The following is a 71481-nucleotide window of genomic DNA, read 5'->3' as shown; positions in this document are numbered from 1 at the left end:
ACAAAGCACTAAACTTTCAGTCATTAATTCCCTTCCTCAAGCAGGAGCCTAATGGAGTTTTCTACTAGTCACTGAGATAGCAGTTATAACCCTGAAAGATCAAGAAAGCCAGAAGGGCCTAAAGTGAAGTGAGAGACAGGGGACAGACTTCTCCCACTTCAGAGGGAAATAGTTTGAATATCTCAGTCACTACCTCACGCACTTGTTTATTTTCCTTTCGAGAACGTTCAGAAGTGTTGTGTAGATGGAGCCCCATCCTCCCCTGCGCGCACGTTCTTTGTGCTGGGGCTGCTGGCTGACCCCTTCCCACCGTGGCGGGGAGGCTCGGGGTCTTGACCCCCCAGGGGCAGGCACCAAAGCTGGGGTGCCCAGAGCGCCATACAGAAAGGGCCCTGTTTTCCCGGTGCTCAAGTTACTCCTTGGAATCCAGGCTTCCAGGCAGACCCTTAACCCTCTCGGGGCCAGCGGGCTGCAGGGAGCCGTCCTGCTCTGAGCACATGCCTGTCCGTCTCTGGGTGAGCCCAGACTGCCCTCTCCGGGCTCTGGGGCAGGAGAGGGACACTATTCCTGGTGGGGACACTGCTCCCCGGGGGGAATCACAGGAGCAGCCCCGCCCCTGGGCCCCAACAGCTCTGTGATGAGCCCAGGGAAGACGCCTCTTGACGCCAGTGTGGGTTCGTCTTCTAGAGAACGCCCTGAGACTCCAGGTGGCTGTAGGTGTTGCTGTGGCCAGACTGGAGGCCGTGGAAGCTGTGTTGGCAGGAAAAGCAGCAGTGTTCACAATACGGCCCACAGGCCTCCACATCAGAGTCACCAGGAAAATGCAGACTCTCCCTCAGCGTCGCCAGCAGCCCCGCCACCTCCAGAATCAGGAGCTTCCCAGGGATGGGTGGGGGGGTGTGACGTGGCTTCGACACAGGGCAGAGACCCGAAGGGTGTCTGCACCGGCCTCTGGGTCCCCGAAACAGGCCGCCCTCCTGGGCTCCCATGATAGTCCGAGCAGACTTTCTTCCAGGTGTAGAAATACCAGGCTCCCCGGGAGGGAACGCTGCCTGGAGGCTGCAGGGGACCTCTGAGGCGTGCCCTCCCAATGCGGCGGTCAGCAGGCTGTGCCTGCCTCCCCTCCGGACTCTGAAATCTTCTTGTGTGCGCTGGTGTTGTTTTCATCTCCATGCCCCTGGGTAGAATCCAAGAGAGAATTCGAATCCCTCCAGAAATCCCTCGATAGCATGGATTTTGGTTACCCTGGCGATGGCCTTCGTCCCCCTGGCTGCCTGTTTGGCATTGGATCTGGCCCTATCTTGTTCGCATCCCCAGAGACACTACCATGAACCTTCTCTGGAGGAAATTTACAGAGAGGCCTGAGAATCAGGGCTGCCTTTAGTGGAAGGAATTCCCTACCTCTGACTGCCAAATGAAGCCAGGGCCTCTTGGCCACCAGGGTAGCCCTTGAGACCCATCTCCTCAAGGAGACTTTCGAAAGGATGCTGGGACATTCTTCCTGTGCGAGCCTTTCCTCTGTGCCATGCCTGTAGAAGCAGGGAGCTGGGAGCCAAACCCTGGCCCTTCCTCTCATTCTGCATAGTCTTAGGTACATAATTCACCTTCTCTGAGCCAGAGATTTTCTTACCTGTAAAAGAGAAAATATAATAACAATAAAGATAATGTTCCTGCAGCTTTGAGATGATGTGAAACATGTCTGTCCCTCCCCCTCTCTGCCTATAGCATTCGCACCAGGCATCCAGGCTGGGAACTCAGGTACTGGGACACTCAGGGAAATGGTACCAGGGAGCCATTCTAATTGCCTTCGTTTGACATCCAATCTGTCACACCTGATATTTACTCCTGAGTTTGAGGGGAGATAATTATTGTTTTGCGGGGAGGTGGTCTGGCTGCGCCGCGCGGCATGTGGGATCTTCGTTCCCCGACCAGGGATCGAACCCCTGCCTCCTGCAGTGGAAGTGCAGAGTCTTAACCACTGGACTGCCAGGGAAGTCCCTGAGGGGAGATAATTATTGTTAGATTTTTCAAGCAACAGTTTGCCCAGGCTGCTGACGATACCTCCCGTCAAGGCATATGCTCCACCAGGCTAGGGAGCGGATGATACCAAAGCCGTCTTGCTTCTTGGATTTTCTCCTGAGCCCTGCCATGCTGGGGTGACTCTGCACATAGTAAATATTTAAGCACGTGTCTTGTGTAACGGTCACCAATCTGGATGCAGAGGGAGCCGTGGAGCAACACACTGTCACCTGCCTAAGCGTCCCGGCTTCGAGAGAGAGACGGTGTTGATGCCAATACCAGGAGTCTCTCGGCTACTACCAGCGGCTGATAGGTGGCAGAATTCCGTGGCCTGTTAATTGTCTTGGAAACAAATCCTTGAACTGGGAGAGAGAGAGAAAGGAACTGTAATTAAAGCTTCCCTTGGGCAAAAGTTCCCAGTGATGAGAATTAACACATTTCTTGTGTGCCCGTTAAGCTCCAGGCCTTAGCTGAGAACTTTACATATACAGATCTTCCTTGACTTACAGTGGGGTTACGTCCTGGTAAACCCATCGTAAACTGAAAATATCTTAAGCCGAAAATGCGGTAAATACACCTAACCCACAGAACCTCATAGCTTAGCCCAGCCTACCTTCAACGTGCTCAGAACACTTACATTAGCCTACGGCTGGGCAAAATCACCTAACGCAAAGCCTAGTTCACAATAAAGTATTGAATATCTCATGTCATGTATTGAATTCTATACTGAAACTGAAAAACAGAGTCTGGGTCCGGAATGGCTGTAGGCGTATCAGCCGGTTACCTCTCGATCGCATGGCCGGCAGGGAGCTGTGCTCGCTGCCGCCGCCCAGCATCACCAGAGAGGCTCGGGCCACAGATCACTGGCCCAGGAAAAGATCCAAGTTCAAAATTTGAAGCGCTTGAAGGTTTCTACTGAATGCAGACTGCTTTTGCACAATCGTAAAGACGAAAAATCATAATCCGAAGCATCGTAAGTTGGGGTCCGTCTGTATTGAATCTTTTAATCCTTACAACAGCCAGAGAAGGGGCTCTTATTATCGTCACCAAGAAATGAAGGCTCAGAGAGGTTAAACTGTCTGCTCACAGAACGAGGGGGCTACAGGATGAGGCCAGAGTTGGGAGATCTGCTGATGGAGAGAGGGAATCAATGCTGCTCTTTTTAGCCCTGCAGCCTCGTCAGTAACTTACCTTCAGAGACTTAGAGAGAACTCCCGTGTTGGTCGGGATGCCTCCAGGTCTCTCCCAGGTCAATGCTAAGCCTCTGATGCCTCCTGGATGCCCACTGGGCAAATAGACTCTGTCTTATCTCAACGTATATATTTATTAAGACTCAAGGGAATGGAAAGACAGAGGCAAACGCAAATAGAACAATGCAGGATTAAGGGACTGGGCAGTGAACAGGACCAAGGAAGCCAAATCGTAAGAGACGTAGAGCCTGCTTTGCCCTCACCTTCCGTCACCCCGGCCCCTGTGCCTGCTCCCTCCTGAGCACCCTCTGCTCCCCACACAGACCTCAGGGTTCACCAGCCACAGCAGACCCTTCCAGCCTCTGTTCCCTGCATCACTCACAGCCACGTCTACGTCCACAGTTCCTTCTTACACGGCGTGGTGCCTGGGCTCCCTAGTCACCGCCGCCGAGGAGTACAGCCTGCTTGTTCCCTGCTGGTTGGTACTCCTTTTGCGTGGCGTCATAATCGCATAGTTACACATTTGTCCCCCTCTGCAAACTGCACGCTCTTCAGAGGGTGGATCTTCTTGTGTTCGTCTATGCTCCGCGCGTATGTCGTCCAGGGCTTGGTGCCTGGAAGGCGCCCTATAGATGCCGAATGGCAGAGGAATGAATGCATAGTGGCCTGGAAAGAGAAACTACATTTGCATTTCCAATCCATATTCTGCGACAGGAAGGGTCTGATCATTGCTTTTGTTGCAAACTTAATGCAGTACTTTCTCACTCAAAGATAGTCGCTACGATTTTGTTTCCTCAGGTGGTAAATAAGCTTTACACTGTCTCACAGATCTCTCCGAAGGAATAACCAGGAACTAAATAATAACCTAATGTTCAAAAGATCATAGGAAAATGAGAATAAGAAGACCTCTAGAATTCGAAGATAATTTTTTAAAAAACCTGGAAAACTAAAGTTTAAAATCTTCAAGCAGGTATTTTAATAGATACTGGGACAATTCATTTCCCTTTTAAAGAATCACTTCAACTCCAAAATGTTTGTTGAATATCTCCCAAGTGCTTGATGCTATGAGGAAAATTATCAAGATCGCCTGCTTACAAAGCACTTTGTACTTCGCAGCACACTTTCACAGAATTGCCTCTGTGTTTCTGAGTTTCCTCACTGTGGCTGGCAGAATCGTGCCCCCAAGATGCCCACGTCTTAATCCCTGGAAACTGTGAATAGGTGACCTCACGTGGTAAAAGGGACTTTGCAGCTGAGATGGAGGATTTTGAGATTGAGATTATCCTGGGTTATCCAGATGAACCCAGTGTCATCACCAAGGTCCTTATAGAATAAAGTCAAGGGGTCAGAGTCTGTCCTAAGAGATGAGGTGAGAGAAGCAGATGGTTGGAGTGATGTGGCCGTGAGCCGAGGAATACAGGCAGCCTCTAGAAGCTGAAAAAGACACAGGAAGGATTCTCCCAAGAGCATCCAGGAGGACCGCAGCCCTGCCGACACCTTGACTTTAGAACTTTGACGTCCAGAACTATGAGGTAATGAATTTGTGTTGTTTCAAGCCACTGGGTTTGTGGTCATTTATGACAGGTAATTTAATACACGCATCTTTACAACACCGATAACAATAGTCCATACTTACCTCATAGACTGTGCTGTTAGGTGAGACACATGACAAAGACAAGGCCATTTAGTGACCTACTATTACCAGAGAATTGTTATTTTGTTGTTATTTGGGAGATCTTATCCCGTGAGGTCAGCAGATCCAACTTAGACTCATGAAATGAACCCGTATTAAGTCCTTACTAGACACCAGGTCCTGCAGTAATCCTGGGAGCTCCTGGCAGGAGGCGAGGCAGACACCTCAGCAAGGACAGCCAGCACGGGTGACAAGACCAGTTAGCAGTATCCCCAAGATTGGAAGGGACCCAGAGGAAGGAGACTGGGGCTAACTGGGAGGTCCCTCTCATGAGGAGAGCCTTGAACTCAAAAAGGCAGTCAGCGGAGACCACCAGGCAGCCCAGGGGAGGGAGCTGCAGGCAGGGGGAGCCAGGGAGCCCCCCGGGGGGGTGGGCGGCTGCCCAAGATCCCACAGCTGAGACCTAGACCTTCCGTCCCCCGCACTTTCTGCTGCTTTGGGACACTGCACGAATGACTCAGCTGCTGGCGGCCCTCAAGGAGTGTATCGTCTGCAAAGGGACAACCAGATGCATGCTGCGGGCACAGTTTAAATCAACCATAGAAGTCCCTGTTTGAGAGAGTTTAAAAGTAAATGGTGGGGGGCTTCCCTGGTGGCACCGTGGTTGAGCGTCCGCCTGCCGACGCAGGGGACGCGGGTTCATGCCCCGGTCCGGGAGGATCCCACATGCCGCGGAGCGGCTGGGCCCGTGAGCCATGGCCGCTGAGCCTGCGCGTCCGGAGCCTGTGCTCCGCAGCGGGAGAGGCCACAACAGTGAGAGGCCCGCGTACCGCAAAAAAAAAAAAAAAAAATGTAAATGGTGGGGAAATTCCACCAGAAAGATGTATAAGGACTGGACGCGGGGAAGAGTTCGAGAGGCAAGGGTGTGAGTCAGAACTGATGGGGGGATGGGGAGTAGATGGCTGGGGGCTGGGGGTGAAGGAGGAACCTTCTCAGTGTGGAGGCTGGCCCTCGTGGAGGCTGGCCCTCCCGGAGGCTGGAGGCTGGGCAAGTGTGGGGAACAGCACAGCACAGAGACACCCCCCCGCAGCCTCTGGGGATGTGAGGATGACAGGCTGAGTGCAGGAGGTCCCATAGGGCCTGAAAGCTACTTCCAGCTAAGACTTTAGGCTGAGGGCATTTGGGAAGGCTTGCTGAAGGGTTTTTGAGTGACAGGATGAGATCAACGTGTTAGGGATACTTATGGGTCTGTCTGTAAGACAGGGACTTACCTTTCTGGTGCCTGCTCCATTGTTATTTGTTGGACTGAATTAAGATTTGCAGGATGGATTGAAAGAACGGGGAGATCTGACATCTGATCTAAATCCCATGTGCTCACTCTTCATTGGAGGGGAAGCTAACGGTTGTCAGCCTCCATAAGGACCGCAAACCCTAGTATTCACGAGAGGTTATAGAGTCATCTCCAGCTTATCTTTTCTTGTTGTTGCCTTTCATCTTTCCTCATAAATAGTAAATGTTTCACTAAGTGCAAAATGAAATAACACTTTTTATACTGAGTATCGGCTGTCTATACCTGAGTGTAACTGTGTCTTGACCCAGTTATAAAACAGGAGCTTGAACGTGTTCGTTCAATGCCAGATTCTGATGGGAAGAAGCAAAGTCCTGCCTGTCTTCTGAGCCTTCGCTCGGGACGATCGCCGCCCAAGCCCACCCCGCGTGTCGGGAGCTGCTGAAATGAATGGGTGCTCAGCTGCCAAAATGTGCCCCAACTTGTGCACCAGAAATAATAGTGACGACATGACGCTGAACACTAAGAATCTGTTAACAAGTATAATAGCAAGAAACGCAACTTGAACTTGGACAGAAGGAAGAGCATCGGCCCATAGACCCAAGAGACAGCAGGAGCAACGCGGGGACCACGGGAGCAGGCATTCAAATTCCGACAGAACCTGCAGGCCGCTCTCGCCATATGCTGCTCTCCGCATTTTGGTTTCATTGTCACCAGAAGGTGGTGGACGCTTTTCTCCAGGAGATGGGGACCGTGACCACCAGCGGCCACCAGGCTCTTCTCCCAAAAAGGAGCACCTCTTCCCCACCAGCTGTCATCCCGATGCATCTCAGGGAGGGGCTGGCTCAGACATCCTCCCCTCTAGGGGAGGCAGAGACCTAGAGAGGGACGGATGACAGCTCCCATTCGGGGACCAAAGGCAGTTCCATCAAAGAGGGGGGGACAGGCGGCAAGAGCAGGAAGGAGTCATTCGAATCCAGGACGCAAACTTCAGTGTATACACAGCAGCTTGTGGGAAAGGAGGCCTGGGAGGGCTCTGTCATCTCCTAGATGTCGTCACCGGGGTGTCCAGGTCCTGTCCGGCTGCCTCTGATTTCTGCCAAGAGCCGCCACTTACCCTCCAGTCCCCTGAGTCAGTGTTCCTCCCTCTGTGTTAGAAACTCAGCCCACCCCCAACTCCTGCCGTGGAGGTAACAGCAGGCACAGCCATGAGAAAAAATGACAGAGACAAATATAGACCCAGCATTCTGGTTAGTCAAAGAATCACGGAATCCAGCAGCTTAAAAATGGCAGGTGTGGGTGAAATCAGATGAGGAAAGGATCAGTGGTACTTCAGGAGCTTGCAGACGCCTCCCCTAAATGACTATGAATTTGGCACCCATGGCGAAGGGTAAGTGATCAGCCAAGTCATTGGTCTTTGCGCTAAGCAGTGGTTCGAGCTTGAACGCGGACAATCCCACTTGTGGAGAAAAAGGCCTTGCCGAGGGGTAAAATGTTGATTTACTTTAGGGATAGCACAGTTGTATCTGTGCATTCTGCATTCCACTGCTGTTACCACCAGTGCCTGCCCTGCTGTTTGCAATTGTTTTCAGTCCTCTGGCACCATTGATCCCTAATTGACCCCAGATTCCTGAGCGCCAGGAGCCTGCCCTGACTTGTGTCTGGCTGGCCCGCTGTGCACGTGTCCATTGGTGGCGTTCCACTGAGCTCAGCCTGGAAGGCCACCCTCCGAGCGTGAGCCGGCTGAGCCCTCGGCCGGGAGGCCAGCCTTCTCCAGGCCTCAGCGACAACAGAACCTCCCTGTAGCTGAGACACAAATTTCCTCTTACGTGAAGCTATGCAACACACGGGCCTTAATTTCCTGGCTCTCCGGCCAATAGAAATTCCGTCTGAGCTTGATTATCGGATAGCTGTCTGGGCTGGTTGTGACCTAGAGAAATGTTGAACGTGGGTTGGCCGCACTCAGACAAACTCTGTCCCTTCACCCCAGGGCGCACCCAGCTGGCTCTCAAAATCTCCCGTGGTTGAGCGGGTGCCTGGCTGGGCACGGCTCTCCCACCGCTCCATCCCTGATGACAGGTGGCCCTCTTGTCATCTGGTGCACAGAGCAGAGTGGGTTCCTGCATTGAGAACGTGCCCTGCACATGAAGGGCAAACTGGAGCTTCCTCTGCTCCCAGCTGGCTCTGCTGGAGCAGCCTGGGGCCTCAGGGCGTCGTGTTTGCTGGGGACCGCAACCAGCGGTGTGCTCAAAGGTGCCTTGGCAGCCTGAAGGATGCTGCATTTAAGCCCTGCACTGAAACAACAGAGCCTTGAGGCCCGTGGTTTATTGGGTGTTTCCAATAAAGACGCAGGGCCCAACGTTCCCTGGGGAATCCACACGGCGCACATTCATCTGGCCACATCTGCACTTTTAAGATCTCAGGCAAATCCAGACTGGGGGCCCCCGTGCCCTTGCAAGCATCCTCCTGGTCTGTCTTTGAAATCAAAGCTAGATGGTCCGATCCAGACAGGAGGAGGTGTGCTGAACCTCAGCGAAGCATTAAACGCTCAGAGAGGAATGGCTCCTTGATTGTAGACAAAAGTTTGTTTTCCTCTTAAACCACAAACCTGGAATGTGCTCTCTGATGATGATTGCAGGATGAATCAGCACTCAGGTGATGGAAACCAGGCCCGCGCTCTGCTCACGGTATCCAGGCTGCGGGGCAGCTGTGGCCTAATGAGATCCAGCAGCCCTGCTCAGCTTTCCAGCGGGCGCTTGGGGGAAGGGTGTGCAGGCGCTGTTCTGAGGGGCTCCCTGCCCGGCTTGGGGGCTCAACACTCCCACTGCCTGACCCCAGGGCCCTGCAGGTGTGCACCAGGGTCAGCCGCTCGCACACATGGACGCCTGGCTCAGGCGATAGGACGAGTGTAGTACCGAGGCCAGAGCTTTCCCCAGCTCAAACCATGACCTAATCGTCTGAATCTCTCATCGTCGCACTAACTGTGTCTGCAAAGTGCAGGTAAAATGTGCTCGTTTTGCACCTGGTGGAAATGATGCCTTCATTCCATACAGAATGAAGCCCCAAGATAGCTCACCTACAATAATGTAAGATCGGGTGGCTAGAAAGTGAGGGATGATTGACGTCCTGCCCTCTGCACCGAGCTCACCTGGTCATTTCACCTACCCCATTATAACACAAGCCCACATTTTATGAGACTGAATTTGGGGGGCCCTGCTTAGGAATTTACTATATTTATTAAGAACCCAAAGTATGCAGAGACAAAGGCAAAGCACGCAATACCACCCTCCACCTTCTGCCAGGGTCACTCCGGTGAGATGCTAAGATCAAGGACGTTTCCACCCGAAAGGGCTCAGATTTGAAATGCCCATGGTCATTGTCTCTAATCAGTGGGCCCCCAGGTAGAGGGTCAACAGGTGAAGGGGATGCACGTGGCCCTGGGGATGACATCTAGCCATCAGAGGTGCACAGGTGAGGGGTGGAAAGATGGCTCAGTGGAGAAGTCGAGGTAGAACGCTGTTCTGGTCCTCACAGGACAGTAGACCCAGACCCGGCCTTGTTAATAAGCTGCCTCATGGCACAGCTCCGGGAGGGAAATGTGGCCCGTGACGACTTCTCCGCCGTTTTAGATGGCAGCTGAGCTAAGCCACCAGGCCCAGCTGTTCCTTCCAGCCTCATCTTCCCCATCACCATTATTGGAGCCATTGGTCCTGAGACAAGGAGCAGCCTCGGGAGGCTGGACACCTTCTCATCACTAACCTTGCTTCCCGTCACTGTAGATGCCGTGCTTAAAGGAGCTCTGGCTCCTGAACGAGAAAGAAAAGTGCCTTCTCTGCAGCTTCAGCACAAAAGATGACCTTCAAGAGGAGACATCCAAGGCTTCCCTGGTGGCGCAGTGGTTGAGAGTCCGCCTGCCGATGCAGGGGACACGGGTTCGTGTCCCGGTCCTGGAAGATCCCACATGCCGCGGAGCGGCTGGGCCCGTGAGCCATGGCCGCTGAGCCTGTGCGTCCGGAGCCTGTGTTCCGCAACGGGAGAGACCACAACAGTGAGAGGCCCACGTACCGCAAAAAAAAAAAAAAAAAAAAAAAATTGAGGAGACATCCAGCTTTTCTGGGAAAGAAATCACAGTACAGTTTTGACCTGGCCTCTCTCTTGGAGGAAGTTTGCTTCACTGTCCAGAGTCTTGACCTCTCCAGAGGGGTGGCCGTCTCCAGATGTGGCCACACGGCTGCTGTGGTCCTCCTGGAGACACCCTCAAGAAGACAAGCCAGCAAACTCAACCTCTTCCTCAAAAGCAGCATCTTCTCACAAACAGAATGTGAATTTCTCCCTGCCCCCGGCTTCACCCACAGGGAGTGCATGCCGGGATATACTAGAATGTTCCAGGACTCCCTGGGAATTCTGGAATGCCTATACCCTCCATCTAGGCAACCCAGCTCTCTGCTCCAGGCACTTGCAGGCTTCAGAATCTCCCCCTGCGTGTCCTTCCCCGACATGCACGAAACTCAAGTTCAGAGACTGGGTGTGTTCTGTGTGTGTTACCTTCTGCGCTCAAATTTTCTTGCTACTCGCTACCTCCTCCCTGCACTGCACTTGCTTTTCCTCTAACTTCTATCACAGGCCACAGTGGCTGTGTGCAAGGCAGGAGAGCCCCACCTGCGAGTCTGGGCAGCAACTGTAAGTTACACGCATCTCCTTTACGTCCTCAACGTTCTACAGAAAAGCTCGACACAGCTTGTACCACATTATATGGTGACTGTTGCTATGCCTTCGCCTGGAAAATATGAACTGTCATTTACTGAGCACATCCTACGTGTCAGTGTTTAACGTACATTACTACCAGGCCCGTAAGATAGGTATTCTTTTTTCCCTATAACAGATGAGTAAACAAAGGATCCAAAAGGTGAAGTAACCTGTCTAAGATCGCTCAGCTAAGCAGAGAGATCAAGCAACACCTGGGCAGGCCTGGCTTCAAAGCCAACCTTCTCTCTATGACCCCACCTGCCCGGCAGCGTCTTAGAAGCCTGAGGTCTGGGCTGAGTCTTTCCTTTCTGTCCTGGAGGTTTGCCCCGGGACTGAGGGGTTTCCTGGGATGAGGGACTCTGGGTGCTGAAACCGGGACAGTTGGTCACCCCACGTGGGAATGTGGATGCCTGGACATTACCGTGGCCTCAAGCGTAGATGCCGGGCTGCGTGGACCAAGGGGAAAGATCACGGCCCACAAGACGCCCCCTGCAGGGCAGGGACCACAATGTAAAGTTCTCCAACTTTTGAGAAAAGTTCCAGCGGGTCTCCAGGCCAGAATATAATCATCATGATCATTTGGGGGGTGCACACAGGACTTGTCAGTAGACAAGGTTTGCCAAACATTAGAGAAACATCCTGGGGTTTTTCTCTCTCTCTTTTTTTTTAACGAATCCAAGAAATCTAAATCTAGGTAAAAATTTTGAAAGTATTCATGTATCCTTTGGACTCTTCGTCCTCAAGTGCTCATCTCTGAGCAGGCTTCAGGGTCCACAGCCACCTGGAGCTTGACCGAGAGTCCTTAGGTGGTCCTGCTAGAAGGCCACCAGCAGTCCCTGTGCCACCCCCACCCCCCACACACACACTCACCCTGCACATGACCTTGTCAAAGCCTCTGCAGCTTCGCTTTGAGCTTCTGCAGGTGCTGTTTAGACCAAACCTTCCCCCTTCCTCCTGAAACCCTACTCATCCTCCGGCCTCTCCTCCTCCCAGAGCCTTCCCACCACCTCCTTCCTGCCTGGGTCCCATGGGCACTGCCCCTCTGTGTGCATGTTTGTTTCACTCCCCCTCCAGGCTGGGAGTCCTGCCGGGCAAGAGCCAGTGACCATCTTCTTCTGGGGTTCCCAGCACCCACTACGGTGTTTGGCATACAGATGCTCAGCAAATGTTTCTTCCAGTGAGACAGAAACAGAGCTCTCCGGGGCCTGCTGGTGATGGAAGCAGCCCAGCTTGAAAGGCGGTCTGCTCCGCGTTGCATCCACAGGTGGCTCCAGGCTTACTTACAGGCACAGAACTTACTGTCAGCTTCGAGCCAGGGCCGCTGGTTCCTGACTGTTGTGGAGACCACCCCACGGTTGCCATGGGAACCGGCCACTCACAAAGCCTCCAGGGAGCCCTGAATTCCGCCCCCAACTCCCTGCGCAGATCCTCCTCGGATGCTGCCTCGGGAACTTCCCAGGTTCCAGCGCCTCCCTCCAGCCCATCCCTGAGGCCAGAAGATGAGGGGCTGGGCTTCGGTGGGGCTCGGACCACGCCACCTACAGCTGCTTTCATGGAAAAAGGCATTCAAAGTTCCAAAGAGACCAGCCAGTAAGTGCACTGCTGGGGCACATCCTGTCAGATGAAGTGTCTTCATACTTGGCAGTGAGTTGAAAAGGGCGAGAACCAAGAAACAGGCAGGATGGGGAAATCGAAGAGGGATCAGTTCTCCTTTACCCACAGGGTGGCTTTTGGGGTGTATGGGGAGGTCTGATGCTGGGAAAGGGGCACCAGGGAATGTTGTCAGACCTGCCAATGGTGGATCCCAGCAGAGGTTTTACCAATTGACTTTGAGAAGCATCTGTGGAGAATCTCACAGACGAAGAAGCTGAGGCTCAGAGACGTTAACCAAATCCATGTCCTTAACGTCTTGGGCCTCTTCTAGGCGTGGTCTTGTAAGTCTCCCACGCATGCCTCCCTGCTCTCCTGGCCGGCTGCAATGATGATGACTCTGGGCAACGTTGGAAGTGCCCAGTGACCTGGTGAAGAGGACAGAGCCTCTGCCAATCCAAGCCCCTGAATAGCTGTGCTGAATCGGGCTGCCCACCAATTTCCACCCCTGCTCAGGAGTATTACCTGGAGAAGAAATAAACCTCTCGTGTGACTACACACGGGGTCTGTTTGTTACAACAAGTAGCTTTCCTTAACTGAACAATGGGACAGGAAGCTTTCGGCTTCCTTTTACTCCATTTCACAGGACTAGTTCCAGGACAACTGGTGGCATCTGAGGTATGTAGGCTCAGTTGGAAAGGTCCAGAGATGCTGATATGTTCGTCACGATAGCTTCTTCCTGTGCTCTGGAGGGTTTCCAAGAAGTTGGCTCCAAGACAGAGCAATAATTGTTCACATAACGTGTTGCCAGAGAGATTATGGCTTTGCTGCATGGTATCTGGTACTTAAAAGGTGTTCTATAAATACTTATTGAATGGATGGATAGATGGATGGATGGATGGATGGATGGATGGATGGATGGATGGTTGGATGGATAATGGCTTCTACTGCAGGGCAGGGGAAGGAGGGAATGTCCTAAATATAGACATGGGAGTCTAACTGAGACACAAGAAAGAAGGTAAAGAGAGAGAGCTGGTCACTGCAGTGACAGCACCCTCTTAGGATGTGTTGGCAAGTCCAGCTGGGTAAAGAAGAACAGGTGACCAGAGATTGACAGGCCCAAGCAGGCAGCAGATGTGTGGCGTGAGCGAGCAGCTCCTGCTGCTGGAAATGCTTCCCACCCAGCCCCAGCCAGTGCTCGGGATGCCACTTCATCAAATAAAAACACAGACAGTGTGCCCACTTAAATTTGAATTTCAAATAAACAACTCTTATTTGTCCTTGTGATGCTTGGGACATACTTATACTAAAATGCTATTCACTTTTTAAAATCTGAAATTCAAGTGGAAATGGGTGTTCTGTATTTGATCTGGCAACACTAATCCAGGCTGCCCAATAAGTGATCTTGTCTGGACAAACGGGGGGACATCTGACATAGGCTGATCAAAGACCACTGTTTCAGGGATCAGCAGTTGTTTGCTTCTTCTGAATAGCCAGGAGGTAGAAGACCTCTAACAACTTCACTGGGCCTCTTCTCTGCATTTTGGAAAGTATTCTAAGTACGGAAAATGGCAGGTTTGTAAATAGTGGTGTAAATTAGAACAGAAAAAAAAAAACAACCCAAAACCAAACCAAAAAACCCTTTGGCTTTCAGTCTATTAGATCCAGAGAAGAAATTCTTCCAACCCAGTGACAGTTTATTAAATGTGAAACATACAGCCTCATTCAGAATAGAATTTATAGAATGGGGAGAACAAGGGGCCTTTCTGCTTTTAACCTTTGGAAGAAGTCTCTGTGTGTTTTATTCAAAATTCTTAAAACAAACATTTTCCACATGTAGGTATTGTCCCTATGAAAAACTTGCTGTTTAATAAATAAATCCATTGTCAGCGCAGAATTCTTGGTCAGCGTTTGCAAAGATGCTCTTTTCCTCCCTTTAGATTCGTTATTTTAGTTTATTTTCTTAATATTCCTGGGAGCCGTGGGAGAAAGTTCTAGAAGTAAAGGGAGTCTAGCCTCACCCTTTTCCCCCATACTGATCACGTTACAATTTTACATTAAAATCTCCTTGGGGAGAAAAAAGGCAAGAGGCCTGAAGGGCTAAGCCAACCACTTTTCAGGGTCGGGAGGATGGGTCGTGTACCTGGACCACATCCTCGCTGGGTGCTGATGCCTCTCGTCAACAACAGGATGGACAGCTGCATCTGCGCATCACATCGTGAGAGAACCTCCACCATCATCATCCCACTGGTCATGTGCTTTACTTGTCATCGTCCCCCGCGGGAGTCCTGATTTTCATGCGTGCCTCTCTGCAGTCTGTTCCCTGCCCAGCAGCCATAGAGGGCTTTGGAAAACGCCAGTCCCCTGCTTTAAACCTTCTGATGAGTCCCCAGCCTTGAACAAAATAGCCAAACCCTTTACTGTGGTCTCCAGTGCCCCTAGTTCCACGCCCGCTTAGGGCTCCCGATGAGCTGGTAACTGTGCTTGGAAAATCCTTTCCCCGGGTGTTGGCCTGACTGCTGCCTTGTTGTCACTCAGGTAACAGCCTAAAAGCTGCCTCTCCGGGCAAATTGCCCGGATCATGAAACCTAAGGCAACCCCTTCCCCCCGTCTCATCTCGCTGTTCGATTCTTATCATAGCACTTACTACTATCTGATCAGTTTTTGTTTATTTGCTTATTGGCTGTATCCTCCAAGCAGAATGTAAACTCCAGAAAGCCAGGGGCCCTGTTTCTCCTCTTCAACCCATATTCCCAGCACCTAGAGCAGCACAGCACAGAGTAGGCCATCAATACCTGTGGACCAACTGAACGAATGACTTGCAGAAACTTTCAAAGGCTCATCTTTTCACCAGGCACCAAATCCTCATGAAGGCAAAACCCACACAGACTAATGGCATCAGCAAATATTCATCCAGGGCCCGCTACCTCCCTAAGCACTTCACATGTATAATTAACTCTCTTAATCCTCACAACAGCCCTGGCAATTCCGTCATGTTATTATCCCATGTCACAGGTAAGGGCATAAAGCGGCCGGGTTTCTGGAAGGTATTCCCTGTGAGGCTTTTGGTTGAATACGTTGGTTTCTTTTATACCATTTGTTGAGTTCTGGTCCTATTTCAGTGTTAGGAGGATACAGAGCCAGCGTGTGACTTGGCAAGACTTAGGAGGGAGCCAAAGACAGAGGGTGAAGGAGGACCCACGATAGAACCACTGTTGCCCGTGTCTACCCACCCATCCCCTGGCTGTTCACCCGACACCCAATCACCACCAGGCACCGTGCCATTCTGGGCACATCTGTCTATCAAGAGGTGGTAAGTACTGCAAAGGCACAGAGCAAGGTAGGGGGTGGGATGCTGAGGATAGAAGAGGATGCTGCTTTATAGGTTCCATGTGAGAGACCGTGGAGCAGGCAGTGGGACGGTGAGCGGTGAGGTCCCGAGGCAGAACGTGCCTGGTGTGTCCAGAGGACCAGCGACAGTGGGCCTGAGACGGGCGAGCAGTGGGCAGGGACGGGGTCAGGGAAGGGAGAGGACTTATGGGTGCTGTAAGGTATTAGGATTTTGCTCTGAGTCAACAGGAAGCCATGGTTTGACTTACAGGTTTGGAGAGTCACTCTGGCCGCTCAGACAGAGTGGCATGAGCACAAAAGGCGGGGGCGGGCCATGGCCGTGGTTCTGCTTCCTAGCAGACACCCCACAGTGCCTGGACACACGTTTGGTTCTCACAACTTGGGGAGTCAGGGAGTGTGCTACTGGCATTGGTGAGTATCAGCGGGTATGCTGCAAGCAACCTGCACGGCACACAAATCCCCCACGACAGAGAATCATCCAGCCCCAGATGTCAGTCGTGCCAGGGTTGAGACATCCGGAGCTCGCGGATTACCGCCATCATCTAGGCAAGAGATATACTCATTAAATAGCAACTGAGCGCCTACTGTGTGCCGGGCAACGTTCCAGGAACTGAAGGTACAGCGACGAACAACACAGACCAGGTCTGTGCCTTCCTGAGTTTACAGCGTAATGACAGTGGAAGCTTAGAACAGGGTGGAGGCGGCAGAGGGGTGAAAATGGTCGGGGTTTTGTATCTTTTGAAGGTAAAACCAACAGGATTTTCTAAGGACTGGGTAGAATGAAAGAGGAGCCAAAGTTGACCCCAAGGCCTCGTCCTGAGCAGTGAGTACAGAGTCGCGGTTTACTGAGCCGAGGACCACGGGGAAGGTGGGAGAAAGTGATTTGGGGGTTGGGCAAATCGGGGGTTTTGTTGTGGACATATTAAGTGGAGGTGAGGGAAATCGGAGATTTAATCTGGAGGTTAAAAAAAAGAGGTCTTTTTTTGTAGGAAAAAAAATTTAGAAACTGGCACATGTAGAGCAGAGCACTGAAGAATTCAGTGTAGATGTAAGAGTACATCCAGGAGATCATCCCTGCAAGCTGAGCTCTGCCGCCTGGGAGCTCTAACCTCGAACCCTGCAGAGGACGGGGAGAAGCGGGATGAGGTGAGAAGAAAGCCAAATGAAGAAAGTGTTCCGGGAGATGAGAGCGATCAGCCGTGCCAGGGAAGTGCTCCCATTGCCAGGGAGAAAAACTAAATACCACCTCCTCCCCATTTTCCAACGGTATAAATCGCTCCGGTGAAGCGGCACAAAACCTGAAATCGCTGCCTTATCTGTTTCAGTCTCTCCATCTACTCCGATCAGTAATTAAATTAGATGTTGCAAAAGTGTTTAACACATACTCCCTGTCTTCATGAAGCTTTCCATCTACTAAAGAAAATACAACATCAACGAAAGCTTCTGCCTCATAAAAGAAGGAATTAATCTATCAGTATTCACCAGGTGTCCGCTGTATTCACAGCCCTCAGCTTGTGGTTGAAAATACACAAGAGAAAGGCAAGACAAAGGTTTTCGTCTCATGGAATTTACGATCTAGTCGTGGAGATTTAGAGGAGACATATAGTGGAGAGTGGAGATGCTTTAGGTGTTTGAAGAAGGAGGAAGCTATTCATTATTGAAAGGTCTTCTTACCGGCCTCCAGCCTTAAATGTCTCCCTTCTACTGTGGTTCACATATGTATTGGGAGTGGGAGTCCCAAGGAAGTTGGGATCAGGCCAGAGGATATGAGTAAATCAGCATGACCATGACAACCTCTGAAAAATGACCCCAGTGCCCACTGGCCATGGACTGACAGTAGGAGGGGACTTCTCCTAGGAGCTCAGGCTCAGAGCTAGCATCCCCTAGGACTGGTGGTGGAAGGGGAATTAGGGCCAACACGAAACTAAGATATCTTGGTGTCTCTTCCCATTCATTAGCTCCCAGCTGTGATTTCCCCAGAAGTAACCAGATAAAAGAGGTTTTGCATTTGCAATGTGGAGGCTTTGGAAAAATCAATTTCCACACCAATTTCTCTCTCAGGTCTGATATTCTAACCCGAAATAGGTTCTCAATTCCGCATACCCCAGCATTATAATGGGAAATCCATGAATTTCTGCATTAATGTAACCAAATCCTCGTATTATACGGAGCAAAGCTTCAGTGCTCACAGGAACTCTTTGTATAAGGGGCAGAGGAGCCTCAAAGGACAATCAGGCATTTACTTGTTTTAGCCTCATTTCTAGAGTATAAGAAAGGCAGTAGAGTGGTGGATTGCTGGGCATGTGTAAGTAGAACATGGTTCAAGGTTTTGCAAAATTTATACACTTCCTTCTATAAAAATCTCAGGCAATTCTTAAGATAAATGTGTTTGGCTTGAGAAGGGATCAAAGAAACCATCTATTTTCTTTTTTGTACGAATTCCTGAAGCACTCTCCCATGAAGACTCAAGATACCCCAGAAGGAAGATGGAAGGACAAAGTATTTCCAAAAAAATGTCTACTTCCTCTATCTCTCCTCATCCTCTTTTTCAAGTCAGTTTGCTTTACCGGCGGTAAGATATTTCAGTTATCCGTTCTGTCAACACCTCACCAAAGCCGAGGTAAATATGATCATTTTGCTTTGGTATAAATAAATATGGGAGTAGTAGATTATTTTTTCAAACAGCCAAGGACCATAGAGTTAGAAATCACCTGTAAAGTCTGGAAGGCTTGCAAGGCCATTATCAGGAAAATTCCCTCAAGTCACATTTCTTTGACAAACAAACAGTAAGCAAAAGACCTGGATTTTTCTTTTTCACCGGTGTGAAGCCATCCTGTTCTTTGAGCCCAGTCCTAAATTGGGAGATACAAAGGGTCAAGTGATTTCTTATGAATGTGATTTTTCTTACCTGACATGTTTTCCATAAATTAGTACAACGATGCTAGGTTTTTAGATTAAAAGACCCAGTTCAATACGTCTGTCCGCGGAAGAGGACATGAAGTATTTGCCTTGTGCCTCCATTAAGAAGATGACTTACAATGGGCTGCTGTCAGACGAGGCGTCTGGGTTCTGGCTGAGCTGATTTAGACCCCCAGGCTGAAAGCCTTCGAGGACCCTTAGCAAGTCCCTTCCCACCCCCCATCCTCAGAAACAACATGGAGACCCACACATGCATGTTTTGAGGATAATTTCGGGGTCTTCAAGCATCCCCACCCCAGAGGTCCAGACCCCAAAACCACATCTGAGCTCTGTGATACAGGTTACTTACTCTCTCCTCCTTCGTAAGTGGGCATGTGATAACAATACCTTGATCATCAGTCGACTTTACTGATTAAATGAGCAGATGTGTCTGAAGCTCTCAGCACAATGCATGAAAGCTGGTCATCGTTAGCTGTTATTTTCATGCCTGGGCCATAAGTTTAAGATTCCCTGGTCAAAAAGAATAATATAGGTACTTTTTATCTGTATCAATATATTTTTTTATTTATTTATTATTTATTTTTGGCTGCGTTGGGTCTTCATTGCTGTGCACGGGCTTTCTCTAGTTGCGGCGAGTGGGGGCTACTTTTCGTGGCGATGCGCGGGCTTCTCATTGCGGTGGCTTCTCTCGTTGCGGAGCACGGGCTCTAGGTGAGTGCGGGCTTCGGTAGCTGTGGCTCATGGGCTTTGTTGTTCCACCGCATGTGGGATCTTCCTGGACCAGAGATCAAACCCGTGTCCCCTACATTGGGCACGGGCCACCAGGGAAGTCCCTGTATCAATTTTTTTAAATCTATAGGGCAGGTTTTATGGAGTAACAGTTAAGAGCATTAGTTTACTTTATTGTCCATAGTTTACTTGAAAATAGCTTGACATCGAGAATGGAAACATGAGTTGGTATTATTTGAAGCCTTAACTCTTGGGGCATTGAGTTGCTGTAATAGAAAATTCAGCCTCCGAGAGTGGTCAGCTGGCGATGTATCAGAAAGATGTCGGCTCTTCAAATTTCAAGCACCACCTGAGGCTTTGCGTATGAAGACAATGCATGTCAGAAATGAGTTTTTATTGGCAGAATGAGAGACTTGTTGGTCTGCACGATGAGTTTCAGAAATAGACCCTCAATGGTAGAATGAAAGGTATTCAAGTTCGGAAGCCTGGGTAAAATACTGTAAAAATGCTCCCCAATGCACGCTGTAGGAGCCAGTGCCGCTGGGGTCATGTGCATAGGGATGGCACTGAGGCCAAAGACAGTCCTGTGAGCTGCCATTGGTTAAAATTTCTGGTTGCCTAATGCCAGTTCTAGGGCCCTACCTCTGGAATATTGTCGCTTGTGCCTCAGGGGAAATTTTTAGTCAAGAGATAGAATCCACCAAGCCCACGGTTGTACGAATTGTCCTGGGCCTGCTTTCTAAAGGAACCCTTGTTTAATAAAAGTTCTGTATTTGTGTCCAGATTTGGTCTGAGAATTGCTTTCCTAATAACATGATAAAAAACGCCTTCAATGTCTCAGTGACGTCATAAACCCAAATTACCCAAGAGTGGTGCTCCAATTGGATTAAGTCAGTTCACAGTAGCTTTTTTTTTTTTTTTTCTCCTGTGACCCCCACCCCCGCCCCCACCACGCAGCCTGCAGGATCTTAGTTCCCTGACCAGGGATGGAACCTCGGCCCCCAGCAGTGAGAGCACGGAGTCCTAACCACTGGATCACCAGGGAAGTCCCCACAATAGCTTTAAGATAAGATAGACCTGAATTGGACTCCCAAATGTGTTACCTCCTAGCCCTTTGACCTTGGGCAGATGTCCTTACCTGTGGGCCATTAAAGGATTAAATAAGGCATACAGAGCACACGCACAGTACCGGGCGCACAGCGAGACGGTAATAAAGGCATCATCGTCGTTATGATCAAGCGTTTAGGGATTCTCATCTCTCCTAATTGTAAGGGGCTTTCCAACGTCTTTAGATGTTTATCTTACATGACAATTTTACTCAGAACTGTACGTCGCAAGTGCCCACTCTTGGGCTCTTGTGATCTACTTTGCTCAAGCACTTCTTTTACCTCTTGGAGTCTTTAAGGTCCCCATTGGGATGAACATTCCTTGTGGGCAGGGATCTTGTCTCTTAGTCACTCTTGATGCCCGGCACCTGGACCCAGGCCTGGAACGTGGCAGGGGAATGATGGGGACCTAACTGAACTGTGTGTCTTCTCTTATCCAAGCTCAAAACCAAGAGTCCTTTCTTCTCCCTCTTCTCTCCCTGCTCTCATGCCACCAGCCATGCTTCCCATTCGTTGTTTATTCATAACGTTACGTCTTCTAGCCTCTCAGCCACCATCTTGCATTTAGACCGTTGACATCTTCACCTACTGGTTATATCCAGCTTGTTTCCCCTCCCGCGTCTGGCTAGTTCTTTCTTCAAACTGTCTTCTACAAGGCAGCCAGATTACTCTATTAGAACTCTGCACAAATCATCATTCTCTCAACAAACAAAACAAAAAAACCCACTTTCAACAACTCTCTACTGAGAGCATCCAGGTCCCACAGGCTGGCTGGCAACTGGAGTCTCCACGACCTAACCCACGGACCTTCCTTTCAGGAAATCCTTCACTCCAGTCACAGTGGTTTCCTCATTATCTCTGCTGACCCCTGTGTTCACAGACCAGTGTCTCTCAAACATCTCCACCAAAGCCTCCCTAAACTACAGAGGAGGGTGGCTCAAGTACAGAGAGGGAGATGTTGCTTTCAAGTCCTGTGTTTTACATAAAAAACTCATATGAATTTTGCATTCCTAGCACATAATACATCCATCTGTGTTTGTATCAATAGATAAACATCTTAGATGATAGCCACTCTGTAAAATTGGTTGAGTCCAATCTCCAGGGTCCAAGAAGATGTGCCCAGGTAAGCCGATGGCTTGTGAATCCTCTGGCTTACCACAAAGCACCATTTTCCCCACCGTCACAAGCCCACAGTCTGTTCTCCTGGCCTCCCTCCTCCTTACCCTGACTATTTCGGGCAGCAGTCACCGCCTCCTCTGAGATCCTACTCACTGTAGCTTGAACCGGGGACCATCTTTTCATAAACAATCCTGTTCCCCCAAATAAAAGGTAGGCACTTGGAGACAAAGACCCTCTGTTACACCAGTGTTTTTCCCCTGGGTGTGGCACGAAGCTCTGAGTGCAGACAGCCCTCAGCAATACCTTCTGTATTCCTTGTGTGCTTTAAAGTGTCTCTTTAACGTTTCCATTTTACATTGATTTCTTTCTTCCTTGTCTCTTCTCCTCTTTCTTTCCCATCCCTTCAATGGCATTTCTTTCTCCTTCTCTCCTATTTCGGGTCTGAGTGAACTGAACACTGAGTTCTCTCTCAGAGGTAGGAGTTTTTCTGATGCTATGCTTTAAAATGCTCCAACAGAACAATAGAAAGAGTGGTAAGAGCAACAAAGAATGGCTTATTTATTTGTTTGTTTGTTTGCTTTTGGCATTTGATCAAAGACAGGCCCTGTGCTCAGAGATTTATTTGACTTGTTTCATGATAACACACCAGTGGAGAATCCCTCACTAAAGTAAAGTGGAACATTTCAGAAAAGTACACAAGCAACCCTCAGCTTCCTGGAGACCCACTTCCTTTCTCTGCCCGGCCTCTCCCATTTCATGTTTCAGTAACAGCCCCACTGAACAGAAGAATGAAGGCAGGGAACTCATGGAAGGAAGGGCTTTGAAAGAGAAGGTTAAACTGAGATGAGCTTCAGTCATTAGCTCTGCTTTCTGTGGTCCCCATTAACCCAGGTGATTGAAAGGGCAATGGAAGGATGTGTCAGCTGAATCATAGAATGCTGTTGCGGTTTTCTTCCACTCAGTGGGCACGAACTATACACACACACACACACACACACACACACACACACCCCTTTCCCTCCGGCCCCTCCCCCAGCCTTTTTCAGAGACTGGAAATAACAAGCCTCATCCAGCCGCATGGCGTCAGTCACGCCAGCCAGCGCTCTTTTCATCTGTCACTGGCCAGCGCATCCATAAGTGTAAACATAATTGGGGTGAGGGAGGGAGGCAGTGTGCCCAGTGGGCGTGGCCTCCTGGCTCCAGGTGAGAATCGACCTTTCCAGACAGTGCTGTGGCCACGGTCAGGTTGCCATAGCACTGACGATGAGAACCGAACATATACGCACGGAAGCAAGTAATCACCCACCAAATGTTCATTCTTTTGCTCTCTTGTTTATGCAGTGGTTTCCACTCTATTAATAGCATGTCCATTTTTGCAGCAAACTTCCTCAAACATTAAGGCCAATTTCCATTAAAAATTGTTTTCAAAAATTATCCAAAGAGAGACAGAGTTGTTGCTTTTCTATAGATAGAATTTCTGATCTCCTTGAAGCCTATGCTGACATCTTTTAGGCAGGCAGGAGTGTGCCAATTTGCGGAGCTGCAGGAAATTTTAATACATATGCTGGTTACAATCTGTACTACCTATCAGCACAGCATCTAAGTGCATAGGCCAGGGTAACAAGAAGAAAGGAGGATAAACTTCTCCTGGGACTCTCGTCTATTTGTGTGCCAAGTGGAATTTTTAATCTGGAGAGCAATTCTGCAGAAATGAACAGAAACTGCTATCTAAACATTTTAATAAGAATAAGCCCCTGAGCCAATATGCAATTGAGTGCAGTGCTTTCTAGTAATTTCATTTATACAACAGCTCCACAAGCTGTTTCTCTCTCCATATTCAGATAACCCTCGCCTCTAGGGTGACCAGAAAAATGATATTTTAATAATGTGCCACATCTGCGATCAGAAATACTTCATGAAACACTCTCATGATCATATGGGTAACAAGCTTCAAAGAACTCTTTTCTAGATTTAGACAGGACCTGTTCGCTTCTTGTGGTAATTTTTCAATATGGCCTGCAAGGAATCGTTACCCAAAGACACGTGCTTGGCCTGAGGTCCAGCGTTTTTTTCAGCTAGGAGAGCTTGCTGGCTCCCACAGAACTTCTGGACCGGCGCTGTCCAATAGAAATATCAATACAAGGCAAGCTGCACATGGAATTTAAAATTTTCTAGTCATCACATTAAGGAACGTAGAAAGAAACAGGTGTAATTAATTCTAATTAATGAATGAATGCATTTTGTTTAACACAACATATCCACAAGATTATCATTTGGATGTGTAATCAATATAAAAACATTCTTAATGGGATATTTTACATTTTTTATATTACGTCTTCAAAATCCGGTGTGCGTTTTCCACTTACAGCCCATCTCCATTCCGACAAGCCAAGTTCAAGGGCTCCGTAGCCACGCGTGGCTATCGTATTGGGTGGCGCAGCTCTAGAGCAAAGGGCTCCTGAAAAGGTAGTCTGCAACCACTCACATCAGGAAAAACCTGAGAATCTGAATAAGAAGGTGAATTCCTGGGCCCTGTTCATGACCTACCAAATCATATCTCTGGGGGTGGCACTGAGGGATTTGCATCTTTTAACAGCTCCGTAGCTGGAGCTTTGCTTAGTAAAACTTGAGAATATCCGTTAGGCTCCCTGTCCCAACTTATAGTCCTTCAGATATCACCACCACAGCCCTCAGTGTTCCCGACCCAGGCTCCTCGCCTTCCCCAGTCAATAGAAATTGACTAGAGGCCAGACAAGAAATTCAGGCAAGGCTTTGCCGGGGCCCCTGCTGCAGCAGCGGGCAGGGAGAACAAACCACAGGTTCCCTTGCTTGTTTGTTCCCGAGGCGGGGCAGGCTTGTTTCTTACAGGGGGTTGAGAGTGAGGTGTGTTCAGGGGTCGGGCCGGAAGGGTGGCTTAGGGAGTTTGCCCACGCCTTAGGTGGTGTTGTGTGCAGGGGGAAGGCTCAATACCCTGCTTTGGCTCCGGGCTCTTCAAAAGTGGCGGTTGAGTTTGTTTTCTTTTTTGGTCTCTGTATCTTCTGGGTCCCCAACTGCGCACGCACACAGTTATTTTTAGTCCCATACAGTTTCTCTCTATTTTGTAGCTCGAGGAGAGGTGTGTCCACGTGCAAGCACTGCAGCACCGCAGCAAAGGGTCCAGGTCCCAGGCCTGTCTCACCACCACACATCATATAAACCAGGAGATACAACCTCACCACCCAGTCTATTCTGTTATTGGCTCACAAGCGTCTCTTGAGCACTGATCATGCTCCAGCACTGTTCTTGGCAATAAACAATGCGGGGGGTGGGGGCGCGCTTCCCTGGTGGCGCAGTGGTTGAGAGTCCGCCTGCCGATGCAGGGGACGCGGGTTCGTGCCCCGGTCCGGGAAGATCCCACGTGCCGCGGAGCGGCTGGGCCCGTGAGCCATGGCCGCTGAGCCTGCGCGTCCGGAGCCTGTGCTCCGCAATGGGAGAGTCCACAACAGTGAGAGGCCCGCGTACAGCAAAGAAAAAACAAAAACAAAAAACAATAGGGGTGTTGCTCTGGGGTATTTTTTGCTCTGGGGTAGAGCAATAAACAATAGAGGCAGTGTCCCTGCCCTTTGGAAGCTTACATTCCAGTGGAGGAGGCAAAGAATAAACCAGGGAAGGGGTAAATAAGTGGTCTGATTTCTGGTGGTGATGGGTACGGACAAGAAAAGCGGGAAGGCAGCAGGACAGGGGGTGAGGCGGAGGAGGGATGGGCTTCTATGCAGGCGCAGTGCGGTGGTCTTGGGGGCTCTGGGAAGAGACGACCACAGACACTGAATGAAAGGATGGAGGGAGCCCCGGAGCAGTCTGGGAGGAGCGCACTGTGTTAGAGCCGGCAGCGCAACGCCTGTGATAGTCAATGCACTTGACTTTAAACGTCGAAGTGTGTGGGATTTCGTTCCGCAGCAACAGAAAACGAATGCAGTAAGATAGCAATAATGAACATAACAAAAATAATCGTCAGCACTTATTATGTGGTAAACTTCTTCAACTGCTTTATCTCATTATTCCTCACAACACCCCATAAAGCTGGCACTGTTATTAGCCCAGCTTAGCACATGCAAAAGCTGAGGCTTGGGAAGATGGCACAGAACTGAGGACGTGACAGAGCAGGGGTCCAGCCGAGGCCGGAACTCTGCAGAGAGTTTGGTCACCGTGCAACGCTGCCTCCTATTAGGGGCGGGGTCCCTCACGCAGGAGCTCTGCGCCTGAGTGCCCCTTCTTCACAATGTGGAGGAAGGCTGCTCTACCCGCGTCTCATGCCCCTGGCGCCTCCGCCCTGCCCGGCCTGCCCAGGCCACGGCCTGCAGAGCCTCCTCTGATGGGCCACCGCATTGCTTCCTCTCCTGCCCGCTGCAGGCCCCATGGCCAGTTTGGCCTCTGGGAGCTAAGGTGCCTCTAGGCTCCACTGGGCATATTCAGGCCTAGCCCACCCTTAGGGTGACCGACTCTTCTTGGTTTCCCAGGACTATCCCAGTTTTAAAAACAAAAGCCCCACCTTCCAGGAAAGCCCTTGGTCCCAGGCAAACTGGGATGATTTCTCACCCTACCATCCTCTGAACCAACCGAGGCTGAGGTAGGCGCAGGGGCCACTTGCATCCTGCAGCTTGCCGTGACCTTTCCTGTCACCAAGATGAAAAGAAAGGCCCGGCTAGGATACTGAGTCCTGCTCCCACCCCGAGGGCTGAGAGCAGAAGCAACTCCACTGAGGCGACTGGCTCCTGCTGGATGTGGGGTCTTCAGCCTGGACCCTCAGACAGGCTAGGAAACCATGACTCCGTGAAGACTGTTCCCGTGAATTGAGAGACCTGCTTGCCTTGAGCGTCATACATACAACACGTTGATGCAGACATCACTGAGGCCAGACTCCACGTCTCCGTCCACTCTGCTCCCAACAGGAGAGAGCCGGGGGGAGAGTTGGCCCCCGTCCAGCCTCATCCTCCCTGTGATGGTGACCATGATGCAACTCAGCTGGGGGTAAAGGGAACTCATCTACTGCTGGTCACCTCAACTGAGAGCTCAGTCTCGATGAGCTGGCTTCTCTCCACTGGGTGTCCTAGACTCCTGAGCACACCCTGCTGTCTTCCAAATTGTGCTTTTTTTGTCAAGGGACAGCAGGTGTGACAGTGGTTGGACCACTACGAATCTGTACCTGATACAGGCAATGGCTCAACACACATACTTTATTAAGTATTACCAGCCAGTGACTCATGAACTCATGCACTTACTTATTCATTTGTTCTACTAATATTTGGGGACCCCTACAATGGGTCTGGCATCATCTTAGGCTCTGACACTGAGTTACAGCACATTTTAAACTGAATGATACAAAGAGTGCTGGGTACGATGCTAGCACATAAAGGTACCAACCTAGTTCTCATGGGGTGTGGGTAGGGGGCACACATTCAACGAAAGATTCTTAAGGAAACGAAAGGCTCTTAAGGAAGTCCGTTTGTCCATAGGAAGGATTGTTTGTTTGTTTTTGCATTTATCCCCAATTTATTTATCTCATTAAAACTGTTAGAAAAAAATCTTGATCTCATACGACTCACGCCTACTGTCCCCTACAATACATCACTGTACAGGACGTTTTTTTGAGTTCCCAAATAGTCTGAGCCATTGGGTGCCTGCTATGTGCCAGCCTCTAAGCTTGGCACAGGAAAAGCAAAATAAATAGGGACATTCAAGAGCTGATGATGTAGTGGGGATGGGTGGCACATACTAAAAAACCTTGACATTGCGATATGGATTTGCTGTGGTTGAGACGTGCACAGGGTGCTATGCTGGGGGTCAGGGGCAACACCAGACCAACCTGGAAAAGGCAGTCTTCAGTTGTGTCCTGTCTCTTTCTTTGTTTAGTGGTATTTTTTTGCCACTTAACAATTTTCAAATAATACATGAAAATATAAATAAGAGATTAACACTCCAAATCTCTTCACCCAGAGATAATCACACTTGACCACTGGTGACCTTCCAGGTGTGTGTGTGTGTGTGTGTGTGTGTGTGTGTGTGTGAAGACAGCGTATTTTTTTATCATCATCATTAAGGTCAAGGAAAACAACGCAGTTATTCAACTGTAGCAATTTACCCACGTAAAACTCAACCACCAGCCTCGCATATGTGTCTGCCATTTTATTTTAGGAAAACATAAATCGGGTCACAAAACATCTTCGGAAAGCAGGATAAGTAAGAAACACACAGACGGGATCTGAAGAGCAAATCTGGTGCCACCATCGTGTTCCAGGGTGGAGCTGACATGAAGATATTCTCTTCCAGGAAAAGTGAGGTTCACTCAAGCTGCAAAGCCCAGAGGGTCAGCAGATTTACAGCATCGTTTAAAGGGTTGAGTTATGACGGCTTCTAGGTATTGATTAGCTGAGCACACCCACCCGGAATTCAGTTAGGGGATGAGAAGGAGGGGGGAGATGGTGTTGGCGATTGTCTTCATGTAGTTTTCAAAGTCACTTCCGAAAAGGAGGATGAGGAAATAGTTGAGTATCCCAGCCAGGGACATGAGGAAAAGGAATAGGATGATGCGTTTCCCAAATATGTAGCCACGTGTGCTGGAAAAAAAAGGAAAGAGGAAACTGTAGAAGCAGCACAAATGATACCAATTTAACAAAAAATGTTATCACTTTGAGGTACACGGGGTTTAAATTACAGCTCCTTTTACTCAAGAATGCTCCATTTACTTTATATGAAGGATGGAAGTGTCTTAGCTACTATTAGTCATTGAATCTATTTCAAAACCAAGCTAAGAGAGCCTCAAACCCATCACCATTAGGGCTCTGCTGTCCGGCTTCTCAGTGCCATCGGAACGCCAGCTCCTGGATGGCATGAGGGTGGTGGCTTCTGCCGGTCAGCGGGGTTCTGACCGGGGACTAGGAACCCATGGGCTGCCTAAGACCCTCTCCAGGAGCGCCTGCAGGAGCTGTGCTGGCCAACGTGTAGAATGCAGGACTTTCAGGGCCTCTGTGTGAGAAGGATGGTTTAAATGAGCCAAGAAGGCTGGTGGACTCTAAGCGGTGCTTTGGCATCTGAGGGCTCGATCTAGTCTCCTGAGGCTGCCTGGGAAAAACTCACGTTCGCACTAATGAGAGCCAACCCCCAGCACTGGAAGGCGGGCCCTTACAATTTAAGTGAATCAGGGGAGGGAGACTTTTCCTCGCCTTCTCTCAGAAGTTCAAAGTCCTAAGCCGCTTAGACAGAGCGTCAGCTGGGGTCAGGAGGCGTCTCCCCAGTGACATGGGACCACCTAGCTGTGCATAGGGGCTGCCCTGGCTTCCTCTCTCCCCTGCAACATCCTCCTATGATGGCTGTGCCTGGTCCATCTGTGCAGCACCGGCACATGTGGACCAGCCAAGTGAGTCTCTAAGGCTGTTAGTAAAGACCCCGGCGAGGGGCCCCCGTGGCAATCAGGAGTGCTCCCCGAGATCAGCCAGCTCAGCTAAACAGACGCCTTAATGCTGCTTGGCCCTTGTTTGCTACAATCAGAGAGCAGAATATGGCATCCATAGGCTCGACGTTAGAAATTTTATCTTTTTGAAAGGGACCCCAAAGGTTCATAATGCATCTCCTAATACTCCTGTGTCGAGAATTTGAAAATCATTCCACGGTTGAGCATGAATGCCCTCGCTGCCCACAGTGTCCCGTGCACCGGCAGCACAGACACCTGTTGGAACATGCAGAATCCCAGGTCCCTCCCCAGATCCACTGGGTCAGAACCTGCGCCACTGACGAGCTCCCTCTGTGACTCCCGGGCCCAGTAAAGTCTGGGAGGCACTGCCTGCTGCCAGCACCCTGCTCCTTTTTAGCCGGCTGTGTTCCTCGGGTTCGGTTTCCTGTTCACGGTCCTGCTCAGGAAGTGACACATTCTAGCTCTTTGTTGGGGGAAAAAAAAGTTTGGTCCCAAAAGAAAAGCGAGCTGAATTGTATCCCCCGCATTCACGTGTTGAAGTTCCTAAACCCCAGTACCGCAGAATGACTATTTAGAAAGAGGGTCTTTAAAGAGAGGTAATCAAGGTCAAACAAGGTCCCTGGGGTGGACCCTGACTCACCACAACTGGTGTTCTTATAAAAAGAGGTGAAGACACAGACATGCCCAGAGGGAAGACCACTGAGGACAAAGGGAGAAGACGGCCGTCTGCAAGCCAAGGAGAGAGGCCTCAGAGGAAACCAACGCCCCTGACATCTTCGTCTTGGACTTCCAGCCTCCAGAACTGTGAGAAAGTGCGTTTCAGTTGTTTAAGCCCCCCAGTCTGTGGCACTTTGTCCTCAAAGACAAATACAGAGAATTACCTGCTAATGCTGATAAGGAACTGCAAAGAAAGTAGACGCGTCTGCTTTTCAGCCAGAGAACAGAGGCTTCAGAGGAATTAAATCGTTAAAAGTCAAATACCGTAGTGACTCAGATTTATCACACGAATGAGGCCCCCACGTGCTCGTTACAGAAACAAGGAAAAGTGATTTGTGAAGCCATTTCAGAACCTGCTCAAGATAAATCTGTGGTGAAGGATGAAACGGGAGTACCTCCTGATGAAACAGTGGTGTTCTTGATTTGGGTAGGAAGTTTCTGAGGATTCGAGGCATATCTCCCCTAAGGAGATGGGTCTATGGTGCTTTAACTCTTCCCAGACAAGAACTCAGCACGCTGTCACGTGCAGGGCTACGTGTGAATGCCCCCCCCCCCGCCCCCGTCCAGCCCTTCATTCACTGCATTTTTAAGTCTCAGGCTTGGAGATGGGCTTTTGAAAACTGTGTCCATTATCATTTCTGTAAGCTCAATATTTGGGGTCTTGCACGGTGCCCCTGACTCTGGGAGATTCCCAGGTCTCTGCCACGTTTACTGTTATCACCTCACAACTGACACAGTACCTGCTCAGAGCAGGTGGTCAGTAAAGGCCCTGGATGATGCTGAGTAAACGAGGGGGGCGTGGGCAATGAGGAGAAGGTGGGCTTGGGTAACCCAAATTCACAGGCCTCGAGTCGCAGCCAATCTTTGCCCAACCAGCTCTGAGCTGAGAACTTCAAATTGCAAAGAGGAACTCAGTGGGAGCTCCAACAGGGAACAGGGCTCTGAGGGACAAGCAGACAGAGCAGCCTAGATGCAAGGCAGGTAGTAAAAGGCAGACAGTCTTGTAACATCAGGCCAAATGCCATTGAGTTTGGGTCCAGATGGTAGCTCAGAATGAAAGGGGAAGAAACTAAAATTCACCCTACACTGCAGTGTCGTTAAGGATGCTACTGACCACCTAATCAGGACAGGGAGAAAGGGGTCCCCGTGTAAGGAGAAGGACTGAGAATAAGAGCCATAACTTCTAGGAGGAGTGCAGGAGACAGATGTAAAATTCTCGCAGGGCAGCCTGAAGCCGGAAGGCGAAGCTTTGGTGAGGGAGATACATCAAGGAGTGACTTACCCACCCACTGGACCAAAAATGACACTGGAACGTCTGCAGGGGTCAGAGCCGAAAGATGATCTAGAGCCCAAGGGAGAAAGTTCTGGGGAAGGATCTCACTGAGCAGTAACCTCCATGTGCTGGTGAGGCCAAGAACTGAAGCAGGTCTGGAGGGCATTAAGGCATCTGCAGAGTCCAAGGGTGACACAGCCCAGGGACAGAAGGACCGGGGAAGGAGAGGAGTCTACAGCAGAAGAGGGATTAGCAAGTAGTTTCTAGAAGGCAGAATTAAAAATCCCCTTGACCTGGGGACTTCCCTGGCAGCCCAGCAGTTAAGACTCTACGCTCCCAATGCAGGGGGCATGGGTTCGATCGCTGGTCAGGAAACTAAGATCCCGCATGCCCCACGGCACAGCAAAAAAAAAATCCCCTTGACATGACCACAGAGGCCCTCAGGCTATATTTTGGTCTAAATTAGGATCAGACACTTCATCTAGTGTATATCATTTCTGCTGATGACAACGGCCCAGAACACCGTGTTGAGAAAGTATTGTGAGGCCGTGCTAGAGCTCGGCGGGAAGGAGCACGATGACGGCTAGTAACGCATACGCAGGGGTGGTGAGAAGGGTCCGGCACTGGCACAGACAGTGGGCTAAGGGGCGATGGGATCTTCTTCCTACCACCTGATGGGGGAGACCAGGGAGGGATTTCAGAGCACAGGCCTCATTTCAATAAGATCCAGAGACGTGTCCATTTTTAAGTCTATTATCCTGGTGTTTATTCTTGTTCATTCCCTAGTAGTGACTACCTTTGAAACGAAAAGAGCCTGTGGGTAAGCGGACATATTTTGTCATGTCCCACAGAGTGTCTTGGAATTAAAGCAACTTTAAGGGAATTCCCTGGTGGTCCAGTGGTTAGGACTCCGTGCTTTCACTGCCGTGGCCCCGGGTTCGATCCCTGGTCGGGGAACTAAGATCCCGCAAGTCACGCAGCGTGGCCAAAAAAACTTAAAAATTAAAGCAACTTTAAGATCTCAGGCAAGTGGTGACGGATAAAGAGGAGACCAGTGACTGGGCTGAATTCCTGGGACTTTGGGGGAGGAAGACGGGGCTTCGGGGGAGCCAGCCGGGAGAGCAGAGCCCCTCATTTCATGGATAGTTATTCTGCCCCCTTCGACTCTGGACAACAGGTAAACCTCTGGGGGAAGGCAGAATAGCGGTTTTCCAGGATAAAGAAGAATAAAGAATATCACTGAGGACAGTGTTGATAAGGATGTGAGAGGTAATGGAGTTGTGGTTTTAGAGGATAAACAAAAACGCCGCTAGAGAGGAATGAGGGGGAGGTGAGCTTGGAGGAGACTTGCTGGGGGCACCACCATTCCTCTCCGGCTGCAGCTGACCATCCAACCACCGGAAATCACTCAGCTTCGCAGGCCCCCGGGGTTCCCCAGAAGCAGTGCTTTCACCTGGTGACCTTCTGGGATGGCACTGCCTTTGTCACCGCTGAAGGAGGCTCTCTGAACGGAGAGTCCCTTATCCACTAGAGGGGGCGCTATTGTGAGAGACAGAGAGAAGTGAAGCCAGACAAGGGAAAGACATGGAGCCGGAGGCTGGGGTCAGTGTGTGGGTGGAGCTCCCAGGGCATCTTCCCAGCCTTCAGAGCCCATCAGGAATTCTGATCGCTCAGGAACTGGTGGAAATTGTAACTCAAACATTTCTTCTTCAAGTATTATCATTTATTTTACTAAAATCCAGCCTTCCCAACCCAGGTCTAGGGAAAGTACAATTGCCGCTTTGGGCGACATCTGTAAGCAGTGCAGTGGTGACTCTATCCACTGGCTCCGTCTGATGCCTGTTAGTGCATCTTACTTTCTCAACATTCTTTCCGCTGGTCCCCGGATGATCTGTTACTCAAGGGAACTCATCACAAGGTGCAAGCTTTAGTTCTCATTTCTCTGGCAAACAATGAAATGTTTCACTCACTGGAGGCTTTGGGAAGCCAGACAGAGACCGTCATTCAAGCCCCAGACTCTGCAGGGTGGGAGTAGAGGGTGTGGGGTTGCAAAGAATGCGTTAAAGCATCCTTTGTGAGCCCAGCACCGTGTGGGGGAATTTTTAAATGGGAAAACTAGTCAAGGGCCCCAGCTGTATTTCAGAACCAGCAAAGCTCAAGGAGAAAAGGACGAGGGGTCCTAGTCGGCCTCCGCCCTCCCACCCTGAGTGGTCCCACAGGGCCTTAAATGGTAGACAGAATACTGTTGTGAATGATCACTCTTCCAGCTGGAAAAGTACGACTCCCTGCACGGTTCTTAAACAGTCCCAGTGGCCTACCTCTGCGTTCTCTCCCCCAGGTAGCCAACAAAGTACTTTTGCCTCACAACCAGGTACATCAGTCCAGCAAAAGCCGCAGGAACTAAGTGGAGAAAGGAAAACACCTTGCGTTAGCGTCGCTGACACCAAAGCATGCTAAGTTAACCCAGTATTAATACAGTCATTATGCAATCAATGTTGGTCACGAAATTGAGCAGAGGCCTCAGCTTCTGCCAGTTGGGGCCGATGGGAAGTTCGGCAAAGAGCCTGCAGCTGGAAGAAACCTGAGATCTTTAATGATAGTCATGTTGTGAAGTAAGTCAGAAACAGAAAAACAAATACCGCATGCTAACACATGCATATGGAAAAAAAAAAATGGTTCTGAAGAACCTAGGGGCAGGACAGGAATAAAGATGCAGATGTAGAGAATGGACTTGAGGACATGGGGAGGGGGAAGGGTAAGCTGGGTCGAAGTGAGAGAGTGGCATGGACATATATACACTTCCAAACGTAAAATAGATAGCTAGTGGGAAGCAGCCGCATAGCACCGGGAGATCAGTTCGGTGCTTTGTGACCACCTAGAGGGGTGGGATAGGGAGGGTGGGAGGGAGAGGCAAGAGGGAGGGGACATGGGGATATATGTATATGTATAGCTGATTCACTTTGTTATAAAGCAGAAACTAACACACCATTGTAAAGCAATTATACTCCAATAAAGATATTAAAAAAAAAACTCAACAGAAAAAATAAGACAAAACAATCTAGTTAGAAATTTAACAAAAGACATGAAAGGTATTTCAGCAAAGGGGATGTACAAATGGCAAAAAAAAAAAAAGCACATGAAGATTACTCTCATTAGACATTATAAGGAAGCACAAATTAAAACGATAATGAGACATCACTACGCACCTATCAGAATGGCTGACAAAAAATAACGATAACACCAAACACTGATGAGGGTACATACTGCTGGTGGGAATGTGAAATGTTACAGTCTGGTAAAGACTTCAAGAATTTCCTACAAAACTAAACATGGAATTACCATATGGTACAGCAACTGTACACTTGGGCATTTATCTCAGAGAAATAAAAAATTATGTTCACATAATAATAATAATAATAATAATAATAGTCATGTTACCCTGTATTGGCATCACGGTGTAGTTTACAAAGTCTTTTCAAACCCTTCATCTAATTTGAATCCTTTTCACATGACTGATATCATCTTTTCTATTTCCAGATGTGGAAACATGGCCAAGGTGCTTGTGTAAGACTGTCAGCTTGTAAGTGTGTGTGTGTGTGTGTGTGTGTGTGTGTGTGTGTGTGTGTGTGTGTGTTTGGGAGGAGAGTTGGACTTGAACCCAGAGCCCTGCTCTGAAGCTGGTTCTCTTCAAAGTACGCCCTTCACCTGTGGGCCTCCAGGAATTGCGATGCGCAACCTTTTCTGAACAATTGCTACAGTTCAGGAAAGATCTCTGGGGAAAGAAATGCCCTTTGCATTCCAGCCAAATAACCCCATGGAGGCCTGAACACTTGGAGCTGAGAGTTAGGAACCCCAGCCCCACCAGGACTATTAGGATCTGGAGCTAATGCTTAACTCATTCCACATCTGGACAAAGGGCCGATTGCAGCTTTCCTACCTATCAGGAATTAATATGCAGGTGAAACAGAAGTATGGGTATAAAAGCTCTGTGAAAACCCCCCAGCGTTATTCAAATACCAAATTAAGTGCATTAACCGAGCACTTTTTACGTGTCACGTACTGCCCGAGGCATACCGGGTACTCTGGTCTCCGATCCTCTCTTCTCTGAAGGTCACAAAATTGTCACAATTCACAATTTGCCTTGGACAAAGTCTTTCCTGGTTGGTCCCTTCCGGGTGGCTCTGCTCTGACTTACCGACCCATCTCTCTTTCACTGGGAGCTAAGGTGAATAGAACTTAAAAGAAACCAGGGTGCAAAGTGGCTGAACTCCTTGCCCATATGCAGGGAATGGCGCCCACCTCTGGTGTGGACCTGGGCTGCTTGGAACAGGAGAGGTGTCGTGGATTCAAATCCAGGGTCTAAAATTCTCAGGTTTGAGCAAGTTCCCCTGGGGTTTGGGTTCCTGCTCTGTAAAGTGATGGGTTTGGGCTGGGGCTCCTTTCACCTAAAAAATTCTACAATCTACCATATTCATAGGAAGTGATGATTATTGAACAGGGGTGACTGACACTTCTGTCTCCCAGCAATGCCAACACTTGTTTTGGCAGAAAATGCATATTTCCAGGACCCTGAAACCCCTTCCAACTCCCTTTGGATTCAACTAACCAGAACAACTCCAGATTCACCTGCATCAAGCATCGTCTAAGACATAAAAGGAAGCATCACTCCTACTCTAAGTGTAGTTTGACTTGATTTTTCAAGTGATGTCAGACATGTTTCTTATTTAACTGAGGAAATAAGTGGGGAAGAAAGTGGGAAATAAAGAGTGAGCTTACTGACAGCCTTACAGCACACGTGATATTCCTGAAGTGGCTTCTGCTACCATCCCTCACCTCTCTTCTCTCTCACTGCACCTTATTCTTTTCCTTCATGGCATGTCTCACTCTTGGCAAAAATTTATCCGTTCATTTATTTTCTATGGTCCATCTCGCCAACTGCTGTGTGCTTCACCACCATCTCTGTTTTATTTATCGCTGTGTATCCAGGGACAGGGCTTGGCACATAGTAGGTGTTCAATGTATATTTTTATGGAAATAAAGTGAGAGGATACTTGGGAGAAATCCAGGATTTAGCCTGAAAGACTTGGGTTCCCATCCTGGCTCTGTTATTCACCAGCTGAGCAATGCTGAAAAAGTCACTCTATGTCCCTGAACCAAACGGTCCTCAAAGGTAACAGGGGGAAATAACATCCACTTTACCTACGAATGAGTGAAGGCAATAAGGATGAAATCATTTATCAGAGGACACTAGTGGCCTTTTCTCATGCACCGCTGGGCCACAGCATGGAAGCCGGCCAGGTCATGCCGAGCCTTCACCAGACACAGGGCCAGTCTCCAAAGGGGACCAAAAATACCACACAGGGACTCCCCTGGCGGTCCAGTGGAAGACTCTGTGCTTCCAGTGAAGGGGGCGTGGGTTCGATCCCTGGTCTGGGAACTAGAGCCCACAGGCCGCGTGGCGTGGCCAAAAAAAAAAAAAGAAACCACCACTCAGGTTTCCATTTAATTTTAAATCAACTCTGGGTGTCAACATGCTGAAGTCAAGACGGTGGGCTGCTAAGAACCGGGGAGGCTGGAGACCTGGACCGAAGAAGGACCACCATGCAGAAGCCGATTGGCAGGACAGCCAAGTGACAGCTGGCCCAGAATAGACCCCTCGGGCGCTCTCATTTAGAATGCCCTTGCATCTGAGCTAACACTGCTTAAGGATTCTGAGTCACATTTAGCCTTAAACCACCCTTGTCAGCGCAGCCACTCTCCACCAGCCACCAGGGGGCCAGCATTAGCGATGCATTACCGCAGGGGCTCCGTGCGGGCACCCCGCCCGCTGAAACACAGCCTCCGGAGGGTCTCGCCTCTCCAGGGCTTCATGGATTGGAGCTGGAGGGCAGGCAAAGCCTTTTCAGCAAAAAGCCTGCACTCGAAGCTCCTGGTGATGCATCACGTTTCAGAAAGAGAACACACAAGGAGAAGCCTGGGTTACCTTGACTGCAGAGAAGCCCGGCGCTCCAGAGCGTGACAAGGAAGGTGGGGTACGCATCGACACAGTTCTGGCTGTAGGATAAATACACAAGGGGAAACGTCAGAAGACACGTTACTGCAGCACAGTCTGAAAATTACCTGAAACCCCGAATTAATAATCACTGTCGCACACAGCACAAACCCCATTCATAATTCCACTGACCTTTACCTGATAAGACGTCAGAAACAGACAGTGGTGCGTGTAAAGCGGACACGTGTTCGGAAACCATCCACTCCCTTCCTCGGTGAAGCCGATCGGAGACCCACTTTCTTGATGGATTTGCCTTGGCAGGATTCCTGTTCCCGGTTATGCCAAAGCGCTTCTTGGAATTGAAAAGTGAGCGCTGCGGACAGCAGGTTGCTGGAGCAATGGCCTTGTGCGGGGCTCAGTCCCCACTCCCGTGCTGGTGTCTTACACCCTCGGTCTCCTTTAAACTCAAGCAATCCTGTGAGCACACATGGTGACTGCATGCGTTTCCTGGGGCTACTGGGACAACTAGCCACAAGCTCAGTGGCTTAAAACAAGACAATTGATTATCTGGAGGTCAGAAGTCTGAAATCGGTCTCATTGGGCCAAAATGAAGGTGTCCACGTGGCTGCATTCCTTCTGGAGATGCATCGCTTCTGTTTCCTTGCTTTTCCCAGCTTCTAGAGATCGCCTGCATTTCTTGGCTTGTGGACCCTTCCAACCTCAAAACCAGAAATGTCTGATCATGTCTTCTTTGCAACACCAACTCTTCTGCCTCCTTCTTCCACATTTGAAGGACCCTTGTGATTACATTGGGTCCCACCCAGATAATCCAGAATAATCTCTTAAATTGAACTTAAATTCAGCTGGTTAGCAACCTTGATTCCTCCTTGCCACGTAACATAACCCATTCACATGTTCCCGAGATTAGGATGTGAACACCTTTGGGGGTCATTATTCAACCTACCACAATTAGTCTCATGTTTCAGATGAGAAACTGAATCTTGGAGAAGTTGAATAACTTGCCCAGGGTCACCCAGCTACAGAGTAGCAAAGCCAGGATTCACAGCCTGGTCAGTTCGACTCTAAAACCAGGTGTGTTACCTCTTCGACTCTACAGGCACACCTCAGAAATAGCATGGCTTCAGTTCCACACCACGATGAAGCAAATACCAGATAAAGCAACTCACAGGAATGTTTTTGTTTCCCAGTACACATAAAAGTGATGTTTATGCTATACTGTAGTCCACTGTATGTGCGATAGCATTATGTCTAAAAAACAAGGTACATACCTTAATTTAAAAATATGTTATTGCTAAAAATGCTAACCATCATCCGACAATGCAGGGCTGCTGCAAACCTTCAATTTGTAAAAAAAACAAAAACAAAAAATCCCAGTGTCTGTGAAGCACAATAAAAAGAGGGATGCCTGCACTAAAGCAAATAGCAAGTGTTCTTGAGTTTACAGCCTAGATCAGAACAATCAACATGCACATCCATGGAAACACAACACAAGACTCAAAAGAGGAGAGGCAATGCAATAGAGCAGGGAGGATTTGGTGACTAGGATTTCGTCCCCCACCTGACCTTTAACCTGCTGTTTGTCACTGGCAAAGCAATCTCTCTGGACTTAGTTTCCTTACCAGTTAAACTAAGAGACTAATACAGAGTAACTCTGAGATCCACTTAAGCTCTAAGAGTCGATGGTCTAATGTACTGGTTCTCAAGGTGTGGCCCCTGGACCAGGGGGCACATCAGAATCACCACGGAACTTGTTGAAAATGCAAATGTTAATGCCTTCCTTGGACCTAAGGAATTAAAAACTCTGAGGGCGGGCCCAGCAAGAGTTTTAACAGCCCCCCAGGTGATTCTGATACATACTCAAGTTTGAGAACCACTGGTCTAAGGTAATTCGAACTGTATAGGTAAAAGCAAAGATGCAATTTTCAAATTACATTTGGCCTTTTATCCAAATTCCTTCCTTGGATTCTTCATCTGGATCCTTCCCGATCTGGTTCTCATAAAGTTCCTCCTAAAAATCAGCCTTGAAGCCTCGTTCAAACCAATAGGATCTCACGATTCAGTTGGTACCACTGAGAACCCTGGAATGACCAGCCTTTGGTCTGTCCCCTGCAGAGAACCCAGAGGTTGGGTCACGGGGGCCTTCAGATCTTTCTGATGGTCAAAAAATCCTTTACTGGAGAAGTCAACAAATGGAAAAGGTAAGAAACCAATGTACCCTGTCCTGGATAGACACAGGAGAGCCAGAAGAGCTCTGATGACACTGCTGGGGGCTCTGGATACCCAGGATTTCCATTGATCTATGGACACAGTAAGAACTCCAAAGGGCGGGAGTCCCTTACAAATCTGCCATTTGCGGTGAAGCACTTAGTGAGTAAACAAGCCCCAAAGTGATAACTGTAGCAGCCGCTAAGCAAATGCATCACATCTATTCTTACACCTCATTAGAGACACAAAACTGTAGCCTCAGGACTGAGAGAAGATCCATCTCCCAGTTCCAGAAAACTAGAGAGAACATTCCCTTTTATTTAGTTGAATAATGTTCCATGTCTGATGCGATCTAATACCTGATGCTCCAACAGTTTGAAAATCTATTAATATCAAAGCTCTCCCCTGCTTCCTCTCATTCTCATGCTCCTGTTTTGTTTGTTTTGAAGTTGTGATTTTGTCTGGGTGATGCAAAATTTTAAAAAATTCTTTATTGTCCAAGGGATGTGCTCATAGAAGTGTCTAGTGATGTGGCATTAGATCAGCCATTCAATCATTCCTGCCTCTTATATCAAGTCGCCATGGGCCCTGGTACAACACAGTCTGCCTGGAATTGAACGAAATTCTCCCAACTCTAAGAAAATGGGCTCTTCTCTGGATTTCCAGAATACACCCAGAAACCTAACCCCCACTCTGGCTCAAGCCTGTCCCTCTCCCCATCCAGGACCTCTGACACATCTTCCATCCACAGCTACGTGCACACATGTCCCTCCTCGCCAGAGGACTGCTGCTGTGCTGAACTCAAGGAGCTTTTGTCCTTTGGTCAGTGATACAGCTGCCTTTAGAGACCTTAGAGGTCACTTGTGTGGTCCCTAAAGTCACGAAGCCTGGGTCCCACTCGGGGCTGCCACTTTTTTTTTTCAGTATTAAAATGTTTAATTTTATATTGTCTTTACCACCTTTAATCTTCTTTTTCTAACATCTTTATTAGAGTATAATTGCTTTACAATGGTGTGTTAGTTTCTGTTTTATAACAAAGTGAATCAGCTATACATAAACATATATCCCCATATCTCCTCCCTCTTGCATCTCCCTCCCACCCTCCCTATCCCACCCCCTAAGTGGTCACAAAGCTCCAAGCTGATCTCCCTGTGCTATGCGGCTGCTTCCCACTAGCTATATATTTTACATTTGGTAGTGTATATATGCCCATGTCACTCTCTCACTTCGTCCCAGCTTACCCTTCCCCCTCCCCATGTCCTCAAGTCCATTCTCTATGTCTGCATCTTTATTCCTGTCCTGCCCCTAGGTTCTTCATAACCATTTTTTTTTTAGATTCCACGTATATGTGTTAGCATACAGTATTTGTTTTTCTCTTTCTGACTTACTTCACTCTGTATGACAGACTCTTGGTCCATCCACCTCACTACAAATAACTCAATTTCGTTTCATTTTATGGCTGAGTAATATTCCACTGTTATATGTGCCACATCTTCTTTATCCATTCATCTGTTGATGGACACTTAGGTTGCTTCCATGTCCTGGCTATTGTAAACAGAGCTGCAATGAACATTGTGGTCCATGACTCTTTTTGAATTATCGTGTTCTCAGGGTATATGCCCAGTAGTGGGATGCCTGTGTCTTATGGTAGTTCTATTTTTAGTACTTTAAGGAACCTCCATACAGTTCTCCATAGTGGCTATATCAATTTACGTTCCCACCAACAATGCAAGAGTGTTCCCTTTTCTCCACACCCTCTCCAGCATTAATCGTTTGTAGATTTTTCTGATGATGGCCATTCTGACTGGTGTGAGGTGATACCTCATTGTAGTTTTGATCTGCATTTCTCTAATGATTAGTGATGCTGACTGTTCTTTCATGTGTTTGTTGGCAATCTGTATATCTTCTTTGGAGAAATGTCTATTTAGGTCTCCTGCTCATTTTTGGATTGGGTTGTTTGTTTTTTTGATATTCAGCTGCATGGGCTGCTTGTAAATTTTGGAGATTAATCCTTTGTCGGTTGCTTCAAAATATAGGCAAATATTTTCTCCCATTCTGAGGGCTGTCTTTTCATCTTGTTTATGGTTTCCTTTGCTGTGCAAAAGCTTTTAAGTTTCATTAGGTCCCATTTGTTTATTTTAGTTTTCATTTCCATTTCTCTAGGAGCTGGGTCAAAAAGGATCTTGCTGTGATTTATGTCAGAGTGTTCTGCTTATGTTTTCCCCTTAGAGTTTTATAGTGTCTGGCCTTACATTTAGGTCTTTAATCCATTTTGAGTTTATTTTTGTGTATGGTGTTAGGGAGTGTTCTAATTTCATTCTTTGACATGTAGCTGTCCAGTTTTCCCAGCACCATTTATTGAAGAGGCTGTCTTTTCTCCATTGTATGTTCTTGCCTCCTTTATCAAAAATAAGGTTACCATATGTGCGTGGGTTTATCTCTGGGCTTTCTATCCTGCTCCATTGATCTATATTTCTGTTTTTGTGCCAGTACCATACTATCTTAATTACTGTAGCTTTGTAGTATAGTCTGAAGTCTGGGAGCCTGATTCTACCAGCTCCATTTTTCTTTCTCAAGATTGCTTTGGCTATTCGTGGTCTTTTGTGTTTCCATACACATTGTGAAATTTTTTGTTCTAGTTCTGTGAAAAATGCCATTGATAGTTTGATAGGGATTGCATTGAATCTGTAGATTGCTTTGGGTAGTAGAGTCATTTTCACAATGTTGATTCTTCCAATCCAAGAACATGTATATCCCTCCATCTGTTTGTATTGTCTTTAATTTCTTTCATCAGTATCTTATAGTTTTCTGCATACAGGTCTTTTGTCTCCTTAGATAGGTTTATTCCTAGGTATTTTATTCTTTTTGTTGCAATGGTAAATGGGAGCATTTCCTTAATTTCTTGTTCAGATTTTTCATCATTAGTGTATAGGAATGCAAGAGATTTCTGTGCATTAATTTTGTATCCTGCTACTTTACCAAATTCATTGATTAGCTCTAGTAGTTTTCTGGTAGCGTCTTTAGGATTCTCTATGTATAGTATCAAGTCATCTGCAAACAGTGACAGTTTACCTCTTTGCTGATTTGGATTCCTTTTATTTCTTTTTCTTCTCTCATTGCTGTGGCTAAAACTTCCAAAACTATGTTGAATAATAGTGCTGAGAGTGGGCAACCTTGTCTCGTTTCTGATCTTAGTGGAAATGGTTTCAGTTTTTCACCACTGAGAATGATGTTGGCTGTGGGTTTGTCATATTTGGCCTTTATTATGTTGAGATAAGTTCCCTCTATGCCTACTTTCTGGGTTTTATCATAAACGGGTGTTGAATTTTGTAAAAACCCTTTTCTGCATCTATTGAGATGATCATATGGTTTTTCTCTGTCAATTTGCTAATATGGCTTATCACACTGATTTGCGTATATTGAAGAATCCTTGCATTCCTGGGATAAGCCCCACTTGATCATGGTGTATGATCCTTTTAATGTGCTGTTGGATTCTGTTTGCTAGTACTTTGTTGAGGATTTTTGCATCTATGTTCATCAGTGATACTGGCCTGTAGTCTTCTTTCTTTGTGACATCTTTGTCTGGTTGTATCAGGGGGTGATGGTGGCCTCATAGAATGAATTTGGGAGTGTTCCTCCCTCTGCTATATTTTGGAAGAGTTTGAGAAGGATAGGTGTTAGCTCTTCTCTAAATGTTTGATAGAATTCACCTGTGAAGGCATCTGGTCCTGGGCTTTTGTTTGTTGGAAGATTTTTAATCACAGTCTCAATTTCAGTGCTTGTGATTGGTCTGTTTATATTTTCTACTTCTTCCTGGTTCAGTCTCAGAAGGTTGTGCTTTTCTAAGAATCTGTCCATTTCTTCCAGGTTGTCCATTTTATTGGCATATAGTTGCTTGTAGTAATCTCTCATGATCCTTTGTGTTTCTGCAGTGTCGGTTGTTACTTTGTCTTTTTCATTTCTAATTCCATTGATTTGAGTCTTCTTTTTTTTCTTGATGAGTCTAGCTAATGGTTTATTAATTTTGTTTATCTTCTCAAAGAACCAGCTTTTAGTTTTATTGATTTTTGCTACTGTTGCCTTCATTTCTTTTTCATTTATTTCTGATCTGATCTTTTATGATTTCTTTCCTTCTGCTAACTTCGGAGGTTTTTGTTCTTTCTCTAATTGCTTTAGGCGTAAGGTTAGGCTGTTTATTTGAGACGTTTCTTGTTTCTTGAGGTAGGATTGCTATAAACTTCCCTCTTAGAACTGCTTTTGCTGCATCCCGTAGGTTTTGGGTCGTTGTGTTTTCATTGTCATTTGTTTCTAGGTATTTTTTGATTTCCTCTTTGATTTCTTCAGTGATCCCTTGGTTATTAAGTAGTGTATTGTTTAGCCTCCATGTGTTTGCATTTTTTACAGATTGTTTTCCTGTAATTGATATCTAGTCTCATAGCATGTGGTCAGAAAAGATACTTGATACGATTTCAATTTTCTTAAATTTACCAAGGCTTGATTTGTGACCCAAGATATGATCTATCCTGGAGAATGTCCCTTGAGCACTTGAGAAGAAAGTGTATTCTGTTGTTTTTGCATGGAATGTCCTGTAAATATCAATTAAGGCCATCTGGTTTAATGTGTCATTTAAAGTTTGTGTTTCCTTATTTATTTTCATTTTCGATGATCTGTCCATTGGTGAAAGTGGGGTATTAAATTCCCCTACTATGATTGTGTTACTGTCAATTTCCCCTTTTATGGCTGTTAGCATTTGCCTTATGTATTGAGGTGCTCCTATGTTGGGTGCATAAATATTTAGAATTGTGATATCATCTTCTTGGATTGATCCCTTGTTCATTATGTAGTGTCCTTTTTTGTCTCTTGTAATAGTCTTTATTTTAAAGTCTATTTTGTCTGATATGAGAATTGCTACTCCAGCTTTCTTTTGATTTCCATTTGCATGGAATATCTTTTTCCATCTCCTCACTTTCAGTCTGTATGTGTCTCTAGGTCTGAAGTGGGTCTCTTGTAGACAGCATATGTACAGGTCTTGTTTTTGTATCCATTCAGCCAGTCTATGTCTTTTAGTTGGAGCATTTAATCCATTTACATTTAAGGTAATTATCGATATGTATGATCCTATTACCATTTTCTTAATTGTTTTGGGTTTGTTATTGTACATCTTTTCCTTCTCTTGTGTTTCCTGCATAGAGAAGTTCCTTTAGCATTTGTTGTAAAGCTGGTTTGGTGGTGCTGAATTCTCTTAGCTTTTGCTTGTCTGTAAAGTTTTAATTTCTCTGTCGAATCTGAATGAGATCCTTGCTGGGTAGAGTAATCTTGGATGTAGGTTTTCCCCTTTCATCACTTTAAATATGTCCTGCCACTCCCTTCTCACTTGCAGAGTTTCTGCTGAAAGATCGGCTGTTAACCTTATAGGGATTCCCTTGTACGTTATTTGTTGTTTTTTCCTTGCTGCTTTTAATATTTTTTATTTTATTTAATTTTTGATAGGTTGACTAATATGTGTCTTGGTGTGTTTCTCCTTGGATTTATCCTGTATGGGACTCTCTGCGCTTCCTGGACTTGACTATTTCCTTTCCCATATTAGGGAAGTTTTCAGCTATAATCTCTTCAAATATTTTCTCAGTCCCTTTCTTTTTCTCTTCTTCTTCTGGGAGCCCTATAATTCGAATGTTGGTGTGTTTAATGTTGTCCCAGAGGTCTCTGAGACTGTCCTCAATTCTTTTCATTCTTTGTTCTTTATTCTGCTCTGTGATAGTTATTTCCACGATTTTATCTTCCAGCTCACTTATCTGTTCTTCTGCCTCAGTTATTCTGCTACTGATTCCTTCTAGAGAATTTCAACTTTCATTTATTGTGTTGTTCATCATTGTTTGTTTGCTCTTTAGTTCTTCTTGGTCCTTGTTAAACGTTTCTTGTATTTTCTCTGTTCTATTTCCAAGATTTTGGATCATCTTTACTATCATTACTCTGAATTCTTTTTCAGGTAGACTGCCTATTTCCTCTTCATTTGTTTGGTCTGGTGGGTTTTTTCCTTGCTCCTTCATCTGTCTTCTCATTTTGCTTAACTTACTGTGTTTAGGGTCTTCTTTTCGCAGTCTACAGGTTTGTAGTTCCTGTTGTTTTTGGTGTCTGTCCCCAGTGGCTAAGGTTGGTTCAGTGGGTTGTGTAGGCTTCCTGGTGGAGGGGACTGGTGCCTGTGCTCTGGTGGATGAGGCTGGATCTTGTCTTTCTGGTAGGCAGGGCTGCATCCGGTGGTGTGTTTTGGGGTGCCTGTGACCTTATTATGATTTTAGGCAGCCTCTCTGCTAATGGGTGCGGTTGTGTTTCTGTGTTGCTAGTTGTTTGGCATAGGGTGTCCAGCACTGTAGCTTGCTAGTCATTAAGTGGAGCTGGGTCTTAGCATTGATATGTTGATCTCTGGGAGAGCTTTCACCGTTTGATATTACATGGAGCTGGGAGGTCTCTGGTGGACCAATGTCCTGCACTTGGCTCTCCCACCTCAGAGGCACAGGCCTGACACCCGGCCAGAGCACCAAGACAATGTCAGCCACACAGCTTAGAAGAAAAGGAAGAAAGAAAGAAAGAAAAAAATAAAATAAAATAAATAAAGTTATTAAAATAAGAAATTATTATTTTTAAAAATTTTAAATTATAAAGTAATAGAAAATGAAAAAAAAAAGAAAGAAGAGGGCAATCAAACAAACAAAAAAATCCACCAATGATAACAAGTGCTAAATCTATACCAAAAAACCCCACAACAAACGGACAGACAGAACCCTAGGACAAATGGTAAAAGCAAAGCTATACACACAAAACCACACAAAGAAGCATACACACACACATTTACAAAAAGAGAAAAAGGAAAAAAAATATATATATATCGTTGCTCCCAAAGTCATCTCCTCAATTTGGGATGATTCGTTGTCCCTTCAGGCATTCCACAGATGCAAGGTACATCAGGTTGATTGTGGAGATTTAATCCGCTGCTCCTGAGGCTGCTGGGAGAGATTTCCCTTTCTCTTCTTTGTTCGCACAGCTCCTGGGGTTCAGCTTTGGATTTGGCCCCGCCCCTGCGTGTAGGTCACCTGAGGGCGTCTGTTCTTCGCTCAGACAGGACGGGGTTAAAGGCGCCGCTGATTTGGGGGCTCTGCCTCATTCAGGCCGGGGGGAGGGAGGGAGGGGTATGGATGCGGGGCGAACCTGCGGCGGCAGAGGCCGGCGTGACATTGCACCAGCCTAAGGTGCGCCATGCGTTCTCCTGGGGAAGTTGTCCCTGGATCACGGGACCCTGTCAGTGGCGGGCTCCCGGGAGGCGAGGTGTGGAGAGTGACCTGTGCTCGCACACAGGCTTCTTGGTGGCGGCAGCAGCATCCTTAGCATCTCATGCCCGCCTCTGGGGTCCATGCTGATAGCCGCGGCTCGCGCCCGTCTCTGGAGCTCCTTTAAGGGGTGCTCTGAATCCCCTCTCCTCGTGCACCCCAAAACAGTGGCCCCTTCCCTCTTAGGCGGGTCCAGACTTTTTCCCGGACTCCCTCCCGGCTAGCCGTGGCGCACTAGCCCCCTTCAGGCTGTGTTTATGCCGCCAACCCCAGTCCTCTCCCTGCGATCCGACCGAAGCCCGAGCCTCAGCTCCCAGCCCCGCCCGTCCCGGCGGGTGAGCAGACAAGCCTCTCGGGCTGTTGAGTGCCGGTCGGCACCGACCCTCTGTGCGGGAATCTCTCCGCTTTGCCCTCTGCACCCCTGTTGCTGTGCTCTCCTCTGCGGCTCCAAAGCTTTCCCCCTCCGCCACCTGCAGTCTCCGCCCGCGAAGGGGCTTCTAGTGTGTCGTAACCTCTCCTCCTTCACAGCTCCCTCCCACTGGTGCGGTCCCGTCCCTATTCTTTTGTCTCTGTTTTTTCTTTTTCTTTTGCCCTACCCAGGTACGTGGGGGGTTTCTTGCCTTTTGGGAGGTCTGAGGTCTTCTGCTAGCGTTCAGTAGGTGTTCTGTAGGAGTTGTTCCACGTGTAGATGTATTTCTGGTGTATCTGTGGGGAGGAAGGTGATTTCCACGTCTTACGCTTCCACCATCTTGAAGGTCTCCCGGCTGCCACTTTTTGACTGTGCGATTGTGGGTGCATTTCCTAGCCTCACTGAGTTTCAGTCTCCTCATCAATTGAAGGTGAATGGAGACATGAGTATTTATGGATACCTCCTTGGCTGTTGCGAGAATAAAATGAGAGAAAGCAGCGCCAGGCTCATAGTAAGCATTCAATAAATGGTGGCTATTATTCCTCCAACCTCTTCCTTCTTATAACCCCCAATGGAAATGTCTTTCCTACTGACAAATTATTGTTATTCCAAATATTCTTTTGTGCCATTTTTTCTGCAGGACAAAACTGACAAACCCACTTTGTCTGTCATTTCTTGAGGTCTAACTACGAGCTACTCAGCAGATCTCTCAACAGTTCACTGTGCTGTGTTCAATTGGATGCACTGCAACTGCCAGTGTTTTTATGGAGAAAAGGATTCATTGCGATTTTCCCTTTCATTTTTCTCCACCTTTAAGAATGAGATATAGAAGCACTTAATGTTTTGCTAGTTAATTTGGGTTTATTTAAAATAAGTAAATATGGGAGGGATAAATTAGGAGTTTGGGATTAAAATATACACACTACTATATATAAAATAGATAACCAACAAGGACCTACTCTATAGCACAGGGAACTATACTCAATATCTTGCAAAAACCTATAATGGAAAAGAATCTAAATAAGAATACATATGTGCATGTGTATATATACATATATATATATAACTGAATCACTTTGCTCTACACCTGAAACTAACACAACATTGTAAATCAACTATATTGCAATAGAACTTTAAATAAATAGATATGTAAATAAGTAAATATCAATAATAACAGTTATAGTATCAATATTAATGAATAGAACCAATGTAGATGTATCACCTTCAAACCATTCACAAGTCCCTGCTACTTGGAAGTGAGTCCAGAGTGGATTCTGAGAAGTGTTGGGGGAGAAGGGACCTCAGGGTGTCATTTACCAAAATGCATCTTGTGAAACTCTAAACCTTTGATATGCTCTAGAAAAAAAAAAAAGGAGGGGTGTCTGTAGTTAAATAAGACCTCCCCTTCTTGTAGAACCAAGAATCACAGTGTCTTAGTACTTTAAAGTTTCTCAAAAGTCTTGCTGTACAGAACTTGTTCTTTTCTTTAACACCTGTTAACAGCCCATGAACTTGTAATCTGTGGGTCACATTTTGGAAAATGACACATCTGCAGAGACCCATCTTCTCTCCACAACCTGTGCTCACCCACACTCATGGAGAAGAATCTTAGGTCAGTTAACTGAGACTTTTCTCCAAAAACCAAACTTTGACGGCTCTGGCTGTGCTCATCAACTGGGAACAGGGTTTTGACCTATGCTTTAGACACATGAAGAGAGAGTCAAGGTCGAGATCCTTTTAACTCTCAAACCCTGACTCAGCTCTGCCCTTGAGGGAGATGGGTGGTAGAGTAGCCCATTAACCGAGGCTGAGTCTGAGCTGAAGGCCTCACCTGGCTGGGACGTCTGTTTACCAACAGGCCCCGAATCTTGAACTCTCTGTATCACTCAACAGTCATACTTTATGCTGAAAACCATGCATCAGCCATTTCAATCCACCAGCATCATTTATTCTTTCTGCTGTTTTTCCCTTTATGCAGTCTCTAAACATTTATGATCCCACACCCCATCAACCAAGAGTTTTGATCACGCAACCCTATGACGGGTGTATTTATGTACAAATTATATACACATCCTACTCTCAATCTGTATATTAAAATTGAGTAAAGTTCAATTTCCTATTTTTTAGATAGCAACATAAGATACATGTTCTCTTCTTCTCACACCCCTACGGCTCTTCTTGTACCCCTCTTTGGTGCTTTTGGAGGCCCCTGGAGAAGCTATCACTGGGGATGACTTTCTACCGGGCTAACAGGTAAGGCCCTTCCTGGTAGCTTCCTGGCTGGGGCACACAGACTGGGGGCTCCTGGCGTCGCCAGCAGGCGGCAGCCTCTGTGTTGATCTTCAGCACCTTCCACAACCCACCTCAGGCACACACAGGGCGCTGCCAGCTGGGTCAGGGAGGAAGTAGTCTTTGTAACAGAACCACAGTAGTGTATGGGCAACCTTTTAATTACAGAAAATTCCCCTCCGCTCCCCCCTGCCCCCCCCCCCCGCCAAAGCTCCGACCTCTCCACAGCTCTCTCCCCTCCCCTCCCTCTTCTGGCCCTCTCTCGGGGGTGGGTAAGTGGGAAAGTCACGTGGGTTTGGGAGCTGGGCGGCAGCACCCATGCGGTGGGGACCCCCAGGTGGCACCAATCACCCACCACTCTGCTCTAGCGCCTTCGGACATCAGGGACGCCATCTGGAGGCTGGCAGTGGGGACCAGGCGTCAGCAAGGCGTCTTCTGAGACGCAGAGCTAGTTCACTCCTGGGGGAAATGGCAGACACCAGGCGGCCTGGCCTGCCCCGGTTCTTCTTCATTTTCGGCAGGATGGAAACTTAGCTTCTCACCCGGTACCGAGAAATTCCGCTGCATGCAGCCCTGCACCACTTCTCCAGACGAGCCCGGCTGTGCCCCTAAGAACACGGGGCAGCCGGTGAGAATGTAGTGATCTGGGCTGGAAGAAGCTTCTCTTTCCGAACAGGTAGAATGGTATTCACGTTCTTTTGGATTCCATGTGGGGGGAGGTTCTGGCGTTACCCCTGACGGAGGACACTGTCCTTGCCCCTCTTGCACTCTTGCACGTGGGTGTGTCTGAGGGGACCTCTCCCATCTCCCCTGCAAACAGCATAGAGGGGCTGACGGCACCGCACACACTCTCCTCCACGTCCTGTAAATGTGAACATCTAATATGGCCTAAATCACATCCTTACGCTTCTTCGATGGATTCTGAGAATTAACACACCGAAGGCCCGAATCTTAAGATGGAAATCTCCCTGTAAGTGGTTCAGGAAGGGATTTCCTCGGAATCAGACTGTGCAGGAGTGCTGGGTCTGAGGGGCTGGGGCCGACGGGAGACAGAGGGGCCTCGAGGGGCTGCATTTGCTTGTGCTATTCCTGCCGTTGCTTGTGTGGCCACGACTCCCACTTTGGAAGGATCTCTGGAGACATCCAAGTCGCCTCCAAGCCGAGGCCGAAGGCCAGCTCAGAGCTGCAGCCTCCCTTTCTCCCAGGCCAATCACAGGCTCAGAGAAGCAGGTGACAGGCCGCTGGCTGAACCCTCTGTCTGAATGCACTCAGCAGACCGGGAAATGAATGTTGGATTTGCATCCCACATAGCACCCGCCTCCTTCACCGAGTTCTCCAGGTGTTTTCAAACAGCCTTTTCATTTGGAAGGAAAGCAGCAGAGGTGGGGAAGCCATTGCATAATTCCCCCATTCTTTCCGTTCTGGTTGCACCAGGAGACCTGGCTTAGGAAACGCACTAGAGTCCCCTCCAGACCCCACCAAGGGGACCTGAGGGGCTGCAGGCAGCTGTCAGCTGGCCCTACCTGTTGCTTCCGAAGCTGGGGGTGAGCGATGGCTGGTTTTCCCGGCAGCCCCTCTGGACTAACGCCCCAGAAAATCGGTCAACTCCACGACTGAATGACTGGCTGAGAGGTCCCCGAACAGGCGGAGCTCCATCCCGCCATCTCACAGCCCCGCTTCCTCTCTTTACACACCAGCACTTGCTAAGGTGATGAAAAGTGCCCCCAAAGTCTCCCAGGTGAAGTTCAAGCTTCCCTGGGAACCTCGCCTCCCCGGCCTTTGGAAGGTTGACCCGGACAGACATGCAGCCCTGTGCCCATTCCCCCTCTCTGTCAGTTAGCAGTGTCAGGGTTTGGACTCACTTGGCAGTGTAGACCCGTTCAAAGGCAAGTGTCCCCGTCCTCTGGAAGCTCCACCCATTATGGGTCTTGCTTTCGTGCTCCAACTTGTGGGCAAAGAACCCTGCCAGAGGGAAAGGTTTGGATTTGGTTTATAACGGAGAACATTCACGAGCCTCGCATCCCATTATTTTACTAGAATGTTAGACGGTTCCTTAACTTGACATCTAAAGAGCCCTAAATGTCCTCCATCAAATGTAACTGAGCAAAAATTTATTCAGCAGCTACCCTCCATTAATCACTGCATTTGGTGTTGGTGACTCAATGGTGAGTAAGACACGACCCTCACTTTCAAGGATCCGACAGGCGGAAGAAATAGACAACCAAGTAAAGAAATTACACTACAGAGTGACTCGTGCTAAGATCAGACTGAGTGAGAACACAGAGCCATCGAGGGTCAAAGGGGCAACTTAATTCAGTGTTTGGGACACAGAAGGATTCCTAGAGGAAGTGATATTTAAGATAAAATCTGAAGAACAAGTGTGGCAAGCAGAGGAGACCACTCCACTCTAGTGTAATGGCATGTGCAAAGGTCCAGAGGCAAGAACCTCTGGGGTTCAGTACATCCAGCTTATTGGTGGTGGGGAAGTGGAACCTGGTACAATTACAAATGAGACCGAAGAGGTAGGTGGTGAATTGTTCTTTCAATGACATTTCTCTGTTATCACTTGCCATGTGCCAGACACTCAGCTTACGTCTGAGAACAAAACACACAAAGAGCCTTGGCCTGAGGAGCTTACGTTCTGGCGAGGATACAAGAAGAGAAGACAGACCACACACAGTAAACAAAATGCAAAAATTAAAACGACACAGTGTGCCAAGCTGTGGACAAAAGAGAAGGCACAGCACGACAGGGGCCGCTGGGGGGTGCAGACAGGGTGGCCGGAGGGAGCCCCAGGGAGAAAGCAGTAAGTGAACCAAGGCTGAAGAAGATGGTGGCTGAGAAGTGCCTGCCGGACTTAGCAGCATGACCGTGACCTTGATGACAGCCACGTTAAGAACTTCTGAATTTATTTCCATCTTGAGAGCAACAAGGAGTTACTGACAGATGTAAGTTGAGGAGTGCCATCGCCAGAAAGCCACTCTGTCTTTAGCATGGTGAGTGTTTAAAGGGGTGAGACCCAGGACAGGGGAAAGACAGAAGGGAGCTGGTTAGGGTGATGCTTGTGGGATTAAGAGATGCTGAGGGGACAGAATCTGTAGGCTGGATGGTGGGGATGGCGGGATAAAGGTCTCTCCCTCCCTCTCTCTCTCTCTCTCACCCCTCCTATTTTATTCCTTTCCTCCTATTTCAAGAGTGAGAAAGGGAAAAGTGTGATTGTCAGGGACCCATTCACAGGGTTTCTTTCCATCAACTTCCTCTTAGGCTCCTCAAAAAGACATGAAAAGGATGCCTTATCCATTGTGTACATGAATAAAAGTCTTCACGTTTTCCTTTTTGTCAAAAGTACATTCCTCTCCTAGAACTGTGCCCATTTTGAGCAGAGCTGCAGGGCTGGCTTGTCTGAAGGCCCTCTGTTAGGCACTGGACATATGCTCCTTTATTGGGCCTGGCACCAGCTCTGTGAAGTGGGTGGTACTGTCCCCACTTTGTAGACAAGGGCCCTACGGCTCAGGAAGGTTAAATAACTTTCTCAGAATCACTCCACCGGGGAGCAGGGAGGCTGGGATTCAACTCCAGCTGGGCATTCGAGGGTGTGTTTATCCTCCTACTGTCACATAGAAGCTCACTTCAGGGATTCCATCAACTACACAGGGTTTAAGTATCCAACTGTCCACTCTGGACGTCCCTTCTTACCATAGAATACAGTGGAAAATTCTGATCATTGTCTTTCCAGAACCCAAGGTGACATCCCTTGCCCCTGAACATGTAAACAGAGACAGCATTAAGAAAGTCTGAGGTTATTTCTGCAACCAACTGCACAGCGTGGCCGTCCTTCTCCGAGTCTGCCTCTCTTCTTCCTCTCTTTGCCTGAGAACAAACCCCTTCCTCTTTTCCAAGCCTTAGCCCTCCACCTGCAACCCTGACACTGCTTCTGCCACCCTCTTCAGGTCTTTGTTCATCAGTGTTTGCCCCATTTCCTGAACCTTCAGTCTCTGTTTTCCTCCTAATCCTTACCATTGAAACACACTCAGATCTTTCCTACCCTCAAAACAAAAGAGAAACAAGCCTGCCTTTAGTCCTGTATCCCACTAGGGTCTACCTCCCCCTCCTTCTAAGCTAAACTTGAAAGAGTTGGGCCACCTCTGTCCACTCCTCCAAACACTGACACTCCAACTCCTATTTTCCTTGACCACGTTACAGAAACTGTGCACGCAAAGACCACTCACACACTTCTCTTGGCTGGCTGCTAACATCAGGCCAAACCAGAGAGACAGAGGGAGACGCGGAGAGAGAAGGCTGCAACGGTACCACATGCTGGGCTCTGCTGGCTACTCTACCTATGTTAATTATCCCAGGCAGCACCTTCAACCATCACACATAGAAGATATTAGTAACTCCATCTCTCTGTTGAGGAAACTGGTGGTCAGAGAAGGTAAATAACTTTCTCAGGATCACATAAAAAGCTCTGGAGATTTTCATTAAGTTAGTATGAGCCAGCAGCGTGATAGAAAAGAACAATTCACACATCCATTATTCTAACAGAACTGGTGTCTGAATCTCGGGAACAGTTTCCCTGCATGGAAAACACCCACCTGCATCTTAGAAAGAACATGGCAAGTTGGGGAGTGGGGTAGGAGGGGGAACCCAATGACAAGGGACTCTGAAAACCAAGTCATATGAGGAATGATACATGGAAGAAGGGATGTTACAGGTGACTTTGTAAACACAGAAGCAGCAGGCACAGTCTAAGCTTTTCCAAAGAACAGACACACCAGTGGATAGAAATCATAAGGCAGCAGATTTCAGTTCCCTATAAGAGAGAACTTCCTGAGTAGTGAGAGTTTGAATGAATGAATTCGAGACAAAATACACTGTGTAAAGGTCTACCCTTTGGAGCAGGTTTGAATCCCAGTTTCACCATTACTGGCTCTGGAACCTCCAAACAATGGTCTAACCTCTCCAAGCTCCACTTTGCTTACCTGTGAATTAAGCCAGGACATGGAAGCAACCTAAGTGTCCATCGACAGGTGAATGGATAAAGAAGATGTGGCACATATATACAATGGAATATTACTCAGCCATAAAAAGAAACGAAATTGAGTTATTTGTAGTGAGGTGGATGGACCTAGAGTCTGTCATACAGAGGGAAGTAAGTCAGAAAGAGAAAAACAAATACCGTATGTTAACACATATATATGGAATCTAAAAAACAATGGTTCTGAGGAACCTAGGGGCAGAACAGGAATAAAGACACAGACGTAGAGAATGGACTTGAGGACACGGGGAGTGGGAAGGGTAAGCTGGGATGAAGTGAGAGAGTGGCATGGACATATATACACTACCAAATGTAAAATAGATAGCTAGTGGGAAACAGCCGCATAGCACAGGGAGATCAGCTCAGTGCTTTGTGACCACCTAGTAGGGTAGGTTAGGGAAGGTGGGAGGGAGGGAGACCCAAGAGGGAGGAGATATGGGGATATATGTATATGTATAGCTGATTCACTTTGTTATACAGCAGAAACTAACACACCATTGTAAAGCAATTATACTCCAATAAAGATGTTTAAAAAAATTAAAAATAAAAAACAAAGAAATACAATACTATATATTTCATAGGGTGCAAGGATTAAATGAGATAATATTATGCCCAGCACCATACTTGACACAAAGCAGATTCTCAATACACTTAACAATGGGAAGGGCGAGGCCAGTGCGTTGTGAGCCCTCCGTCAGGGGAGTGTTCAGTAAGGGCTCTTGAAGATGCTGTAAAGAAGATTTCTGCTGTCACCATTCAGGCCTCCGCGCACGAGGCCCGGGTCCCTCCCTGCAGCTCACCCTCTCCTCTCAGTCTAATTAGTTTGGCTTCCTATGGAAATCACTCTCTCTAAATCTGTGTTTCCCAGGTTTGCTTCATGGCCAAGCTGCTGGCACCTTGGCCAAGAAGTTGGAGGCCTTCTGGGTGCTATGCATAGGAAATCCATCTCTCTACACTCCCTGGGAAACCAGGCTTTGGCAGTTCTGGTCCAGGTCTCTTGGAACGAGGTACTCTAAACTTGGTCTGCATTTCCAAACGTGGGTTCTGCTGGATCAAGCTGGAAGAGGGCCACGAGCTCAAAGATCTTGATGACTAACGAGCGTCTGGGAGGCAGAGGAGGAGGTTCCACCAGGCGGGTGGGCTCTGGCCCTTCCCCTGGGGAATCAGGCTCACACAATGTACCGAGAGCGCAGAGCTCTCCAACACTGTCACAGACACGGGGACTGACCTCCTTGTCTTGGGACAAAGACAGAGTGTGCCATGCCTGGCAGCAACATGTAAATAGTTCCTAAAGCTAACAGAAAGGGTATCCAATGTAATTGGGGTGGGGACAGAGTTTTTGCATATTTTCCGCACTCAATAAGGTAGACCTGTGGCTGCAACATCGAGGTTAATTAGAATTGCAAAGAGAAGTTCTGGACCAACGTTAGGACCTTTGTGTTTGCCTAAAACCTCAACGGTTAAAACAGGTAGAGGTGTTACCTTCCAAGTCATTTGCATTGTTCTTGTTTCCCTGCATGGGCACATTTAACAGTTAGAAACAAAAAGTCCTCACAGGGTAATCTCAGCATCACATGGGAGCCCTGGTCTCTGCCTCAGAGGGGAGCAGGGCTGATCCTAAGCCTCTGAGCGGGAGGCAAGGGCTCCTTCTGTGGCTTCAAAAGGGCAGGAGTATGTCTTCTCCCCCGAGCATGGGTGAGACAACGCTGTGAAAGGGAACTGGGGGGATTGGATGGGGAGGGACAGAGGCTGTGAGGCTGGGGCCATGCTGTCCACACCGCTACACACGCACCCCAGTCATCTGTGTGCCCAGGATGAAAAGTCTCCAGCCCAAAGCAGTAGCTGGTCCACACTTGTCTCCCCCCACCAGGAAGCCTCTTCAGTTCACGGGACTGTGTCAGGGAGGACACTGTGCCCTGTCGTTATCTATCTGAAATGGCTGGCCGAAAGATTGCGGTTCAAACTCAGACATGTGGCCATCTGTAATCTCTCCTCCCCCTTTGCACCAAAGAAGAAGACTTAATCTCATCTGCCAAAAATAATTAGAAATCTCATCGTCCACCTCAAGTCTGCTCCGGGTTTGCTGTGCTTCTATGGAAAAGCCCGGGACCCCCTGGACAGACCAGGGCCAGGTCCTGGGGCATCTCAGGAGAGATGAAAAGAGTCTGTTCTCACGGGAGGAGACCCTCCAGCTTCCGCCGACTCAGCCTGGACCAACAGGGAGCAGCTCAGGGCACACTCGAACCTCTGCTCAGCCCCATCTGCACAGGCGGCCGAGGGGACCCTGGCTCCCGTCCACTGTCACCGAGATTGACAGGTATCCGGGGGAGGGCCGGAGGGGGAGAGCTGAACAAGCAGCGCCCGCCTGCACCCATACAACTGCCTCCACGGGCACCGGAAGCATCACTGCAGGCTTCCTGCTTACCGCCTGCCCATCTTTTCCTGCCAGCCTTCCCTTTCCTGGGAGGCAGGAACCTAGCTTTCTTGTTCACTGCTACATCCTCATGGATGCGGGACCCTTCCTGGACAGAGCAGGGTCCCTGTGGGTGTATGCAGGTCGAATGAATGAATCCCTTGGTGACTGACAAGACTAAGGGAGCCCCAACATGAAACAGCAATGGCCTGAGACTGTGGCAGCCTCATCCGGCCCCTCGTCCCCTCTCTGAGCTGCAACTCTGTCGTGTGAGATTTAGAATGAAAATGTTTGGGTCAGAAAGCTGCCAAGTGCTGTTCCGGACACCAAGGGGGAAAAGTGGCGGGAGGGGTGGTGGTGGTGGGATGAATTGGGAGATTGGGATTGACATATATACACTGATGTGTATAAAATAGATAACTAACAAGAAGCTTCTGTATAAAAAATAAAATAAAATTCAAAAAAGAAAAACAAAACGTGTTGTTCCATGGAGGAAACATACTCGGAGTATGCAAAGTTGGCCACTCTCTGGTGGCGGGGAGACCATGGGAAGCCTTACTCGTCACCAGCCTCTGTCCACACTCAAGTTGGGGGAAAATATCCGAATATGCCCAATTGATCGAATACCCAAGTTTCTAAAGTGTGCCAGGGTGTGAACATTCAGTAATTACCATTAAGTTACAGAGCTGCCCTTAGTCATTCCTCTCCTTTTTTCTCTACCTTCGTAAACTGCAAATCCCAAAGACACTGGCCGTACTGATAGAGAGAGCCTGAGGCAGTCCTAGCTCAGAACTTTAAAGAGAAAGTTCTACCCAGTCCTGGCATTTTCAGTTCTAGATCTCTTGCTTGGTTTAAGTGATAGCAGAGTTAATGGAAATGGAAACCGCAAACAAGAAAATCCTCCCTGGTCTCTCTCTCCCTTTATGTAAGTACATAATGCCTACCAAAAAATGCTTCAAAAATTACGCATTGCTAGAGAAAAAGAAAGTATTGCAAAGGACATGTTTCTTCAAAAGAAAAAAAAAAGCAATACCGAGGTAAAATAATGTTAAGGTGAAATCCCCCTCACACCACACAAATTTCCTGTTTTTTAGCCTACAGGTGACAGGTGAAGAGCGCCCAGCTGCAATTAGTACAACCTAGCGTCTGGGTGAACACATATCTGATTGTTCCTTTCCAGCCTTCCTGCCCTCCAACTGGTCTCTGGCCACAGTAATTCCTAGTTAAAATGCTGATTGCAGACACTCCAGTGACGGTTTTTTGTACAGCTTGCTGCCCTGGCTCTACAGACATGATTAATCATCCCCATTAAAGCGAAAGAACGATTGGGAGAAGGAAAACCTATATTCACGCCGAAAGGCACAAACCCCTATACATTCAAATAAAGATACAAATACACATAAAGACAAAAGCGTACACACACACACACACACACCTGTGTAAGCCTGACTTTCAGAAAGGCACAAACCCCTATACATTCAAATAAAGATACAAATACACATAAAGACAAAAGCGTACACACACACACACACACACCTGTGTAAGCCTGACTTTCAAACAACTAGAAACAAACTCTACCCTGAGGGAGGGGATTCCCTTACCGTTCTGGACTACACTGATGAGGGTGACGATGGCCAGCAGGACAACATTGCCCAGGGTTTCGTAATCCATGTTCGTTTCAGGCTCCCAGCAAGGACCGATCAGCTCTGTGGCACCCAGGCCCGCGCTGTGCAGGAAGGGGAAGTGAGGGCTGGATTCTGCCTTTCATCATTAGAATTTGCAAAGGTCCCAGCGCTGCTGCTTCTTCTTCTTTTTTTTTTTTTTAAATAGCCACCAAAGTACCCTGGTTCAGTGTGTCCTGCCAGAAGAAGCAGGGCTCAGGAGAGAGGCAGGAAAGGAAGAAAATGTGAAGCATGTTTTTTATTTATTGAGCACCTAAAAGGTCTGTGTCCAGAGTACTGTCTTTCTTTCTTTCTTTGAATTCCTCGGAAAAAAATAACTACTTGACATGTGGCGGGGTGCAGAGTAGCGGCCAAGTAATAAGCCCTGGATGAATGAATGAATGATGATGAGGTGGACGGCTGATGCCTCTGTTTCCACAGGAAACAAGCAACAAGAGAATTAAAATTAAACTAAAGAACTTAGATAAGGAGCAGAAAGGGGGTCACCTAGGAAAACTTCCACACAGGAAGGACTGTTAACCACTGGCTTCTCTGAGGTAATTACTGAGCTACTTCCTTGGAATCTTCTCAGCATAATAATAAGAGTAGAGAGAAGGTGTAAGAGGGAACCTGCTGAGTGAGGTAGGTGGTGGCCTGGCATGTTATAGGACAGTTTTCTGCCCTCGGAAGTTACACAGAAAATGCCAGATTCTGCAAACTTCATCCCAGGCTCAACATCTATTTGGCAGTGATGAAGAAGAGCTTTTATCAAAACCTCACTTCGAAAGAAAACATTGGGGGACTTCCCTGGCAGTCCCGTGGTTAAGATTCCACGATCCCAATGCAGGGAGCACGGGTTCGGTCCCTGGTCGGGGAACTAAGATCCCCGCATGCCACACAGCCAGAAACAACAACAACAACAAAAAGAAAGAAAGTAGAAAGAAAGAGAACATTGGCCACTCTAGTTAGTGGCAGCAGGATTTGCATCTTGCTGTGGGAGAGGCCAGTGCAGGGAAGAGATCACACAGTCCTCATACCTAAAGCAGCTGAGGCCAGCTTGAGTGAAAGAGGTCCATGGGGGTCCATGGAGGACCGAAGCGTTTGGAGCTTGGATGCACAGAGGCCAGTAGCAAGGGCAGCCCTGGCTGGTCCTGATGCCCTTGAGTTCTCAAGTGCCTGGGGCACTTCACAACGTGTGGAATCTTTACAAGATTGCTTAGGGGCTGGGCACTGGCAAGATTTGTGTGTTCACCTCAACGAGATCTCATTTGTAAGTGTCAGGGCACGCTTAGGTCCCAGTAGACAAGGGGTCTGGCCCCCATAAAGTGTCAGCCCTTCTAAGACCCCTGCTGGCTTAGTGACAGTGCATCAGAAGTGAAGGCCAGGCTCCTTGAAAAGTACTCTAGTTGCAAACAATAGAAACTTAGCTCAAGCTAGCTTGGGCAAAAAAGGGAAATTTATTGACTCAAAGAATCCAAGGAACTGAACAACCAAACACTGAAAAGAGCAGAGATGAGGTTGGGCCTCTCAAACGGAGTTCTCTGTCTCAATCTCTCTCTTTCTCTCTCCACTTTCTCACAACTCAGCAGCCATGTTCTCTCTGCAGACCAGTTTTCTCCACACAGTGGAAAATACCTCCACCTCCAACTCTGGAGTTTTATGTCTTACAGCTCTGTCACCTGTAAAGGGCTGACTCTTCTCAGTGAACTATTAGGACAATCCCATTGGCCCCAGGCTGGTCAGATATCTACTCCTAGGACCACCAGACGGCAGGAAAATGAAAGGACCTGGTGCTTTCCACAGTTGTCACGTGGTTGAGGGACACTGTTCCATAAAGAAAGACTGGGGCAGGGTAGGGGTGGGGTGAGGAGTGCCCGATGCGTCTGCTGCCGTGTTGTGACTGTTCACCACTTATAATCCCAGATTGTAAACGCCCAGCTTTAAAGAATTCTCTGTATCTTACAGCCTGATGTCTTTAAGGCTCATCCTGACCTCCTTCTGCTCCAGTGTTTATGTCTGTGGCGTCTGAGCTTGCGCCAGGATCTGCAGGCACACAGAAAACAGCATCAACAGAATCCTACGCGGTCAGCCCAGGGCGTCCGTGGCGATCTTGCCAGGTGTCAGGAACGCAGGAAAGCAGGAAGGAGCAGCGTCTCCGGCTTGTTCCCCGAGCCTCAGGAGCCCCGCAAACAGGATGGGGCGCGGGGGCGCGGAGCGGAATGCCCAGCCAGCTCCACTTTATAGAATGCTGAGAAGGCGCCTGGGAAGAGGGTCACTCTTCCCGTGGTGGGACCTCCACGTCTGAGCTCCCGGAGACACGCCGCCCGGGCGGGGAGCGCGTACCGGTGGTGGAGCGAGTCCACTTCACCCAGGAGGAGAGCGTTTTAACAGCCAGCCGAGCTGGCCATTAAATTACAGCGTGCACATTAAGATTCTGGCTGCGGCTACAGAGGAGCACTTATCAGAGGTGAAGCCTCTGGAAATGCCATTCATCTCAACAGAGAGCTGCTGAGACAGAACAGAAAGAGAGGGAAGCCGGGGGCACGGGAGAGGAGCGCACGGGGGGCGCGAGGGGCGCAGCGGCCCGCGCCGGATGCCGAATTCCTAACAGAACGGTCTCCTGGCCTGGAGCCGGCCCTGGTCCGGCCAACACCAGACCAGACCCATCCTGGACCCAAAGCCCTGAGCAGCTGTGTCCTGGGGACCTGGCTTGTGCATGTGCTGTTCAACACACCCCTCTGGGGACAGATAATCCCTCCCGTTGCCCAAAAGAGGAGACTGCTCTGCCGAGCGGTTAAACCACAGGAAGCAAGGGGCAGACCTAGGATTCAAAACCAGGCCTGTCTAGCTTCAAAGTCTGGGGTTTTAACCACCCCGAACGCTGCTTCTGGAATAGTTTTCAGAGCTTGGGGCCCCTGGTCCTTCTGCATCTGAATCTGGCAATCCCCTCAGGGGCTAGTGAAGTGACCAATGGCCGCTCAGCCCCTAAAGAGATTTTCTTTTTTAAGAAAAGAAAGGAGAAATTAACATATTTCCAGACACCTGACCGTTAGTAAAGGTAGTTGAACGAGAAAGAGCCCACAGGTCCCGGCTGTAGGCCCAACACCCTCTCCTCCCGGACCCCTGCTCCCAGCGTCCTCGGCGCTGACGCAGACACTGTACCCATCCCTGTGTGACAGGTTAGTTAGACAAATGTGCCGGGAGTAGGGAAGAATAATTAGCACGTTCATTAATTACAGTACAGTTAATAGCTTGACTGTAAAGACAACCATTTGTCAACAGAGATCAGGACAGCCGGGGCCAAGCAGCGACTTGGGGGCAGCAATTCACGGAAGGCGGTGGCACTGGCCAGCTGCTATTAAAATCCATGGGAGCTGCGGCTCAGCCACTTAGCGTCAGCGCGCCTCCATCACCATGGTAACACGGGCCCACTTCAGGCAACAACATTCATGCATCCTTCATCTCACCACGGGTGGGTGGCGTGTTGCCGTTTCATGACGTCTCTCGCCTTCACTTTCCGGCCAACGAGGATTTCCCCGCACATAAACGTTGGGATTGAGGGAGAGGGCGCAGAATGCCCCCAGGCTGCGGGTCAGCTCTAGAGGGGCATGCAGATATAGCCCAGGTCTGTAGGCACACACTGGAGGTGGCTACAGAGCAGTTCCTTTTAATTTCAGTTAATCTAAAGAATATTCAGACCTGGGAATTCCCTGGCGGTCCAGTGGTTAGGACTCTGCTCTTCCACTGCAGCGGGCGGGGGTTCGATCCCTGGTTGGGGAGCTAAGATTCCGCAAACTGCACGGCGTGGCCAAAAAAAAAAAAAAAGAATATTCAGACCACTATTGATCTGAATGAGAAGTGATAGGAGCAAAGATCAGGCCACAGTTTGTTCCAGATGTCATACATCGGGAGTCTCCAAGAGAACCAATCAGCCTGGTTAAAGTGTCCTGTCTTCTTCCCCGACCACAATCAGATGGCCTTTCTTTATATGAACAGCCCGCAGTTCCGAACCGAATTGAGTTAGATAGAGATGAGTCCTCGTGCCTCATACAGACGAGGAAATTGAGGGGTAGTGAGTATGCTACAACCTCAATGCTACCGATAAAAGTCCACGCATGACCGGGGCACTGAGCTAGATGCCTCACAAGTCAAAATGACATGTAAAGATATGACCTCAGTTCTCTAGAAGCCCAAGTTACAGGCTGATATTACCAGTGCAAGGAAACAAAGAAAAGCAGAAATCCGTAGGCTGCAAGAAACGAAGATAGTATATGCGGAAAGCTTCTTTCTCTCTTGTCACAAACACGCAACACAGTGTACTGTTATGAGTTTAAGAGGAAAGTTAAGCAAGTAACCCACAAGTGCAGAAGACGTCATGTTGTGTTCTATGTACAAAAACAGAGGTTAGACATAGATTCCTTCGCCCAACTATCAGTGTAATCTGCCTTATAGACTCACCAAGGAAAGGAGACCAGAAATGGTATGACCTGACTTGGGAAAGTTCAGTTCTAATAGGATTAAAAATTGCGATGCTCATATATGCTCAGCTGATTTTTGACAAAGTGATTCAATGAGGAAAGGAAAGTCTCTTCAATAAAGGGCACTAGAACAACTGGATATTCATATGGGGGGGAAATGAATCTTGACCCCGCCCCCAAATCACACAAAATATAACTAGAAATGAATCTTTAACCTAAACATAAAAACTAAAATTATAAAGCTTCTAGAAGAAAATATAGGAGAAAGTCTGTGTGACTATGAGGAAGGCAAAGATTTTTTAGATAAGACACAAAAAGTGTGAGCTATGTAAGGGGAAAAAATCAAAAAATTCAACTTCATCAAAATTGAAAACTTCTGCACTTCAGAAGACCATTAAGAAAATAAAAATGCAAGCCACAGATAGGGAGAAAATATGTGTAATACATAAATCTGATGAAGGACTTAAAGCCAGAATATATAAGGAACTTATTTTCAGCCAATGATAAGAATATAAACAACTCATTTTAAAAATGGGTAAATGACTTGAACAGATATTTCAAAAAAAGAAGATAGAGAAATAGCCCAGAAGTGCATGAAGAGATGCTCGACATCATTAGCCATCAGGGAAACGCAAATTAAAACCACAATGAGATCCTACTATAAAGCTCATAGAATGCTTAGCAAGGATTTGGAACAGGTGAAATTCTAATTTGTAACTGGTGAGAGTGTAAAATGCTAAAGGTAAAAATGGCAAAATATAAATAAAAACACACTGGAAAAAGCTTGGCAGCTTCTTAAAAAGCTAGATACACACTTACTATTACCTAGCAATCCTTAGGTATTTTTCCAAAAGAAGTAAAAACATATGTCCTATATCAGCAGGGGTTCAACCAGAGAAGCAGAACCACTAGAGACAATATATATATACTTGCTATAGGGATATGACCTAACACAATTGTGTGGTTAAATAGTCTATGTGCATGTATGTATTTGCTTCTAGGGCAGATGTAACAAAGTACCGCAACTGGGTGCCTTAAAACAACAGAAGTTCATTGCCTCACAGTCGCGGAGAGCAGAAGTCCAAAATCAAGTTGTTGGCGGGGCCACGTTGCCTCTGAAACCTACTTGCTCATGCGATTTACTTGTGGCTTCAGGCACTGCTTGAGCCCAGTCTCTTATACGTATACCCCTTGCATTTGATGATGGAACGTGGCTCCGTGAGCCCAACTTTCTGGCTTGGGTCAGATGACAGTTCACTACGGACAACTCAGTTCCCAAGCTACCATGATGGCCCATGGTGAAGAGTCAGCATTTATTACCAAGAGCAAGCCAGGTGTTTCTTAAAAGGAGAATAGTTACCTTCGGAGGATAACATAGCTTTGCTCCGACATCCTAAGGAGCCATGCTAGGATTCACCTGTAGAGGCCTGCCAAAGGCTCCAAACAGCACCTTCCTACCTCCACTAGCGGTGACCTACCAACAGTACTTCAACCACCACTGTGTCAGCAGAGTCTTTAGGCTCAAGTGACAGAGCAGCTTTCACAGCAGGCTGAATTTGTAGGCAAAAGGAAGGTCATAATGCACTTGATGAGCTGAAATTATTTTCATTTAGCTGGAAACCAGACTGAAGAGGTGGTGTGAGAGGGGCCTGGGGAACCCCGTCACAAAGGGCCCTACCAGTGCCATCAAGAAGTTTCAAGGGAATTCTCTGGTGGTCCAGTGGTTAGGACTCCACACTCTTGCTGCCAAGGGCCTGGGTTCCATCCCTCGTCAGGGAACTAAAAGCCCACAAGCTGCGCGGGGTGGCCAAAAATAAAATACAATAAAATAAGTTTTGAAATGATCCCAGAGGCCAAGAGAAGCCACTCGAGGATATTAAGAGGATTGTCTCGCAACTGTATTTGCATTTTGGAAGATCACGCTGGCTACGGTACGGAGAGCAAGTTGGAGGAGCCAGCGTGGAGACGGGAGAGCAGTTGGGGGTATGTTCTAGACATCTATGGAGAAAAATGGCTTCGGGCACAAGATGGTGGATATGAGGGCTATTAAATAGTAACTGTGAGGTTTAGTGAGGGATGGGGGATAAGGAAGAGAAGATAAGTGTGATTCTCAGATTTCTGACAACATTCTGGTCTGGATGAGTGTGGGCGCAATTCCCTGAGAAGTTCCTCTCGAGACCCTTTCACTATCATCATTCTTATGGTACCTCATCAGGGGTCACTTGGGCACGTAGCTGAAGTCCCCAGTGCTTGGCTGACTTTGGCTCTTCTTCAGTGAATTTTGGTAAGCATGATAGCTCCCAAATGATCCACTAGACTGTACTATTGAGATACAGCAAATTTAGACTTGATGGCAGAGGTACGTGTATTAAACATGGATGCCCATTTCCTATGGTCTCCTGACAGAAGTAGAGGGAGGTGTGCCCCGCTATCAGAAGGAAGGCGTATGGGGTAGGTTCAACAAAGAGTCCATGAACCCTCTGTGGTGACTGGAGAACTAAATAAATTACAAGCTTCGTTTCCCGCCAGATACACGGCCACAGGGGGTTCCCAGCTCGAGATTAGAGGTGCAGCATCCACACTGAAGTTCAACTCCTACAACCGAAGAGCATCTGTGCCCACAGACAAGTGGGGAGAGAAATGAGAAGGGCGGTTGTGTTCGCTGGAGGACTCCCTCAGGGTGCAGACACCCCATTCTCTTAGGGATCAGTAGGCAGAAGAGAGAAGAACTCCTTTGTTTGTTGTTCTGTCTTTATTGACAGAAATTATGCAACAAGCAAGTACATAGAACTCAAATCAAATGACTGGGCATTCAAAGATTCAAAAGTTAAGATTCTTCCTCTGGCAAAATTACCCTGACCACATTAACAGAGTATATACAGCATTAAAGTGTTTTTGTTCCTGTTTTCCTTTCAAATAAACTCGCTGAAAACATTACTGTTTGTGGTGTTAAATGGATTTCATAACTAATATAGGATGTGGCTAAAGCCCTATTACTGTGATAATTTTAATTGAATTTCCTGACTCTTACATGCTTAATTGTCAACTTTTAACACTGCATTAAACATGAGGTTCCAATGTTATTAATATGAAATGCTCACATTCCCCACGACTGTGATTATATTTTGCTTATCATTCCTGAATGTTGTATTAAGTCTATTTAAAAGATATGTTTACTGCATTAGAAGAAAAACAGATGTTCTCACATATCCTGAGAGATATTATAATTTACACTGTATACGAAGGGTGCTGAGAACCACGTAGAGATCTTCTTAGGTGGCTAAGTTTTCAGTAATCCATAGCATCTGATTTTCTCTGTCATATTATAAAGTTAGAAAAAAAGTCTGTGATATTATAAAGTTAGAAAAAAATGCCAATCACATTTTCCAAATGCAAACATATTTTTAAAGCAACCACGGGACTTCCCTGGTGACGCAATGGTTAAGAATCTGCCTGCCGATGCAGGGGACATGGGTTCGATCCCTGGTCCGGGAAGATCCCACATGACACGGAGCAACTAAGCCATGCAATGCAACTACTGAGCCCAGGCATCGCAACTACTGAGCCCACGTGCTGCAACTACTGAAGTCCGCATGACTAGAGCCCGTGCTCCACAACAAGAGAAGCCACCGCAATGAGAAGCCCGCGCACCGCAACGAAGAGCAGCCCCCGCTAGCCGCAACTAGAGAAAGTCCATGCGCAGCAACGAAGACCCAACACAGCCATAAATAAACAAATAGATAAAAATACTTTTTAAAATCCCTTTTAAAAAAAAGTATCTTTAAAAAGAAGAAAAACAAAGCATTTGAACCACAGCCCTATTGTTCTCTGACTGTGTTTGAATCACATTCACCAGTTAGAACTGACACAGGTTTATCAACAAAACATCCCAAACGGTCACTCCTCACTCAACCTGGAGCTTGTCCGTTGACGGCACCATGAACTATGACACGGCAAAGACAACCCTAAGCAATTCAAGCAAGTTTAACAGAGAATATTCACTAAACACCAGTTGATTCTTTGAAATGCCCTAAAAAGCCTGGTCATTGTATGCAGGATTGTAACAAGACTTGTTCTCTGAAGTGTACACATACAGGAAGAGATAAGGAGGAACGAGGGTGAGACTTGAGGAACATGTGTTGAATGCAACTAAGTGCAAGCAACCGCAGCACACTATTTAATCTTGATAACAACCCTCTGAAGAGGCATTCTTGTCCCATTTTACAGCTGGGGACACTGAGGCTGAGAGAGGTCACATGAGCATGTGGAGAAGCTGAGATCCTAGCCTAGGCTTGTTTGACTCTAGAGAATCAGAATAACAATAAATACTAACATTTATTGGTTGTTTTCTATGTGTGCCAGGTACCGTCCTGAGCACTTTATATACATCAGAACCCTCAATCCTTACAAAAAGACTTTGTCACCCTTCTCTATTGTGACCATGTCACAGACGAGCGAACTGAGGAAATTTTCGGTCACTTTCCCACCATCGCACAGCCCACCGAGAGCAGAGACGGGCCTCAGACCCGGGATAGTGTGACTCCAAGCCCATGGGGTTTCACCACAGTCTGCTCTGCATTGATAGGGGAAGGGACAGCAGGAAACAGGTACCATGGCAACAGTAAGAAGGGGCAACCTGATGGCAAGAGAGGAAAAAAGAAAAGAATTAAGAAGCAACCGGAGCACAAAAATAAAGATGCCCAGGCTGAGGCGTCCGAAAGATGCGGCTGTCACTCAGGATGGGGGCAGGAGTGTGGGGGAGGGGAAGACTGTGAGGCCATGGCCACATGTTCAGTGAACCTGGGGGAGGGAGAGTAGGGAGGTCAGGGGGCAGCTAGGAATACAGGGGGAGGGGGCTGTCGTGACCTCAAAGCTCAGGGATTTTACGGGAGTTCTGGAAGCTGCATTGGGAAGCCAGGTCCACCCTGATCCCACCTCGTGATGGGACCTCAAGCCGCTGGTGTAGCCCCACAGGTTTGCTTATGGTTGGAAAGCATGTAAAGACTAGCCCAGACCCTGTGAAACTGACAAAGGAGCATGTCTCCCAGTGGGGTTCCCCTGGCCCCTGGGGATCGCCTCCTCTGGGCTGGTAGCTCTCATCACTCCAACACCACAGGCCCAGTGACTTGGACCTCTGCAGGCAGCTCAGCTCTGAGGGGGGGGGCATTGCCTTGATGTCACGAGCTGACAGATGTTGCCCCCAGCTCAGCATCACAGCGATCAGGCCCTTAAATGCTGACATTCCTATTTGACTATGACCATATATTTTTCTCATCACTTTGAATGTTGCATTTGGTAGCCAGGAAGGGATCATCTTAGAAGTCAAGGGGCCACTTGCCTGAACATTAGCTCCTGAAAAGAAGCCCAAGAGCAGAAAGGGACGCTGTGTTACAGAAGGAAACTCGACAGGGAGCTTTCCAAACTGTTCTGGCCTCGAAACACATCCTGATGGATGGGCCCTTCCCACCACGAGGACGGCTTCCACGGGGGCTCAAGCAGGAGGAGCCACCGGGGCAGGGCAGCAGGGCGCCTGGACCACTTCCCACCCTGTAAGTCACGTCCCAGCCTCCCTGGCCCACCTACAGGCCTTGGAGGTTACTGCCGTCTTTTCCTCTGCGTGTACTGACAGGGAGGCCTCTAGGCTCAGGAGAAAGTAAGGCTAGGCATGGAGATATTCTCTGCCCCCAGTGCTCGAGAAGACCCTCACCACCTTCACTCTGGTCAGTGCACTGGGGCACAACTATGTGGTCTTACAATGTTTCTTAGAATAAAAGCTAACATACAGGGCTTCTCTGGTGGTGCAGTGGTTGAGAGTCCGCCTGCAGATGCAGGGGACACGGGTTCGTGCCCCAGTCCGGGAGGATCCCACATGCCGCGGAGCGGCTGGGCCTGTGAGCCATGGCCGCTGAGCCTGCGCGTCCAGAGCCTGTGCTCCGCAACGGGAGAGGCCACAGCAGTGAGAGGCCCGCGTACCGCAAAAAAAAAAAAGCTAACATATAGCAAATTGCAACAAATGCACCAGACACTGTACCAAGTGCTTTTCATCCAATGCCTCATTTAACATGGACAAAACCCTATTGTTATCGCCCTTTTTACAGATGAGGAAATTTTAACTCAGATAACCCCAGTCACTTGACTAAAGTCACAAAGCAAATAAAAACACGGTACTCAAAGCCAGACCCCTTGACTCCAAAGCCAGTGAAACTCAGTTACTTTTTCTGGAGGCCCTGGAGGCTCAGGCAACCCGTCCATGGCGCACATCAACCTGGGGAAGGAGCAAGGTGGCAAAGCCAGGGGTGAGGGCAGCCCTGCTGCAGCCTGTGAGCCATAGCCAACCGAGAAGTGATCTGGCCACAAGGTGCCCTCTCCCCAGCCAAGGGACAGTCTCTCACAACCTTGATGCAAGTCCCAAAAGGGGAACCCAGCACAGTACCACAGTGAGTAATGATAATGCTGGGAGTGGCATTGCTCACAGAGTAAGATGAATTTCCCAACAGGAACCACAGCTTGTAAGCTAAGTGGAGACATTCTGCCCAGTGCTCAGGGCCCAGTGGCAAGCTGGCCTCTCAGAGGCCACAAAAGCCCCCAACAGAACCTCCTACCGATGCTCCCCAAGTCTACCATCCTCCCGCCCAAAGCATTGTGAGAGCCGTCTGCAGGCTGCCCACGAAGTGCTGGGTCCCACGAGCTCCTCCGACCCAGGGCAGCTGGCAGTCCTCCCGCCAGGCCCCTTGCCAGCCCCCTGCCTCTCTCAGGAGGAGCCTGGGAATGCGGGGAGGGCAGGAAAGAATGGATGAGGCCTAGGAAAATGGACCACTCATGCTGAGCGATCCCACCAGTGTCCATACATGGTGATACCCACACTTACTCCTCGAGTCTCCCCCCCCACTTGCTCCACCCCCTTCGCTCTTGGTCCTGGAGAGGCCACTCATGAGGCGGGAATACAGTGACTGTATCCAAGTGTCTTCCTCAGGAGAGCAGAAAGGACCGCCTGGCTTCTCCCTGCAAAGGGACGGAGCGATGTTCTAAGCTCTTCGTGAAGCTGAACACTCGGCTCAGGTCTTCTGTCCGAAGGTTAGTGAATCCATCACTTACCCTAATGCTTATTCAGCATCCATTTATAAAGAGCCAGGGCGCAGAGGTACCACTCAGGGAGATCACAGTTAATTAACGCAAGGCAGATAAGAACCCCTCAAACTCTCAGTCTGCTAGGAGGGTGGCCCCATGATTCAGATTTATGGAACAAAACTTTAGAAGAAACTTGGTTTGGAAGTAGGTTGAGTTGGATGGAGATTCTGGGACCACTCTGGTTGCCAACACTGCTTCTGCGCGTGTCAGCTCTTAAAACCCCTGCATGAGGTCAGAGGACCCAGGCAGATTTGTAGGGGACGTGTAGAAGGTGCCCCCAATACACACCCCCTTGTGCCAGCACCTCAAAGACAGCCGATTCTCCCAGCGCTTCCCAAGGTGCCTAAAAATTTCCCAGGTTCAGGTGTTCAGATGCTCCCGTGGACACCATGAGAGCTGTGGTTAAATGCTAGCACTGTTATCTCTGTAGACTTCCTGGAGTTGTACAGTGCCGGGTTCACGGTGAAGCGAGAGCTACTTAGCTCTCGGAGGATTGTCCAGATATGTCAGGACTCCCCCTTTTCACTGGGGGGCAGGAAGCGAAATGGAGTGGAGGAGGGTGGAGGAGAGGTGGGATGGGGGGTCTGGGAACTGCAGAGCTATCCCCCGAGCCTCGCCTCTGCCAGAGCTGTGACACCTCCACGTTCCCTTGTGACGGGAAGTGATTTCTGTCCCTTTTCTAGGTGCCTCTTGCCTTCACCAGCTTCCCCAGACCGAACACACCCCGGAAAAGGACGGGGGGAGGTACAGTTTTCTACTTGTGGGGTTAGGAGCAATGAATGTGGGAGACCAGAAGTTGCAGTGTGGTCTCACTCACTTCCTCGTACCAGGCCTCAGAGACTCAGGTCCGCAGAAGGACAGTATTCCATGTGGACACTTCCTGTTTCCCTACCTCTGTGTCACTCTCCGTAATTGGTCTCCTACTGCACCCCTGCAGCCTGGTGTCCTAGCCCCTTCCCCTCTTTAGGTAGTTAGCCGTCCCACCACCACTAGCACCCACATTCTCCACTCCCATCCCCAGAAGGTGTCCCTTTGTGTGTCTTGGAAAATCTAGCACCTCAGGTTTTGATCAGATACACACGGAGCCTCTCCTCTGTCCAACCGTTGGGATGCAGGGTTGGTGAAAATGAAAAGCAAAAAGGAAGCTTGTGAGCTCACATGCCCACGCGTGGCTGCAAGGAAGTCAGCCTTGGGCATACCCAGGAGAGGGACCCTCACTTCCTCGGGACACTCTCTGCCTTCACTGTGTGTCTTTGTGGGTCCGCTTCTTCCTCTCCAACTGAAGCTGGTCTCTAGTACAGGAGTGATGAGATGGGGGTGTTTGATTCCAGTCTGAACTCCCCAGCAATGAGCCATGCTGCTAACGGCCTCTATTATTATCTAGGAAGTAATTCAGTC

The 71481-nt window shown here is 48.2% G+C and overlaps 1 protein-coding gene across 1 annotated transcript; it reads right to left on the bottom strand.

Annotated features, from left to right (window-relative positions):
- Nucleotides 1-27841: 27841 nt before the first annotated feature.
- Nucleotides 27842-58534, bottom strand: ALOX5AP (arachidonate 5-lipoxygenase activating protein). The gene is made up of 5 exons (XM_065896100.1): nt 58418-58534; nt 51228-51327; nt 37111-37181; nt 33446-33527; nt 27842-28283 (listed from the first exon to the last, which is right to left on the bottom strand). Exons 1-5 carry the CDS (start codon nt 58485-58487, stop codon nt 28121-28123), a joined length of 486 nt encoding a protein of 161 aa, XP_065752172.1. The 5' UTR covers nt 58488-58534; the 3' UTR covers nt 27842-28120.
- Nucleotides 58535-71481: the final 12947 nt, after the last annotated feature.

The sequence above is a fragment of the Phocoena phocoena genome, chromosome 18 (genome assembly GCF_963924675.1).
Source record: "Phocoena phocoena chromosome 18, mPhoPho1.1, whole genome shotgun sequence".
Taxonomy (NCBI): domain Eukaryota; kingdom Metazoa; phylum Chordata; class Mammalia; order Artiodactyla; family Phocoenidae; genus Phocoena; species Phocoena phocoena.
Note: the sequence above shows the minus strand (reverse complement) of the source record. Positions and strands in the feature narration are given on the sequence as shown.

Excerpts from the sequence above, each read along its gene's own strand:
- ALOX5AP (XM_065896100.1), bottom strand. The coding sequence starts at position 58,487 with ATGGATTACGAAACCCTGGGCAATGTTGTCCTGCTGGCCATCGTCACC. Across the intron at positions 51,328-58,417 it reads CATCAGTGTAGTCCAGAACG|GGTTCTTTGCCCACAAGTTG; the intron begins GTAAGGGAATCC and ends TCCCTCTGGCAG. Across the intron at positions 37,182-51,227 it reads GAACGGGTCTACACTGCCAA|CCAGAACTGTGTCGATGCGT; the intron begins GTGAGTCCAAAC and ends TTTATCCTACAG.